Here is a 72,089-nt window from a genome sequence, read left to right as displayed (position 1 = left end):
CCCTAGTTAATAATACATGCACTCTCGTGTGGGGGACCAGCCCGAACATTCGTTGACTTATGGTTGACCACTGGATATTGCCTGAGCGTACGACTGCAACTTTAAAACTGCTGGTAAACAGTACACGAATGTTTGGCTTAATAGTACCGAACGCTCGCTGCATTACAGGCTTGCTCCTGCAGAGCTCACAGCTTTTGCTACCTTATAAATACCCCCCTCTCATGCCCTTACCACCCCATTCTACCCTTTGAGCCCTAGAGAAACTCTGCTTGAGTGTTGTTGTGAGCTTGTGAGAGGTTTTCCTTGGTGTTCTTGGAGAAAGATGAGGAACCTCTTGAGGATTCTTGCTGCGGGAAGGTAATCATCTCATCTTTAGTGTTTTTCTTAGATGTTATGCTAGCTTTATACTATTACAATAGCTTAGTTGTTAGAAACTAAGAAGGTTTAGGTTTTGATCTTATTATAAGTATTTCCTTTCCATTAGATGTCTTCTTGTTGCATGATGATGTTGTTTTGGGATAGGATGAGTTAGAAACCCTTTTTGTAGCCTTAGAATCAGCTTAGGACTACTTAGGAGATCGTTAGACTAAATGAGGTTCTACTTGAAACTCTTTGCCGAACGCTCGGCCTCGAGCTCGAACATTCACCTAGAAGCGTTTCTAGGGATGAACGTCATTTTGGCCCAGTCGTTCAGTAGCCTTTGTTTTCATATTCTAGGTTTGTTTTAGCTTGTAATTAGGATTAATACTAGGCTTTCCAAAGATTGGGAGAACTTGGAACCACTAGAGGGATTTTTTGAGGATGTATACGACCCAGGTGAGTACGAACTCACATGATACTAGCCGTTACTTTTCCCGCATTGCACGACTATTTTTGGTACCAAACATGCATTTTTACAACTCTTACGAAATGCATTTTGCTGTATTATGAACTTTATATTTTGTGAAAATGTGTTGCTAAACAAGATAAGGAAATGATGAGACTTGAAAGAGCATGCATGTAAAATATAGACAAGACTAATTGCATCGTATGATATGGTACACTGGTACATGCAGGATAACTGCCATGGGCTTACTATACATGTTAACTCTATGGTCAAATGTGTGTGTGGATGTGTTATATGGGTCTTGGATCCAATGGTTATTTCGTGACCGGTGCAACCCTAACGGGCAGGTCACTATAGGACGTGCATCATTAGTAGCGTGGGTCACCCGAGGTCAGACTCGGTCGAGCTGCTAGTGTTATGGACGGCAGTGTACAACAGTCGGGGCTTTGGCATTGTATTACAAGTCCCTTGGGACAACGCCAACCCTGTTGAGAAGAGGTAATATCTCGGGTTGACCATATAGTTGAACTATCATTGATTCACATGATTATACCATCTACTATATCTATACTGCATTCATGAATAACTGTCATGCCTAAAATGCCACATACTTTATCAAACGGAGTTCATCACTAAATGACATAAGTACCATGAGCATTTTTACTCACTAAGTCTTTAGACTTACCCTTGTATTTTTCTCCCATCCATTATGTATAAATTGTGTGGTTTAGCTAGCTAAGAAGATGATGGATACGGACAACCCGCTGGTGGTGGCCAAGGACTTGATACTGGTTATCTTTGCGGACATGGACCTGGTATGGCACAAGACCATGTGGGACGATGTAGGAACCACCCGGGCAGAGATGATAGAGATTGCTATTATGTTAGCATTACTTCAGCTTAGGCATTGATCATATTCTCAAACAATTATCTATGGTTTGTAATATTTAATAATCGGTCTTTGACTAGCACATTTGAGGATCCTTTTATGTTATGATGCTTTATTACTACTCTGGTTGTTATAATTATGGTATTTAGTTATTCCTTCTTTATCGTATGGTTGAAAGTCTTCCGTTGTAGTCTCTCTTAGGAGAGGTTATGATCACTAAGTTTTGTTTCGTGAGGGACAAGGTTTGGAGGCAAACCATGGAGTCAATTACCAGTTAATTGATTTCATAGGGCGTTACAATACGACACATCGTTATATGCAGAATTACAGAACTCTTCGAGAGACACAATAAGTTCTATCTAATGGAAGGGGTCGTTGAAATCCTAAGCTTGCACATTCCGGTTTCTAGGTGTGTGTCATGCTCTTTGGGCGAACGCTTGACCAGAGGGTAAAAACTCTAGGCCAGAAGCCCAAATATGGTCCTATGCTCCTAGGGTGTGGTAGGTCTCATCCTAGGCCCCTAATGGACACATGCAAGGTAACGAACATGCTAACATGCAAACTTTAAAGAAATCAAAGGCGGGTTGAAGACTCTTTAAAACATTCTTGGTCTTTATGAGAAAATGGGTGCAAAAACTTTGTCAAGGCATCTTTAAAACTTGTAATACTTAAGAAAATAGTAAGTACAACATAAAGGTTATGGGAATGGACAAGAAAATACCTTAGAAGATAGCAAAACCACCAAGGCTTCTTCCTTCTCCTTCAAAATCAATCCTCAATCTAAGGTTAGGGTTTTCTGGAGTGAGAAGGGGCTGAAGGTCGAAGGTAGGGGTTTATACAAGGGCTTGGGGCGTGCTCTCCTCTGAAAAGGTGGAGAATGGGTTAAAATTCCTTTTCAGAGTGCCAGTGAACGTTCGGGTACTATTACACAATGCGCCAAAGGGTTCAGGCATACGTTTGGTATTACCTAATGGATCAAAGATTGGTCAACAAACGCTCATGGTGGTCCCCCAAGCAAACGCTCGTACTTAGGTTAAGGGCGAACGTTTGAGTGGTTCCCCTAGCGAACATTCAGTCAAAGAGTATGGTCTTAGGTTTTTTGGAAAATCTCATGGGATTTGGGGTCACTCATAAGGGGTTTAGGTTTTTTATTTATAAAACCTTCTTTTATGAAAATGTTTTCTCGCTTTTTAGTAAATTATTAGTCTTTTAAAACCGGCGTTTTGTTGGAGTATAACACCAACCTTAGAACTATTCCTTTCCACTGAAGTTTTAGAGGGGATGATTCACCAACAATTTCAAAACCCGGAGGAAGAGAACTTTACCTTTGATTGGGGAGAAGATTTATTGAAGAAGATGCTTCAAAAGGAGAAGAAAAGAAGCTTTTCCAATATTTTTCCTCGATCATGTAACACTTCTTCAATACTTCAAATATTGCAACCCACCCACAGTGATTTTAAGAAGTTTTTCTTCTGGATTAGAAACCAATTGATGCAAATTGTAAAAAGCCACACAAGAAGCCAAACCTAAAACTTGTTTGTTGATGGTGTGCAAAATTTTTTCCATGTAATTCCTAGATTCCTCTTCCTCTGTACTTTCTTTCTCTTTGTCTTATCCATAACCTTGCGCTCTGATACCACTGAAGAATAATTTACATATGATCTGTTATATATAGGAAGTCTCTCGTTAGGGCGGAAATCCAATGGAGAACAAAGTGATATAAGTCAAAGAGAATAGAATGAGTAATACGTATGATCTCTGACTTGAACTCTATTTATAGACTCATGATATAACTCTTCACCAAGAGTGATATCTTATCACTTTATATAACCTCCATGGAAGGGTATGATAGTGTATGGGGATGATGATGTAGATCAGCAAGCCTCGTCTGCAATCTCGTCTGTAGCTCGTCCAGATGGCCTAAACCTGAGAGCCTCGTCTGAAGTCCTCGTCCGAAGATCGTCTGGACGCCTATGTTATTTTCATGTTTTTATGTTTTATATTTATGGCCGTCTAGACTGACTTAAGTTTCGTCCGGACAGGTGCCGAAGAGTTTCAATTTGAATTAGTTTCATACTATTATTAAGTTTATGGTTTGGGGGCCTATAAATACGTACTTTATAGACCCTCGAATGCAGTTGTTGTTTATGATTCAATAAGAAGCCTCAGAGTTGAGCGTTCTTCTGTTTTCCCATCAAAACCTAGAGAGTATCTAGCATTTTAAAGAAGATTTCTTAGATCCTTTGATTGAATTAAGATCTATCAATACCTATTTTTTCTTTATTGTTGTTCTTCACTGCAGCCTACTAAGTCACGCTGCATCAGTTGGTATTAGATTCGAAGTTACTTTCCATGAATGGGGAGGGGCAACCGTTGTGCAAACATGAACGAAGTGCACGAAGGCGGCACGTAAGGAGCAACCAGCGATTCATTTGCGGCACATGAAGGAGAGGTTTGGTGGTATAGCCATGCAGAAGAGGGAGCGGGTTCGCACCGAACACGGAGTCCCTACCGATCACTTAGCCAACATGAGTAGTCCGAACGTTCATCGTCGTCAACCAAGACTGTGGTACGCAGGGGCGGAAGACAAATGTTTCATTGAGAGTGAACATGTCAATCCTTTTGCAAGGCACGGAGTGCGGAATGCTATTACACCTCAGACTTCCAAGGTTGGTTGCAACCCAAAAAGTCCCCTATTAAAGAAAAGATAGAAAAATACGACAACAACAAGGTGCCTAGAAATGCGGCAGAGAAGAGGAGTCAATCGGCAATTAGTTGGCAACAACACCTAAAGGAGATGATGGAGACCCTGAGGGGACAAGTAGAGATCCTCACTAACCAAGTGAACAATAGGGGTGGTCCTAATGTTCGTCCCCAACAACCAACTCCAGGTTTTGTGGATAGGGATGACGTGGTTATCCTTAGTACGACGCGATCTCAACGGCGGAAGGCATGGATTGAGGTGGAGATTCAGCGACAGGCCAACTTGACCATTATTCACGATCCCCAATTCCATCTACCAAATCCATATGATGTGGAAGAGGAAGGTGAATCTGTTGATGAGGAGTTCCAAGAATTCAAGTTCATTAATGAGAAGTCTAAACATGATGACAAAGATCCTTCACAAGGATTCAAGGATTGGGATTCTCCACCAACCTATGATGACGATCTCAGGGATGATGATGAAGATCCTAAGGAGAAGCCCTTGCCATCCGACCTAGAGGGAGAGTATGTAGAAGACTGGTTTCCTCCTATGTTTGGCGGCCTCTACCTCGAAGAAGATGACCCCTTGGAAGAGGAAGGACCTACAAATGGCATCGCAGATTATAATGAGGTTGATGAAGACCTTCTAGATGGAGTGCCTAATTTTAATGAAGAACAAGTATGTTATGTTGATTTCCTTGGTGTAGACGATATTTTTTCAGATTCTCCTAACAATGATTGTGATGAGTTTTATGTGGTTGAGGAGAACTACATGTTCACAAAGGAGACAACGATTAACCCATTCTTGAGTATTTTTATGGCATGTAGAAGGGAAAAGATGCAAGGGAAGTGCGGCAAGCCTGATGTATTGCAAGGTGGCATGTGGAGCCTTCAAAATAATCATCATAGTCTACCGGTGATTAAGAGCATCACGTTTCTTGTGGGGTGTTACCTTATCTTGACCTTGAGAACGGGAAAATGGAACGAATTGACAGGGCACCAGAAGGCCAGTGGAAAGATCCGTTTGAATTCGAGGACAAATTCTCTCCAATATGGGGAGAATGATGTAGATCGGCAAGCCTTGTCTGTAAGCTCGTCTGTAGCCCATCCGGATGAGCCTAAACCCGAGAGCCTCGTCTGAAGTCCTCGTCCGAAAATCGTCCGGATGCATATGTTATTTTTGTGTTTTTATGTTTTATATATGTGGTCGTCTGAACGGGCACCGTAGAGTTTTAATTCGAATTAGTTTCGTATTTTTATTAGGTTTAGGGTTTGGGGGCCTATAAATACATACTTTATAGACCCTAGAACGCAATTGTAGTTTATGATTGAGTTTTGTTCAATAAGAAGCCTTAGAGTTGAGCGTTATACTGTTTTCCCTTCAAAACCTAAAAAGTATCGAGTGTTTTAAAGAAGATTAGAAATACCTATCCGTTCTTTATTATTGTTTTTGATTGCAGCCCACTAAGTCACGCTGTATTAGATGGCCACACTTATTAGGGTGTGATCATCCCAAAATTATCACTTTGCACACCCAACGACACCATTTTCGCTAATCTCTCTCTATTTCTCTCAGTAGTCCTTGAAACTCACCACTTTTTCTCCCACTCTTTTTCTTTCCATTGTCTTCATTGTAGAAGAGTTGAACCACTCCTCAACATCTATCATCATAGAATATTCGGCTCGGTTTAAATATCAATATCATGCTTTAAAAACAATTTAAATTATGTTCTTTTGCTGAGTAAGAAATATACTTACATATCCTTGACAATGCTGACTCAAGCCTTGCATTGCAATTTCACTGTTAAATTCAAATTACAACTCAACTTTAGCACTTGACATCATACGGTGCTTAATTTTCCTTAAACACTACATACCCACACTATCAAGGGCATTATTGGGTTAAAGATATACATATATCCAATTAGTCCATACAATAGCCAATTTAGAGTTTGCAACACAAAACCTCAGTTTCATGACTTAAAGAAGCTTAGGGTTTTGATCAAATGGTGAGATCGAAGTTCCAGTTCACAAAACTCCAATCCGAAAATTTACCCAAGACAACACTCATCAATAAGCAAAAAGATGATAGTCCTGATGCTCCTATTAGTTTCATCAAATTTGTTCCAAAAAGCACGTATGCCAATGACATATGCTCTTTAAAAAATCATATGTAATCTCAATTAACTGGCATTAGATAGCTAGAAGTAAGGTAATAATCAGGCATAGTATTGAATATTTAGATTTAAGTTTGTTTCAAACGCAAACTGAACTCGAGCTTATCACCGAGTTAAATAATATTTTCAAACTAACTTTATTTATTTTTCAAACAAACACGAGCTTATCATGAGCTGCTTAATTAACTTATTAATTCATTATATAAATGATGTATTATCATTGTTTAATTTTTTTTTCGTAATTCCATACTTATCGTTAGTTACCTAATTATTGTTTAGATTTTATCATTAACAAACCTTATATTGTAATAATATGCAATTTATTTTACATGAAATGGACTATCTATATTATATCTTATAATCTTTTCTAGAATCTTAAATAATCTAGTTTTTCTAGTCAATATGCACGTCTTACAATATATATAATTCATTATACAAACACGTATACATGTGCGTAATCATAAAAAAACCACACATACACATTCACACATATCTGTATTGAGATTCACAATTACAAATATTTAAGCTATATCTATCACATTAGAAGAGAATTCCATTTATCCTCACAAGTATTTAAGCTAGCATGAGGACTCATAGCGTCCAAGAATTTGTTGACATGTTCAAGAGCATTCCCTCTTCGTCCATCATATTTCATGGGGTGTAGTTTGTTGAGGAGCTCTACTAGGTATGGCAGCTTTGAACAAAGTGACAGAGCTCCCTAGGGAGCTTTTTATGTTCCTTCTCTAGTAAGGTTGTCATATTGGACAGAGTGACAAACTACAATTGAGTTGTACAATGCTTTGTTGAGTTGAGATTCTTTGCTTCTAAGCTTTTTTCTGGCTAGTTCTTGTTAGAATGAGTTTCATCGTGCTGCTGTGGCTCTTTCATCTTGTCTATTGAGGTAGGAGCTGCCCTCATTTTTTGTACTACTTCAGCAAGCTTTGATTGAGCTTGCTACATATCCTACAACAAGTCAAAAAGTATATATTGAAAACTTAGGATGTGTAATTTCTTGGTTAACTTCTAGTTGCTGGTGTTGAGAACCGATGTCCTCCAACACAGGTTCTTGAGAAGGTGCAATGCCTTCCCATTTGGTGTTGAGAGACTTGAAAGGCATTGATTTTGTTGCAACTTGTTGTTATCATGCACAACAATGATGAATAATACGAAATCAAAGAGAGAGAGAGAGAAAGAGCAAGAGAAAATGAAGACATACATTTATATGATTTGGCAATGTGCTTACGTCCAGAGGAAAGTGTAGCTATATTTCACTATTCAATGAATTAGAGTTACAACATAACATACTTATAGGAAAACCTTAATTGTACACAACTATTTTGAAAAACATAGGCCCAGTTCTTAGGGTAAGGAACGCATGGACCAGGGAGAATCTCTCCTTAACCCATGCGGCTATGGCGCTTTGCCCTAGTTGTCCATGCCATAGTCCTTATGCTCATTGGATTTGTTTTTTCAGCCTCATAGTCCCACATGGTTTAAATCTCAACTTCTGCTACCCTGCTAAGCCTATAAATAGAGAAGAGTTTGCTCTCAAATCACTCGTCAAGTTCTCTTTTTGCCCAAAGCCAAGGTGTAGCCGTAGATCTTCAAGTAAGTATTCTTTGTTCTTGCTATTTAATTGCAATAGCAACTTTTATTCGCGTGTTCTTCATAAAGTTATTCTTCGGCATGAGAATATGATTTTTTTGCTGGGCAAATTTTGATTTGCATACGTATTCCCAACACGTGGAAAATATCATGAAGAACAAAAACTGTTTTTCTGTTTTTGACCTTTTGTTGTTAAAACTTTGGGGATAAAATCCCAAATCCAACTTAAGCAATCTCATTCAAATAAGTTGCTAAATAGATAGCAACTATATCCATCAAAATCCCCTTAAAGGAGGAATACAAATCCCCAGATTTAAGAGACTGATACATTGAACGTAGAGTTCTATAAGGAATGGATAATAATTGCATCCACCCAAATCTCCAATAAAGGGAAATGGATCCTCTCCATTTCAAATGAAATGGAGGGGAGCGAGAGGGATCCATTTCCCCAATAAAAAGGGATACACATCCCAAGATCATGGGACCTAGATATTATAGATATTGCAATTGATATTATTTTTCACCCACCACATGAACATGGAACGAATAGGGAAAGCAGTCACATCAAACAATACAAAAGGTATAAAAAACCCTAACGCATTGCTATATTCTCACTCCAAATAAGAATGCTAACTTAAGCATCAGAGTTTCCCTAGTCTCTAGATTGGTGGCGGATCCTTTGACGCTTTTTTATTTTAAAAGTAGCCAATCACCGATCAAGTTATACCAAAAATTGCATCAATACTATTAAATAACTTTATTCTTTATCTTAAAAGAATAAAGCTATTTAGTAAACTTTCATACTACTCATATACAACTATAACAATGTGGCAGTGAAAATCAACATTTGTATCAACGTAGGCTTACAACAAGAAAAAACTAAGTGCTTGATTTTTATTACCACATTTCCATAAATTCAGGGCCAGCTCAATGTTTTTTGGAGCCTTAGACAAAACCTTTAAATGAGGCTTTTTTTATTTATTAATATTTATATATTAATTAAATAATATTTATTTTAATATTATTATTATATTTAGAGTTCTCATTTTTATTAATCCTTACAAAAATAAAGACAACAATAAAAAAATCAAAATTTTTTTTATTTTTTTATTTTTTTTATGAATCCTTACCTCTTTGATACACCTGTTTCAAACAAAACCCACAAAAAAATTGACAAAAACTCATATAAAACCCACAAGAAAAATCAAGCACAGACATAAACATTACAAAAATAAATAAATAAATAAATTTTTTTTTATGAATCCTTACCTCATTGATACACATGTTTCTCTCGCTCGCCTAGCCTCTCTCTCTCTTAATCTCTCTCCATCACGTTTTGTTTTGAGTGAAACTAAGGAAAGAGAAAAAAGAAGATAAGAGGGGAGGCTGTCGGCAGTGGAGATGAAAAGAGAGAAAGAAAAAGAAAGGAAAGAAAGTGGGTGATTAGGTAGGGTTAAAATGATCTTTCAATATCAAATAATTTCGGATGCATAAGTAGATAGACTCTTTTTAATTATAAGGATATTTGCTTTTTTTGATTAATTAGTCTTATTTTACCATGGGCTTATTATATTGAGGCCTTATTAAATTGAAGCCTTTTTTAAATTACTTACTTATCATGATTCGGAGCCTTAAGTTTTTATTAAAAAAATAAAAAATAAAAAAATATATTATTATAAAAAAAAAATTTTGGGCAAATTTTTTTTTTTTTTTTTAAGGCCTTATTAATCCGGGGGCCTTAGACAAGCGCCTCACTCGTCTAGTGATCTAACCAGCCCAAACCATAATTATAAAACAATCATATAAAAATTTACTAAATAACATAAGTCATCTTAAAATATTTGTTGAAATGTTATTATCCTATTTGAATTTTACATTCCTCAAGAAGTGTGGATTAGATATGATGAAGATATGGAAAATTATATAATGCCTTTATGGTAGTTAGAAAGTGGAAGTTCGTACACCCTTTCGGTGAAAAAGTTATTTTTTATTTTCCGTGGGCGGTGAAGAAGTTGTTAACATTTTTTTTTTCTGAGGCGGTGAAAAAAAGTTAAAATATTTCCCCATAAATTATAAATGAAGGCTAAAAAAGAATTATTAATTTATTATATCATAAGAGGAATGTTTGACCCGGCCGGTTCATTGTCCCCATCCCTATCCTCACTCAACAAGATGGGTCGGGCTGGATCTTTCATCGTTACTGTGTCTTTTTTTGAGACAAACATGAATAACGCCACCGACTTTTGTCTTTTCTTTTTCTTTTTCTTTTTATTTTTATTTTAAGGGTAGCATTTAATACTTATCCCTTTCTAATTTGACCCAGTTATTAATTCCAATCAATCCAGAGGTTTCTCAAATCTCTTTTCTTTTCTTTTTTTTTTTCAAAAAATATAAGAGAATTTATTTGTTCAAATAAATTTTACATTGTCTGATTATTTATCCGAAGAAGTAGGTTTTATATAAGATTAAATAATGCAAGCTTTGCGAAGAGAGAAATCTTGTTGGAGTCGTTACGATCAATTGATTGAGGATACAAGAGACTATATTAAATAGTCTCCAATCACGGTTTATAGGAGACATCAGAATGGAGGGAAACAAAGTAGTCAACTGTTATTTTCAAGAGGTAACTCAATCAACTGTGGACCACGCCTAATGAAATTGATGTTATTAATTCGAATCTCCTCTTTCATTTCCCTTGTATGGACATGTTAAAAAAAAAAAAGTAGCCAACTGTTTAGCGAAAGCAGCTCTCTATAAATCTCTAGATAATCCATCCTTTATTAGCCATTTGACATTGCTCTAGCTAGGACAGCGTTGGCAAAAATGGTAGGACTAAAATGGTATTTATTTATATGGAGTAATTCTAAATGTCACTCTATAAATAAAATAATTTTTAAAATTATAATTTAATTATAAATTTACTGATAATTTTAAAAATCGTGACAAAAGTAAATTATAAAATAATCATTATAAAAGAGCATACATGAGCATCGTCTGCCATGGTTGACAAGAAAAAAAAAATGCAGCAATTTCAATGACATGATGATGAAGATGATCCTACAAATCCTAAAAAGGATATGGAAAGAAGAAAAAGGTAAGATTATTGAGGATGATTTGGTTTTAACCAAAGCTCAAAAAAAAGTCCATCAACTTTTGTCACATTAGACAACCACCTTTGTCCCCTTCTCTAACACAAACATGAGTGTATGTCACTTTCAACCAATCTCTCCGCGTAAGAGCACGAAGAATGCATCACCACCGTTGATCTCATTGCAATTTTCAACCTTCCAATTCTTAGCAATTAAAGTGATTTGAATTTCAATCATCCATCATATTTCTTTGCTTTCTTTATCACACAACTAGGATCAGCTGGCCCAATCTAAATGTACGTAGGAAAATATTTTTATATTTTTTTAATTTTATTTTGTTTCTTGTTCTTTGTTTTTTGTTTTTAATATATCACATCAAAATCATCGTTAGTGTGTACTCATTATGAGTATTAGCTTCTAAATATGCTATTTAACTTTTTTACAAGACAACCGACATTAACTGATTTCTGTATCGTGTAACGTCCATCTTCAGTCAAACCCGACTCGATAAATTTAATTTGAGGTTTAAAATAATAAATATAAATAGTTTTTTTTTTAAAAAAAAAAAAAAAAAAATTTGTTCTTTCATCATGTAAAATTTATATATATTGCAAGACATTTAGTTTCAACAAATGACATCTTTTATATTGAATTACACATAATTTTTTTAATGTAGGATTTAATTTAAGCAAAACGAAATTTACTTTATTTAATAAATGAACTTAGCCGACATGTTGGTTTTTTTTTTTTTTTTTTTTAAATGTTTGCACAAGAGGGTGAGAGAGGATTCGAACTAGTAACTTCCGTTTCATGAAGCGTGTTATTAATGTAACTTCTTTTTTTTTTTTTTTTTTCTTTCTTTCTTTCTTTCTCCATGCACTTGCTATTTGAAATCCTATTTTATTTTATTTTGATATGTCTACACAAGAGTGGAAAGAAGTATTTGAACTAGTGCCCTCCACTTCATTAAGCGTAGTCCCAGCCAATTGAGCTACCTCTTGGGATGAAATCCTATTTTATTAGAAGCCTTAAGTGACAGCGGATGAGGATCTACTACCATTTCTTTAAAATTATAGATTCTCAACTTATGTAATTTAGGCAATTTTTAAAATCGAAACGCTTGAAAAATGCTGCCTATTAAAAAGGTCATATGTAATCGAAGTAATCAAGAAGAATTTTACCCTATTCACTTTTATAAAGACACTTCTTCTTAATAAAATTAAAAAGTAATTTTTTTCTCAAAACTTTTTTACAACCTAAAAAGCAAAAACTGTAATTTAAAAATTTACTATTTCTTTGAAATTAAAATAGTAAAAAATCCTATTCCGTTGAAAACCTAATTCTTCTAGACAATGAGGCGGCAGTTGAGGATTGCCTTTTAAAATTCTATGATAAGATAAAGTTACCTCAATTTTTCAAAAGTAGTTCATTTGGTCAAAAATCATACCCCGTGAATTTCCTTCTTCTACATTCTACTGTCCCTTTGATGCCTCACTATCTTTTTTTTTATTGGATAAAATTCACTTACCACCCTTAAACTACTACCTTAATGACAATTTACCCCATAAACTATCAATTGCGAAAATTTATCTCCCAAATTACCAAAACAATGACAATGTACCCTTAATTTTAATAAAATGACGAAATTATCCTTACTAAAATAAAAATAAAAATACTAAAATTTAATTTTTTTTTTCAAATTTTTAAGGGTATTTTTGTCTTGTCAAAAATTTTATAGGGATAATTTCGTCATTTTGCTAACATTGGGCTTACATTGCCATTATTTTGGTAGGTTGGGGGGTAAATTGTCGTAATTAATAGTTTTGTGGGTAGATTGTCATTAGAGTGGTAGTTTAAGGGAGTTAAGTGCACTTTACCCTTTTTTATTCCAAGAAAATTTGATTACATCAAACTGCAACCATTTAAGTTATGTGAATTTGAAAAAAGATATATTTTTCTAATTGGTACTAACCACTTATTTAAATGTGTTAATTTGTGTTCACGTGCCACGTTATAATTGTATAAAGATATAAATATAAAATTATATAAGTCAATCATAACCCAACCCATTTAATTAAACAAATTAAACCTCTTAACTTAATTCGCTAATTTCAAATTGGATTCGCGAATTATATAAAAAATTGACTATTTTAAAATGTTATGTGTCAGATTCGAATCGTGCTATTAATTAAGCGAGTCCTACCATATTATAAAATTAGTAATTTTATGTTAAATTATGGTAAAGTTACTATTAAAATATTCACATACCACTTGAGTGGTGAAGCGAGTGGTTAGGAAAGGAAATTTGAACAAGAATGAGGATAGCGACGTGGGAATAATTTACAAGGTGGGAAAATTGATAATTGATACCATTTTGGACCCACGAACACGTGCACGACATTAATTTTAGGAACTATACGGATCTGTCATACTAAAATAAAGTTTTTAATTTTTATTTAATTAAATGTATATATATTTCCCGTTTTGGAATCTTTTGGTTCGTTTCCGGCCGCTGAAAAACGGTCTTACTCGAATCACATGTAGTGTACAAGCGTGGCGACAGGTTTGGTGGGGGCAACCATCACATGTGCTTAGAAAAGTTGCTCTTCTCCAAATCAAAGCAACAAAATATACTCTCCAAGTGAAAGAGCATTATATGTATATATATATATATATAAAAGAGACGATTAATTGTGACTATTTTATTTAGTTGTGATTATATTAGCACATATATATTCGGCCAATCTAAAACCACAGGGGCTCCCTTAGGCTTGGTTTAATCAAAACCTAACACAACCTCATCAATAGGACTCAAGAGTAGGAGGGGACGACCAACTGTGACTATTTTATACGCTAGGCTTAGACAGTGAGAAACCACATGCGTTCTTTTAAGCACGGTTCAACCATAACTTAATCTACCTCCACCGTAACATCAATAGAACTCAAGGCAACCAACACTAATAAAGCTAGTACAAGATTCTTATTGCGGGATTTAAATCAATGCTTTAGTACGTGCCCAAGCACTTTATAGTTTATTAAAGATCACTGAACCACCACCCCTTATAGTTAAACCAAATAATGTTAATTGCTTAGAAAAAATAAATCAAGTGTTCATATATCAGGTTCTCGGGTCTTGTCAAAAATTGACAGCCCCATGCTTTAGTGCGTGACCAAGCACTTGAGAGTTTTCTTAAGACTACTGAACCACTACTATTGATGATTAAATTGGGTGATGTTAATTGTTTAAAAAATAAAAAATGAGGTGATGTAAATTATATGAAAATGACTTTAGACAATTGTGTCATTTTCCTTATCCTGTTCTTTTGTATTATGATTTAGGTGCTTTTCTAGAGAGTATTGTCATCTCATTGTCCTTATAAGAAGCAAAAGATCCCCCAGCATGAAACACCAGTCATTAGAGTCAAAACAAAGCACATGCTTTGCAAAGGCTCTTATGAACTTTTTCTTTTTTCAAAATAATAAGAATAATAATAATAAAAAAAAATTACGAGGAATCATTTTTTTTTTTTTGTTCATTTTTTTTCTCTCTTTAACAATATGGTTAGGCTGAAATCTCAATTACAAGTGAGTTCCAAAACAATTTTTCCACCTCTTTTTTTTTTTAATTTTTTTTTTTTATTCAGCTATGTTATGCTCAAAATTACAACCGATAATTGTTGATACGATTTGTGAATCCGACATGAAACTAACACGAATTAATAGGTTATAGTTGATGGGTCCGACCCGTTTAATTAAATTGATTGATTTATGTTGACTTATATAATCTTATACTTATGTCTCAATACTACTCAAACCCGATACGCGATACTTAGGGTTGTCGTACTACTTGTAGACAACTCTTAAATTATAACACCCATTATTTTTTGGTGGGCTAGTGTCTCCCTACTTCTCGGTGCTCTTCTTTTGGTGAGGAGACTTGTTAACCGGAGTCCTCAATACTTCCCTTTCGACGAATCTCTATCAGTTTTTTGAAGTGCTTCTCCTCCTTCAGCGATCTTCGTTTGGCTGTTGTTGCAAAAATCATCTAGCAGTCTTGGGAGCCTTATGGTCTGCTTTAGATACCACCTTGTGCGGCCCTTTTTTTACTCTTAACTTAAGATATAATTGATGGAGTATTTTTTGACCTATTTTTAATTACTGTATTGTTGTATTTATTTCAAGCACTATATATCTCTGTTTGTTTGGGCCGGTTGTTGGGAGCCATGCCCTTGGTTTTTGTTTTCTTGTAATCAAATTTTCCATATTTAAATTTTTTTTAAAAAAAAAAAAAAAAAAAAAAGCACTTGATACAAACATTCCATTTGTTGATAAAATTATTCATGTAGGAAGCCACAGGAGAGTGTTGAAGGGTAGCATATCAAAAAGACCTGTCGGTCTTAGTACTAATTATTGGATTATCAAACTTTTTAAGAATATTTGAAAAAAAAAATGGCATGTCAGAGTTGTAAATGTAGATATTGTATTTTCGTGTTTTTTTTTTTTTTTTGTTTGGAGAGGAGAAAAAAGAAAAAGGAAAAGGTACAATTATGAATTATCTGCTTTTTTTTTTTTTTTTTTTTTTTGTATTACAAATATCTTCTTAAATTAACGCTCAATTTGTAATGTTCATTTCAAATTACTAAAAATTTGTAATGTACTTCAGTGGTGACAGACCCACGATCACTATAGTTATTCACAAGACCCACAACAACCGCTCTGGTGCTACAATGGGTCACCAAACCTTTTGCTTACGCTATTTTTAAAATTTTTGTATTAGTTTCGTGTCGATTCCAAACCTTCTGCAACCCAAGAAAAGCATTCAAAGTTCATTATGGGATGATCAAGGAAACTCCCGACACACGGCCTTTTTTTTTCTCGAAATTATAAGTGTATTTTTATCTTATTGAAAAAGGCTAAGTGTTATTTATTTATTTATTTATTTTATATATATTAAAATGGGTACATCGTAAATTTTTAGTAGTTTGGAGAGCGACATTGATGTAATTTTTAATTAAAAAATATTGTAAATTAAATGTTAGTTTGAGAAAGGAACAACATGTATTTTTCAAAAAACAAAAAGTGATTTTTTTTTTGGCTGGGCAAAAGGAATAAGAGGTAACCAAATATGGCATCATGACTCTATTCTTACCTGTTTAAAGAATTAGTAAAGATGAGACTAAATGGCTTGGGTGGGCCCTTGCGATGAATTCAACCATAACTCCCCAAGTGCTTTACCAAAAGATAGTAAAAAAATATTTTTATATATTTTTCCTTAAAAAAAAAACAAAAAACAAAAAAGATAGTGAAAAATATTAGACTATTGGCTTTTGCATTAAATTATGACGGCTTTATCCTTAAATTTATAAAGTTAGGAGATTTAATCAAAGATATTATGATTTGATTCAATTGATTTGGGCTATGCATTCAAATGCCACGGTAATGTTATAAGTCTTTCTAAAGTCATCCTATGGTTCTCCAAAATGTGATGTGATTTTTAAAATTACCGTTAAATTTGAGATGTGATGTATTAAACTTTGATTTATTGATGATTTTAAAAACTACATTACATTTGATCAGATAACTCTAAAAATACTCTACAAAAATTTATAGCATTACTCAATGCCACCAATAATGCCCATCCCTATGCCAACCCTATAAAATAAGAGCTGCCCACAAGTTGTACGACAGTTGCATTATGGGTGACTATCCACCACTTTTTCAACCAATTTATTATGACATTTCATGATTTCTCTGTCTCTAAAATAAGACATTTCTAAAATCTTAAATTATTATTTAGAGTATGTAAAAATATTGTTGAAAAACATCTACAAAATAACAACAATATTGAATGTCAAAAAGTGTTATATGTTCATTATAACGTGTAAAGTATAAGTATTTTTATTAATAGTGTCTGCTTCACTAGTTTAAAAAACACAATTAGTAAGGTTTTTAAGAGGTAACTCAATCAGTTGGGACCACGCTTAATGAAATGAAGATCACTAGTTCGAATACCCCTCTCTCTTTCGTGCGGACATGTCAAAATAATAATAATAATAATAATACAGTTAGTAAGAAATTTGTATTCCTAAAAATATAGTGCAAATATACGAAAAATAAAGAATAAAAAGAAAGAAAGAAAGAAAAAAAAAAAAAAAAAAGTTGGAGTATATCAGGTCATACATATATAGTATTTACCCATCAACATACTGAAAAATATATTAAAAATAATAATTCAATATTGGTTGTCACTTTCACAAAAATATTGGCCAATATCTTAATATAATAATGTTAGTGTCTTACTGTCTTACATGTTCTTTCTATGATGAAATAAGGCCTCTAACATTAAAAGACTAACATTAAAAGCCCCTTAAAGATTTAAATTTTCTGAACAAATGCATTTAATGGTCCACCAGATAAACAGTTAATAATTAATGATAGCAAAAAAAAAAAACAAAAAACAAAAAACAACCCAATAACTACTTTATAAGGTGTATCATGTCTTAAATATCTTGTATCTATTTTGTTTTTCGAGATGTGGAAAGCAATGTCATTAAAGTCCCTGATGAGTAGCTTAATCCATTAGAATTAGGATAATTTTCAGACGGGAGAATATCCAAATAGTTATATTGGATAAATATTTTTATCTCATAAAAAAGTGAAAAGATAAAAATATCCTTAAAACGATCGGTTGAGTGGTACACTTCATAAAGTGGAAGTTTTTTTTTTTTTTTTTGAGATGTCCGCACAAAAGGGGGGAGAGGGTCATAAAGTGAAAGTTATTAGTTCGAATTCCCCTCTTCTTTTCCCATGAGTCCCACAGATTCAATAGCAATTTTGAAGTGGAAAGATGGGAGAAGGACCAGGAGAGGAAATGAAGCATTTTTCATATACAAAAACCTTTCAATATTTCTTTTACATTGAGAAATGCAATTTTTTCTTCTTCTGTTACCATTTAATCTGTAGAACCTACATATGATTTTATAGATCTAATGGTAAATTTGAAAAAGAGTTGGACAGGAGATGGCCAAGAATTGAAAGAATAGCAAGTCTCTTTTATATTTAATATAAGATTTTCTTCTATTTTCTAAAAATTTATTAGTTAAAATTATTAACATCATTTGCTATAGGTGTTAAATATTCGGTCTTATATGTGTCTCTGCCACTTAATTTTTTTTTTTTTTTTTTTTCTAATCAAAGCGGAAGAGGGGAAAAAGGAGAATTACCATGTAATTCATTGTTAGTATAACATGTTGTTCTTTCTTCACAGCTTAGAATAATTTTTGTTTTCGGTTTTTTTTTTTTTTTTAATTTTTTTTTTAATCAATTTCTGTGTTTATTATCTATTTTTGGATGAGTAATTTTGATTACTTAGTTATATTGCATTGCACAGATATTGCTAGTTAAGTTTTAAGACTTTGAAGGATTCAAAAGAATCAGAAGATGATAACATTATTCCCACATCTTTTTGGCACACTTGTTTAGCATATTCAATTTTGTATGGTTAGTATCACATTAAAATCAGATTTGTCAATTTGATTCAAAGCAACAATTCTAAGAGATATGTGCAAGAAATGTCCACAATATGTGAGCAAATAGAACTACTAAATAGATCTGGTGAAGTAGTCAAGTTTTTATCATAAAGAAATACTATTTTGCAGTTTTCTAGCATACTCAGTTAACGTGGCATGTTCAATCCACCCTTTTGTTATCACAATGTATAGTTTTTTTTATAATGTTTGTTTATAAAATGTAATAATCGTTTTGCAAGTCACATGTTTTAGAGAGACGGTTTTATACATAGTAATAAAAATTGACTCTATTTTCTTTTGCATTTTATTGTCTATATACATATAACTTTATACCCATAATATGAAGCGAGTAAAACAATTTATAACATAACATCAACTGATACATATCATGACTTGTGTATATTCTACATAAATAATTACTTATCACATTCTTACATCTTTTGTTAGGTGTCCATCGAGTTTGCTAGTGTTTTCTCCACTTTCTAATATTAGGGTGCTAAGTGTATACTCCCACTTATCCACTGGAGTTTGTAAAGCATATTCCTTCACTTAAGCATAGGGTTCTTAGTGTTTTCTCTCCCTTTTAGCATTGAGGGTGCTAAGTGTATACTCTCACTTAATCGCTGGGGTTTATTAAACGTATTCCTCCCACTTAATTGCAAGGTTACTTATTTCATTAACAAATTCACCTGTTGAACACTAGAAATAAGATAACAAAAAGTTACAACCAAAATAAATGTGAATAGAAGAATTGGCACTTGGTTTCATCAGAAATACAGTATGAGTACAATATGTATTGGAAGAAGTTAGATTTAGGGGAAGTAACAAATGGCCATAGTGTGATGCCCCACAATATCAAAGCCCTAAAAAGGAAAATACAATTTCTTAAAAACAACCATTTTTTTTAAGTGATTTCATAACGTTCCATTAACGACAAGCGTTTTAAAATACAACCATGAAAGTGTGACTCTTTTTTAAGAAAACATTTTTATTTAAAAAACAGCCCAAAAATACAACTTATGCCTCTAACCGAAAGTTTAATGGAGAACACCGAACGTTCGAGCTAAGCCTTTAGTGCGACCGTTTGACCATGGACCACCTCGAATGTTTGACGATGAACCCTAGAACAATTGGGTATTGACCAAACATTTGACCTGCAAACTTAGAGCGATTGTGTAATAGTATACTGAACGTTCGAGCATAATACATAACGTTCAATGTCAGTCTGAAAAGCAATTTTAATTCATTATCTACTTTTTCAGACCATGGCACCCCCCCTATAAATACCACATCTTCCTCGCCCCAAACTCCACCACTGCACCAAAAACCCTAACCCTAGAGTGATAAGAGATTTTAGAGAGAGAATGAGGAGATTTTGAAGTAGTTTTCCATCCTCAAGATAAACCCCTCTGTACTTAGTTGGTTTTCATATTATTCTTGTGATTTTCATGCTCTTTACAAATTCTTAAGATACCATAACGAGTTTGTATTATTATTCTCTTTAAAAAGTAAAAAGGTTTTCAAACGTTTTTAAAACACTGCTTTTTTTTCTTAGGTTTGCATGATATTATGGTTTTCATACGCTCATGAAGAGCCTAGGATTATATTTTTTACATGTTGATTTGAAGATAGGAGCTTTGCATGCAATTTGACCTCTGACTGAATGTTCCTTGCATTCTGATTGAACGTTCGACCTCGAGTTCAAACGTTTGACTACAAGCCAAAAGTTCAAATAGTTCTCTGAATGGGTAAATTAGGGTTTCGTAGCCTTTATAGCTAGTTTGCTTCTCGATTAGGACTTTATGTGTTTATAATAGGTTCTATGGTACGGCGCATAATGATAAACTATGTTTCATTATAGTAGGGACTTGGAATGTTTAAGGATTCGAGTAAGCGTCTGAGATAAGTAAATACTTATGACTGCTTTTCATAAAAACGTGCGATAGGTCAGCTGACTGAGCACGCATATGTTATGAGCATAATTATTTTTCATGCAATTGGGTAAATGCTTTAATAACTGATTAATAAGATGCATCGTATGACATGGTACACCGGTACGTGCAGTATAATGGTCATGGGCTTACTATATAAACTTGATTATATGGTTAAATGTGTATGTGTTTATATGGGCCTTGGATTCAACGATTGTTCGTGATCGGTGCTGCTATGTTTGATTGGTGGGTCACTACAGGATGTACATTATTAGTAGCGTGGGCCACCCGATGTCAAACTCGGTTGGGTTGCTTGTATTATAGACAGTAGCGTGCAATATTTGGAGCACCAGTATTGTATTATAAGTCCCTTGGGACAGCGCCAATCCTGCAGAGAAGCTATAATATTTCGGGTAGGCCATATATGATAGTTATAACTTAATTATGATATTAATTTTATGCATTAAAATTTATAGACAATTGTAGCTGGGATTACACCTACACTCTTTAAAAACCAAAAACTATTCTTTTGGGGTGTAATGACTGAGGCAACAACTAAATTACTTGAGAAAATACATGTTTATTTCTACATATAATGGGAACTCATTTCATATTCAACTGTGAGATTTACTTACTAAGTCTTAGATTTACGCAATATCAGGTTAATTGTTTTAAGAGGACCTTTTAAATGAAGGAGGCCAAAGTCTAGTTTGCAGTACCGGGTTTGATTAGAATGACTATATCTTGATTAGTAGCTCGAAGTCTATAAAATTTTCAAAATTTTGTAGGTGAATGTAAATGTTAGAGAGAAAAAGCTTAAACTAAAAAAATAGTTTACGTTTTTAAAAAAGAAAATTTATTTTACAGGAATTAAAGAAGGTTATTCTGGTCAACTGAAAATGTTTTCGATTTAACTACAAATTTTTTATTAAACATCAAAAAATAGATAAAACATTTTCTTGAAAACATTTCAAATACAAAAGGTGGAATATAAAATAGAGTTATAATAGGTCTATGTAGGAGCAGAACTAGCTTATGGCTTGTGGGGCTTAAGCTAGTTCCTCTAAAAATTAAAAAAAATTCTCCTTGAATATATATTTTTTATGAGGTAGCCCCGCAAAAATTTATTTCCTTCCCCTCCTCCTACCCGTAATTTATTTTTCAAGTTTTGCCCCCGCATTAAAATTTATGGTTCCGCCTCGAGTCAATACTACTATTTTATATGAATTACAAAAAGTGGAAAAATGTAGAATGGAATGCTTTTTCTAGTGTTATTAGGGGTGGTATGTTTGGTTAAATTGTGTAGGACTTAGCTGCTTTTTGTGTTAATTGTGTTTGTCATTCATATCTTGACTTGATTGAGGAAAAGCAAAAAATGTCTCTAATTTCTCTAATATGATGATTTTGAGTGGTGTTTATTACTATTTGGGAATCACCCTCCATGATGGGCGTGGTTTTTTACTTTGACAATCATGTGAGTTTGTGACTTTTTTATTGTAAACATGTGATATCCTCTTTATATTTGTATTTAATGGCTTTATAATTAACACACTCATCCTTTTTATTTTACTTTTTTGGAAATGAGATGTGATACAACCACAACTTAAATTCAACTAAGACCCAATTTCTCTCTCTCTCTCTCTCTATTTCTCTCTCTCTCTCCTAGTTTAAAGCTCCGTCTCTCCTCCACAGGCAGTTGTTTTTTTTTTAAAAGAACTGTCATTTAAGAGAAAAGTTGGGTCTTAGTTGTGTTTAAGTTGTGACTTTATCATTTTCCTTTTGAAATTCATAATTGTTAATTATTTTTTTTTTTTTATATAAATATATATCGAAAAAATCAAAACAAGAAGAAAGACAAACACTTGTTTTGGTAGTTGAAAAACACAAGAAGTTCTGATCTAAAGAGATATAAAACTAAAAAGTTAGAGATAAATCCTTAAAATAATTTAAAGAGTTGCAAATAGGTCATCCATGAGGGGAAGTGTTTATAAAACAATTTTGAGTGTTTGGTCATATATCACATGGACAATATCCACTCGGGGGTGGAACTAGAATTTTAAGAGAAGGGAGACGAAACTAAAAAGATAACATTTTAGAGGGTCTATTTTATAAAAATAGTTTAAATTTAGAAGAAAAAAAATTTAATCTTTTCTAACATTTTTTTAAAATATTTTTGAATCTGGTGACCCCTCAAAGCTAAGAGTGATTTCGCCCTGTATCCATGCGTTATAATCAGTGATGGATCTAAGAATTTATATTAGGAGGGGCGGAACTAAATAATAATTTTTTAAAATTTTTTGAAGGGGCCAGAGAAAGAAGAGTAGGGGTTAGTGTCAAGAAAACTAAAAAAATTACCCTTAGAAAAAAAAAAAAATTCAAAAATTTTTGGAGGGGCAGGCGCCCTTACCTGCCCCCCTTTATTAAGAACTCTAATCTTCATATTGCTGTTTTTCAACGCAAATGTTTAAATATTTAGGGAAATGATTCATTTCATCTTCGGTTCTTCTTCAATTTTCTTAATTTTTAAAATTATCATTAAATCTGTAAGCCTACGTGTAAGACTCACATAGACCCTATATCTCTAATGACAATATCAAAAATTGAAAAGATTAAAGAAAAATCGAGAAATAATGTATAGCACATCTCAAATATTGAAGTAGACTTCTTTTAGCTAAATCAACTCGGTGTTGGTTTCATGGTTAGGCCAATTAGGCCACTGTATAAGGCTCCTAATTTATAATAGCCCCCAAAAAAGTCTTTCATTTTAAATTTTTTTAAAAAAATAAAAAAAATAATAAAATGCCTTTTTTATTTTGAAAATCAAATTAAAATAGCTAAAAAAAATAATTTGAATACGCCGAAAAAACTTAAGTAGCTGAGCCTCAGGTGGTCCTCTGCAGGCTGCCCCCCCCGGCCACTAAATCATAATCAAACTGCCGAGGTCAATATCGTCATCTCACACTAACCGTCCGACATCTTACGCGCCAATGTGCCCCAATAAAAAAACCGCTTTTACCCCACCCGAAAATTTCATACTAATAAAATAAATAAATATTATTATTTATATAATTTCTCTATAAATAAAATAATATTATAGACAAGATGAATCAATCTCTCATCTCTGGACTGGACTGGACTTGGATTAGAGTATCTCCATATCCAATTAATATATATATATATATTTCTTAACACGTTGAAATAAATTTTGATTTAATAATAACAAAAAAAAAAACTTTGATTTAATAAATAAATAAAATAAATGCTGGCTGGCTGGCTATATGACTCCACCACCATCTTCGGCTCCTGTCTGCAAATCAAGAAACCCTAACTACCACTCTCACTCTCATTCTCACTCTCACTCGCAGTCGCATTCTCACTCTCTTGCTCTTCAACCTATGCTCTGACCCTCTCCTTCGGCTCAAAATGCGGACCGCTGGATCCCCGATGGCTGCAATGTGATCCAATCACAGCCGTCCATTTCTATCTCTCAGGCAACATCTAGCGTGTACCTGACTTTTTTGCTAAAGCTAAACTAGCTTCTTGGACCAGCTGGATTTCGAGGATCGTTGTTGGTATAAAATCTTACCTTTTGATTCCGCTTTTTGTTGCTTTGCGTGCTCAATAATATTCTTTGCTTGGATCGTTCATTGAGGTTGAAGTCATTGATTCCTCTTCTTTTTTTTCTTTTTGTAATTTGGGATAAGAGAGAGCTGGATCGGATTGGAGAGTGTCTTTTGGTGGAATGTGATTGGATTTGTGCAAGTGAGTGTTGGTGCAAATATTGGAGAAATTTTTTCGGTGATTGATTGAGGGTCAGAAATTGCATCACTTCTATGCTTCTTCTCTGTTCTTCATTGTTTGCTCTTGTTTATTGGTTGAAGGTGTTTTTTTTTTAGGTGATTGAAGCTGCTTTCTCTTACTTATTGTTTACTCTTAGCCATCCTTTTCTGTAGTTGTATAAATGTTACAAGTGCTTTCTGTGTGTTTGTTTAACTCTTGAGCAATCTGATTTTCTCTGAAGTGGGTTGTTGTTGTTTATTATTATTTTTTATATCTGGGTTTGACTTTTTGATAGATATTGTTATTATTTATTTTTTTTTCAAGAATTTTTAAGGTGGGAACGTTTGGATTTTCTATTGCTTCATGTGGGTTGCTGATGAGATTGAGAAAAAAAAAAATCGATACTTTTGATTGATGTTGTTCATAATAAAAATGTGGAAAAATCACATCAGAGTATATCGCAGGAGTAGTGAAAAGCTCAAATTATTTATTCTTATCATTACTAAATCTATTAATTGATTTTTTTTTCTTCTATTGCTATCAATTTCTATGATCATCTGAATATTAAAATGACTGTAGTCTCATGAACAGATCTTCTGGGCTACCAAAGTCACACTAAATCATTGAAAATGTGGGCATCGGTTCTCGGGTGCACTGTTCTAGTGCTCTTCACTGTCTTGACAACTGGAAAGGCGGAAGTTTATATAGTCAGAGTTGAAGGAGAGCCTATCATAAGTTACAAAGGTGGGGTTGATGGTTTTGAAGCCACAGCTGTGGAATCCGATGAGAAGATTGACACCACCAGGTATCTTCAATTTTTTTTTTTTTGTTAGTTATGAAATATGTATGGAATTTTAGTGCCATACAATGCTTGCCAGCCTGATACGCCTTCATCATTTTAATAACGTATGAAATGTTGAAGCCAGTGTTATTAGTGAGCAGCTTTTCTTAGTGGGGTCTTATCTTGTCAGATATCTTTGTCCGACAGTGGACATTTGTTGAATAATTTTCACATTGTTGGGCCTTAATGAATTCTTGAATTGACTTTTCAAAGCTAATTTTATTGTCAAAATTATGCGTAAGCAATCTCTTTGAGTACGCCTAGGTGAATTGAAATGTAAACTAATTTTCAAGGCCGGGAATTTGATGATAGCTGGTTAACTTGGACTTTCACCCTTGCCAGCTTGAGCTAATTGTTTTTGTTTGGTCTATGATCCAATTGACCTGATTAAATTTTTTTTATGTGTATTTAGATATTGGTCGATATATTCTTAATGTTCAATTTTTTTTTGGTTTGTATAAATATCACCTTAAAAATTTGTTTATATTATTAGGTTGGTTGATTGGGACGTTTTAATCATATAATCCTGCCTGGACCTGACCTGATCCATTACGGTCATTTTTGGTAGTATCAGTCTGGTTGCCTCTTTAGTTCTTGACTCTTTGTAGCTCACCTTCTGCAAATTGGGAGCCAAATTTTATTGCAAGATCATGAAAATGACTTGATGAGACAAAATCAATGGGATCAAGTGAAAGAGATGAATTATTTCTGCTATTGATAATTAACACCTTCTATTAATAGTAAAATAGAGATAAAGGATTAATGAACAAGGTATTAATTTCACATTATTTTATTATTTTTGTATATATTTTTGTAATAATTGCTCTGGTAATGCTTCTTTGAACCATCACGTTTTTTTGTGAACAAAGACCTCTTCCGGGATGGTAAAGGAAATTTTACAGTTTGTTGCTTATCTTATTTAATATTTATTAGTTATGAATATTACTTATTCTGAATATGGAAGCTATGCATTTGTTTTGCATATCTTGTATACCGACTTTCTAACAATTATAGCTATTATAATGTTGAGAAAAGATTGTCTTCTAACATTATGTTTTATGGCGTGTATGATGCAATTTTGTCCAAAGATAAGTAAATGGTTTTTATAATGCATTTGGATGATCCTAATTTTACGAAAGGGAAGTGGCAATGCTGTTACATATAATACAAGTATGTATATATACATATATGCAGACTGCCTTAACTCCCTCCCCGCCCCCTCTCTCTCTCTGTGAATCTAGATATATTGTGACATATATAGAATTTTTTTTTAATGATTATTTTTTCTCATCCTCTGGGTCTTCTTTCAGTGAAACGGTCATATCCTATGCTGGTCACCTTGAAAATAAACATGATATGCTTCTCGGGAGGTTGTTTGAGCATGGGACCTATCAGAAGCTCTATAGCTATCGACATCTTATAAATGGGTTTGCAGTTCACATTTCCCCTGAACAGGTGAAAACCTGGGAAAGTCTTATTTTAGAACTCATCTCTTTCTTATTCTTACAATTTTTGTCATAGTCATTCCTCCTCTTGCATTCTCATTCTCTTACTCTATCACCTTTGATTAGTAGGCAGAAGTCCTAAGACGTTCCCCTGATGTGAAATCTGTGGAGAGAGATTGGAAGGTGAGGAGACTTACAACACATACCCCACAGTTTTTGGGGCTTCCAACTGGAGTATGGCCAACAGGAGGTGGCTTTGATAGGGCTGGAGAGGATATTGTAATAGGTTTTGTCGACTCAGGGATCTTTCCGCACCATCCAAGCTTTGCGACCTATAATACTGATCCATATGGACCTCTTCCAAAGTACAGAGGTAAATGTGAGCTTGATTCTGACACTAAGATGAACTTCTGTAATGGGAAGATTATTGGAGCCCAACATTTTGCCAAAGCTGCAATAGCTGCTGGGTCATTTAACCCTGCTATCGATTTTGCTTCTCCCTTGGATGGTGATGGACATGGAAGGTTAGGCCCCCATATGCCTTCTATAATTTTGATGTGCAATCCCAATCTTCCACATATTCATTTTTATATCAGTAATTGCATTACATGAAGGGAAAAGTAGTAGTTGCAAAAAAAAAAAAAAAAGGTCAAAATAACTTCTATGTTTGGCAGTTATTTATGGGTGTAATATGCAGATTGCTGGCTGTTAGAGAATCCAAATGATAAATATAAAAGATTGATAGGTTAAAGGTGTCACTCAATTGTATAAACTGAGAATTGTACCTCTGGGTTTATAATTAAATAAATGAAAGTTAATTTTAAATTAGTGACCACTAACATATATGTGGTGTTGTGAGATCGTTTCAACATGATTTTAATGCAATTGTGACAATCACGGGCCTTCATACCTTATTCTGTGTGTGCCACTAAAATATTCTATATTACATATGTATAAATAGATCATGTAGTAACAAATCTTTACAATGACTCAACTTGCATTAAGTAATCTAAAACTTGGATTGTTTTGGTTCTTAGAAGGTGAATGAGGCTGCAGTACACTTCATACTCTAGATTGTGGTACGAATGGGACATGTTCCACCTTTGGTTTTCTGAAAATATTGAAATCAATGGCAATTGCCCACTTATAGATGTAGAAAGGTTCTACTGAAAGCAGATTAGGGAAGAAAAGGCAACTTCAACATATAAATAAGAATTTTTGCCGAGAGAAAAAGAAAAAAACAATGGTATCCCCTGCTTACTCCACAACATTCCTCTAGCCACTCGAAAAACTGGAGAAGAAGCTCAGTCACGCACAAACACTTTATTTTTCTTCTAAATATTATCGATTATAAACATCTTTGCTGTAGCTCTTGCATATCATTCCTCAAATTGTTTTGCATAGGGAAGATTCCAAATTTCCTATTTTTCAGTAGCCTTCATTCTTTTTAGTTAAATATTGGTAATCCTTGAATTGGATGTATAGATTATTCATATATCACTGTAGCATGATGGCCTGTTCCTATGGCCAATTTAAATAGTCATCCCAACTATTTGGAGTTAACAACATTGCCACTCCTCTTCATTTTTTAAATATTGGTAAACCTTGAATGGGGTGTATAAATTATTCGTAAATCACTGTAGCGCGATGGCCTGTTCTTATGGCCACTTTTAATAATCATCCCAACTATTTGGAGTTGACAACATTGCTGTCCTGTTTATGGAGATCTATAATTTTTTTTTCCTTTGTTCTGTTTTTTTTAATTAAAAAGTTCCCTGATTATTGGACAAGACTTGTATCAAATCTGATACATTTTTCCCTCTTTCTCTGTTATCGGCTACCAGTCACACAGCAGCTATTGCTGCTGGAAATAATGGAATTCCTGTAAGAATGCATGGCCATGAATTTGGGAAGGCAAGTGGAATGGCTCCTCGTGCCAGGTGAGGAACAATAACCTTCACTGGCTATAGCAAAATCAAATTAGTAAATCAATATATTTTCCTTTATAACAGACACTTACAAATCATGTGTCCAGGATTGCTGTATACAAGGCACTCTACAGGATTTTTGGAGGTTTTGTTGCAGATGTGGTAGCTGCAATAGATCAGGTTTGCTGGAATTCAATGCCTGACAAAATATACTGCTAGTCTTGTTGGTGTGCGGGTTCCGGGTGGAATATAGTTTAGCTGAATTGCCTGATAATGTTTATATTTCTGATCTCTTCTCGTGACATTTGAGCAAAATATTGTTACTGGAGTTCTGTTCTCTTGTAATTTGGAAGTCTTACATAGATAGGCATCCTTATGCATGTTTTGTAGTTGACTGTTTAGAAACAAATGATGGGTCACTGTCTCATTGACACTTGTCTCAATTTAGTCATTTCATAGTGGAAGGAGGAGAAAAATCAAAGATTTTTCAGCTAATTGCTTATGAAGAGCTGCATTCTTTGATATTAATTTTAAATGAATAGATTATTCTTTGCCAATTGGGTGATTAAAAATGGTAAAGTTTTACTGGTAGAGTGATTTTAATTTAAGAGAAATTTTGTGTACAGGCTGTTTATGATGGCGTGGATATACTCAGCCTCTCGGTGGGACCAAACAGTCCTTCAGCAAACACCAAGATCACATATTTAAATCCTTTTGATGCTACACTTCTTTCAGCTGTGAAAGCAGGTGTATTTGTTGCACAGGCAGCTGGAAATGGAGGTCCTTTTCCTAAAACTTTGGTCTCTTACAGCCCATGGATAGCATCTGTAGCAGCTGCAATTGATGATCGCAGATACAAAAACCACCTGACTCTCGGAAATGGAAAGATCTTAGCTGGACTTGGATTGTCTCGTAAGTTTTATTCACCTTTCCTATTTGTTTATTTTTATATGTCATTCTTTGGAAAGAAACACTAGTGAACTTGTTTGACATAGTTCTTCAATCACATGATATCAAAGGTTGATATGTGAAATTCATGTGGAGGTATTGCATCATGTTAATTTGTTCACATTGGGGTTGAGAAAGGCTGTAACTTTTGTAACACAAACTAGTAGTAAAACAATCCTCTGTAGTTGGTTTCTTCTTCAATAAATTAAGCTCTAACATGTGGTTCTTCCAATAATAAAATAATAATAATAATAATAATGGTTTTGTTTGATTCCTTCAATATTTAATGCCTTTACTTTTTTAATAAAAAAAAATTCATTGCTTATAATTCTTGTATATTTTTCAGACTATAAGGCAAGTCCTCAATAGCTTGTATAATTCACGCAGAGGAATTTTTGTGGGGTGGTTTGGATGATGAGTCTAAATTCCATCTTGTTAATTGGAAGATGGTTTGTACTTCTATTTAGGTTGGAGGGTTGGCGATCAAGAGTTTTATTAACTTCAATGATGCTATACTGGGAAAATGGATATGGAGGTTTGCTATGCAGATAAAGGTTTTTGATGTCTGGTAGTGGATAAGAAGTATGGGACTTTGGCGGGTGGTTGGTGCACTAATGGTGTCACTAGACCTTTATGGGGTGAGTCTTTGGAAAACTTATTAGGAGGGGGTGGGATAGCTTCTCTAGTTTTGTTAGTGTTGAGGTGGGTTATAGCTCTCGTACTAGTTTTTGGCTTGATGTTTGGTGTGGGAATTGTTCTTTGAAACTTTTCCGGACTTATTTTGCCATGCATGGAATAAGGTTGCTCTGGTAGCTGACGTTATGATTGTAAATTGTTACATCACTACTTATCTCAAAATATTACTCTAATAGAAATTGGTGAATTTAATCATTTGATTAGATTCTAACTCTCCCACTCACGTGTGGGTTCAAACTCTCCTTCAACTCGTGAGGCCAACACGTTGAATATTTAACTGAAATGGGAGTTAAATTATAGAGTCAGGGTTCGAATTCATAACCTTTGGCTCTGATACCATGTTAAATTACCACTTATCTCAAAAGCTTAAACTGATAGGAATTGGTGAATTCATTCATTTAAATAATATTTTAACATTAACAATGACATGGTATACATTGTGACATTAATTTTATCAGATTGGCGTATGATTGGGAGGTGGACTCTGTCACCTCTTTTTTCAATGTTTTGTATTCCCTTAGGTTGAGTCAATGAGGTGACAATAAGTTATGTTGGACTCCTTCGAAAATACGATCTTTTGAGGTCATATCATTTTACAAAGTTCTCCTTCCCAATGTTGACTCCTCCTTTCCTTGGAAGAGCATTTGGAGGACTAAGGTTCCTTTGATGTTGGCTTTTTTTCTTTTACTTTGACGACATACCTAGGAAAAATTATCACTCTAGATAATCTCCGCAAACGTCACATCATAGTGATAGATTGGTGTTGTATGTGTAAAAAGAATGGTGAAATCCTGAATTATCTCCTTCATTGTGATGTCACGAGAGATTTGTAGAATATGGTCTTTTAGATGTTTGTAGTAGAGTGCGTTATGCCTAGACGAATGGTGGATCTTCTGGCGTGTTGGAAAAGAGGGGTAAGTTGGAATGATATTAATATTGTTTGGAATGTAATCCCTTCCTTTTTAGTGTGGTACATTTGGAGAAAGGAACGCTTGAAGCTTTGATGATTGCAAGAAGATGAGGTTGGCTCTACAGTTTTGTTTTCTTAAATCCCCTTTGAGTGGATCTCCACTAACACCCTCTCAATGTCACTAGCTTTGTAGATTTATATGCTCTCTTTTCTTGTTCTTGATTTGCTAGGTGTTTTCTTTTGTATACTTTATGTATAGTTGGGTTGCGCCCCTTGCTATTTTATCTTTTACTTATGACAACAACAAAAATGAGACAGACATGCATATATTTTATGAATTCATGCCTAAGTTTACTTACATAGACTGAGGGCAATGTGCAAAATATGGGCTGCTCTAGTCATTTTGTGGAAAATTTGTCTAGCAGAAATCTACTAGAATGATTCTAATTTCTGTGAAGTGTCTTCAAAGAGCCACTGTTGTGTCATGGCACTCGTGATGCTATGTGATTGGACTTTATCAAGCTAACTTTTCATGTCATATTCTTAAATCTTCCAAAACCCCATCTTCAAATTCTCTTGATTATTGTTCATCTGTAACCTATCCATGTTTATACATAGTATGGAATTTTGCAGGCAATTAGTAATTTGCAAACACAAAACTTTTTTTTCATGATTCCTAGACCTTGTTAAAATGATATTAGAGTTTGGATGGAGATGTGGCTTCTTACTTAAGAACATGCTTGAAATCATGTTCATTCCTTTAACCTGAGGGTTACAGTTGGCTTCTGTGATAAAGTTTCACTTTTATTAAAAAAAAAAAAAAAAAAAAATGGTAAAATTGGAAATAAAGTAGTCTACAATTAATGACAAGAATAAAAACCATAAAGGTAGAGAAAAATATATTTACCACTAAAATATGTGCTCTCTCTGCCTTTTTTGACGTGAGACTGAGTTGTGTAATTTCATGTGGATTTATTTATTTTATCTCTAAAGTTCACTTTGGTGCAGTTATTTCATTTTTATAATTTTATTTAGTTTACTGTACCTCATAATCTTACATGCTCAAACACATTGTATCTATAATTGCTTCGCTGCCAGTTAGTTGCCTGCTATTTTCTTTTTCTTTCTAAAGCTGAAGTACAAGCTCTTATGCAGCTGCTACGCATCCAAATCAAACATACACCTTGGTTGCTGCAAATGATGTGCTGATGGATTCTTCAGTAATGAGGTTCAACCCCTCAGACTGCCAGAGACCAGAGCTTCTAAACAAGAACTTGGTTCAGGGGAACATTCTTCTTTGTGGCTACTCCTTTAATTTTGTTGTGGGTACTGCATCAATCAAGAAAGTCTCAGAAACAGTCAGGAGCCTTGGTGCCATTGGCTTTGTTTTAGCTGTTGAAAATGTTTCTCCAGGGACAAAATTTGATCCTGTTCCTGTTGGCATTCCTGGGATTCTTATCACAGATGTCAGCAAGTCAATGGTAATTATCTTTGCTCCTTTCCTTCAGTGCCATGGCTTTCCCCAAAGTTTATATCTGTCAATGATGAGTTTGATCCATAACTTGAGAATTCTTCTTAACTTTTCCTAAATCTCAATCTAGCATCGGTATGTTGCTAAGTGATTGACAAACTTATGTGGGATAGATCTGTATCTTCAAGATTATAATGTGCGTTTTTTTTTTTTTTTTCATATAATTCCTCCTGAATTGTGATTGGGAAAGGGACGAATGTGAGCTTGTTACATGTGGCAAAAGAAGATCAAACTGAGAAAAGAAAATTAGGGAAAAAAAAGTAAAAAGTATTATTTTGTATAAAATTTACATAATTCTTCAGATGAAACCAAAGTGAGAGAGCATAGATGAACAAGGCAAAAAGGGCAGTAACACTTGTTACTCATGTCTTGGTGGTTTTCATAACCCCCCCCCTCTCTTTTTCTTTATTGTTGTTCTCACTTGTGCACAATCCTTATGAACATGTGCTATCACTGCTATATGTAGGATCTTATACAGTATTACAACATCTCTACACCAAGAGATTGGACTGGACGAGTGAAAAGCTTCAAAGCTATAGGTAGCATTGGGGATGGTTTGATGCCTATACTCCATAAATCAGCACCACAGGTGGCGTTATTTTCTGCTCGAGGGCCCAACATAAGAGATTTCAGCTTCCAAGATGCAGATCTGCTCAAACCAGACATTCTAGCACCTGGTTCTCTGATTTGGGCTGCTTGGTCTCCAAATGGAACAGATGAAGCTAATTACGTTGGTAAAGAGTTAATGGATCCATTCAACTCTCTCTAGTTTTTGATGTTTCAAACTTTATACCAATGCTTCAATTATTGGGAATTGGTCAAACTTACTCCCTCAAATTCACATAGTACATTGAATTTTATGTGACTCAAAAAGAAAAGTATTAGCAATAGATATTCCAGATCGGTGTTAACTGCAGTAAATTTGGAAGCATGATTTTGGAATTTCTGCTATGTTTTTTATCCATTTTCTGCAGAGAAGATAAGGGAGAAGATATGAGCAATTACTAACATTGATAGCTCCTTTTTTTGCTGCCTTGACCATAAAATGAAAAAGAAGAAGAAAAAAAACAGCTGCTGGAAATGAAACAAACTCTCAATTTAAGCGACAATTTGCTTCATGCAGGAGAGGGATTTGCCATGATATCTGGAACTAGCATGGCTGCGCCTCATATAGCAGGGATAGCTGCTCTTATAAAGCAGAAGCACCCTCATTGGAGCCCTGCTGCCATCAAGTCAGCCTTGATGACAACTTCAACAACGATAGACAGAGCTGGAAGGCCTCTTCAAGCACAACAGTATTCTGAAACAGAAGCCATGAAATTCGTAGCCGCTACACCTTTTGATTATGGGAGTGGCCATGTTAATCCGAGAGCTGCTCTGGATCCAGGACTTATTTTTGACGCAGGTTTATCTCAACCATTCTCTTCAAAATTTTCTTTTAACATTTTTGTTGGTAATTTGGCACAACAATGCGTGGACTTATGCAAAACAGGGAGGGGAGTCAAAGGAGAAAGATTATTATCGGCTTTTCTGGGACATCCTGCAGGATTGGTTAAGCTACAAAACACTAACCAGATTAGGAGGCACAAGGAAACAAACTAGGAAACTGAAAATGTAGTGGACATGAACATGATAAAGTGGAAAAGAAACCTAGGGACAGAATTTATGTGAGACAAATAGTTAGAATAGGGAAAATATAAAGGGAGAAGTTAATTTTATCATATTTTTCCTGAATGCTAATAAAAATTTGGTAGGTTGGCATCATAAGTGGCACACCAAGTGAAATCTGAAATCAATTACTGATATTTGTTAGTTGTTTTTTTGTAGGTTATGAGGATTACTTGGGGTTCCTGTGCACAACTCCTGGTATTGATGCTCATGAGATAAAGAACTACACAAACTCGCCCTGCAACTACACCATGGGCCAGCCATCGAACCTCAACTCACCATCAATCACAGTCGCCCATCTTGTGGGAACTCGGACTGTTACCCGCACTGTCACGAATGTAGCCGAGGAAGAAACCTATGTATTAAGCACCAGAATGGCACCGGCCATTGCCATTGAAGCCAGCCCTCAGGCAATGACTCTGAGACCCGGTGCATCACGGAAATTTTCCGTGTCTCTCACAGTCAGATCAATGACTGGAACATACAGTTTTGGAGAGATTTTAATGAAAGGCAGCCGAGGGCACAAGGTGAGGATCCCAGTGATAGCTATGGGATACCAACGATAGTTTGGTTGGTCGATTATAGATTGGATTGGTCAATCTTAAAATTATGGGTTATGGTTGTAATATTCTTTGTAATATGTGGGAATAAGAGGCTAGATGTATTTTGTCTGAAATATATATATATGTGGATCGCTGTAAAGATAACTGGCATAAGGGGGGAACTCTTAGTTTCTCCCACTTTAAGTTTTGCTAATTTGTTAATTAGTGATTTGGTAGGATGGTTCATGAGAAAGATTTCTTCTTTCTGTCTTCTACTTTTCCTTTTTTAATGTAATATTTTTGTTTTCGCCTTTTCTTTTTCCCCCATACCAAGCTTGAAAATGATGAGTAAAACATATTTTAAATATCAACAGAGATTAGATAGATGCAATAAGTAAATGCAGAATTGGTGCTGGATTGGATTCCTTTGGCAAGGTAGCTCACAAAATCATTTTGAAAATGTTGCAAAGGTGAAGCTCTCAATAGTCACTGGAGCCGGTCTTCTTCTTCAACTCAATTTGGAGAAAAATTCTATCAATAATTTAATATTTGGTAGAATTTAAAATGCATGCAGATGCCGTTAATTTGATGTGATTGATTTTTTTTTTTTAACATATCCGCACAACGGGAGGGAAGAAGGAGAGAAGGATTTGAACTAGTGACCTTTATTTCATGAGCTATGATCCTCAGTCGATTGATCTATACTTTTAAGACTTAATGTGATTGATTTGTGCATGTAGCAAGCAACAATTTTATTTATTTTTTCTTCTTTCTAATTGATCTGAGAGGAGGGATTGCAAGGGAGGGTCTCTCTCACTCTTAATTCAAATAAAAGAGAGAATGAGGGACCTAATAAGAATGCTTTAAAACATAAGATGAGAAGTGACTCACTTAGTTTAAGCGGTCCCCTTATTAAGGAAGTGGCTTAGCTCCCATTGAAAACCCTCCCATTTAGTCCGATCTTTAAATAGATAAAACATGTTAAAAAAAATATAAAGGTTAGTGTTAGAAGAGTTATTAGGGTTTGGGAATCATTAGGGTTTGTGGGTATTTTGGCTATTGTAATATTTCTTTAACCTTATATAGTGAGATGTGTGGTAGGCTACATAACAAGTAGAGAGTAATGTGCCTCTACCTTTTTGTGTCTAAACAGTTCATCCAAACTACAACAATTAGAATTAAACTATGTCGTTAAACCTAATGTTTAACACTAATGCTAAAAGTGATCTCCTCGTTAATCTCTTGATAGCATCCATGTTCCTACTTGAAGACTATTTTCATCCCTCCCTTGGGTGGCAGCACTCCTCCTCCGAAGACTATTTTCTTCCTCTCTCTAATTGGGTGACAGCATTCCTCTCTTTGGTTACGCTAAAATCAAATATAAAATGCAAGATAAAGTACCCATGTGTTCATCAGCACCATGAACTTGAGATGCAAAAAATAATTATCTCTCACCTAAGTCAACAATCTTAGTACATTTTATCTTTGCAGTTTGACTTTTGATTTGATTTATATTTCAACCTTACTCATGAGGTATCTTTTGACATAGACTACTTTAACATCTAAGTTTTTTTTTTTTTTCTTTTGACATGTCCACACAAGAGGGGGATGAGGGATTCGAACTAGTAACCTCCGCTTAATAAGGCCTAGTCCCTAGCCGATTGAACTATCCATTGGAGACTTTTACATCAAGTTAAGGTTTCAAACTTGCTTGCGGATCCTGCACACACACACAATTCATGAGTCATTGATCATATCTTGAAATGCCTTGTGTGATTTATTTTGTGTACATTAAGTATCTTGGTTGTGTTTGTAACACTTTAATCCCATATTGAGAAGTAGAGGAGTAGTCGCATAGGCTGCGTAGTTTATAAAGATAGTCATGAGTGGTAAGTCTCACATTGCTTAATTACTATGTGAAATTGGTCTTAAAAAGGAATTTTAGGAAAACTCCAAATTCACTAGTTATTTTAGGTTAAAGCGCAGATATGACTAGCGTTTTTTATTGTGAATTGTTTAGTTCACATTGTTAGGGTTCTAAATTTGCTTCTTCTTTTTTTCACATTAAATCTCTTACATTCTCATATTCTTCATTGCCGGACTTGGACTCCCCGCTATCAATTTTATGAGTGAGTTAGTTCTTACACATTGCTTTGCATTGGTGTCCTCTATGCCACTTCTCATCACAATGCTAACGAAGTCCTTAGCCGACTGTTAGATGCTATCAAAGTGCTCAGCCGACTATTACTTAAGCTCTTCTTATGTCAACCAGTTAACAAGAGGTTTATGAGTTGGATTTGGAGAACTAGTATTTCCACTAGCCATCTTATTCACTACTTTAGTTATTGTGCGGTTTTCCTCGTCAATCCTTCCTCTTGAACTCTTACATTTGAAAAATCAGTTGTAATTATCTTAAGATGGTGAGCCTTGACTTCTCGTCAGATCTATGACCAAAGTCCTTCAACAAAAGTCCCCATCAATTGCTTTTTGGAACACCATCGATTTCGGTTATAGATGCACTCCAAGTAGCTTTGATATTCACTTACAATGGATGTCTATCGAATCTTCGCTAGCTCTTTGTCAACATTATTATCCCATGTTGGCTCTCCATAGCAAGCCATCAACCAATCAAACCACTGTATAATATTCCCTTTTAAACTAATTGATGTTATCCATCTTTGAATCATCAATATTCATCATGTGTGTGGTAATATTAGAATAATCACTCCATTGCAAATACCTATCCCAAGGGATCTCTATCATCTTATGATGGGAACTCATACTCTTATTGTCTTTGGGTGACTTTCAATTATTATTATTATTATTATTATTATTATTATTATTTTATCTAGAGTTCACCCTTCGACAATTTAAGGCTTGTTCCACTGTTCTTGCAATAGAATTTTTTTATTAATTTCTTAATTGTTCAACAAATTTCAGATTCATTCTCAATTTCAACTATCCATCGTTTATTGGAATGTTGCTGCTGGAAAACATGGCAAATTGACTTAAGTCAATATAACCGAACATAAACTTCTTCTTTTGTGTGTTTTTTTGGCCCTTATGTGTTAGAGGATAAATCTGAAGTAATAATTATAGCATGTGCTCAGTCATCTCATCTAACATCCTACTTTCACCGTTCACACATGAAGTCCACCATCAACATTCAAAGTCCACAACAGATCCAGATTTCACTCCAACAAGCAGCCGTTCAATCCATGATTTATGGGATGTGTTCGATCCCCTTCATTAGTCTATATATTATTGTATCTTGTAACTATGGAAATAACTTAATAAAATGAATCAAGAGATGTAGTCTTTAGTTTACCTTCATGTTCTCTTCTTCTTCCCTTTCTTCTTCTTCTCTTTACAAAACTTTCATCACATCATCTATATTCTAAAATGGTATCAAAGCCTCTAGGCTAACACCTTCTTTCTCATTCTGGTTTTTTCTCCCTTTGAGGGTAGTCCTTGAGAAAGCTATACAAGAGCTGTTCTTACTCTCGGCTTCTCTTTGAGGCATTTCTTCAAACACCACAGCTACAACCATGGCTTCTCAATCTTCATCTTCTATTCCACCTGCTGCTCACTCATCCAACACCGAACCATAGTAGAACCTCAATCACACCATCCCTATCAACATCAAGCCCCAACAGTAGCAGCCCTCTCATTATTTGAGGCACTTCTTCAAACACCTCACTTTCACTTCTTCTCTCTACCAATACAAAAATTTTGACTCAAATCACCATTCTCTTTTGCACACACGTTTACTTACCGGTGATTTATTTTCCCAAATCCTTCGCTCTTCTCCATCTTCTTCTTCCATGGCCTCTCACATCTCTAACAACAGGACAATGACGCCATTGTTATTGGCTCTTCCTTTCATAATCAATTCCTCTTTCTAACCTCCAGCATCTCCTTTTATTTTTCTTCACTCCTTAGATTTCTACTTATCAAAAAAAAGATCTTCCATTATATCTCTCATCTGAGTTCTGCCTTTCTTTTATTTTATTTTCTTCTTGCTAGATAGCAATTAAAAGAGACACCATCACATGCATAAAGCAACAATCCCACGTGATGAGGTCTCTTTTCTTTTGAAAGTGAGTCATATATGAGGTGTGTTTCTTTTGACACACCTTGGAGTAGGTGATAATCAATGGGTAGCCCACGTGAACTGCACCATGCACTGTATGGATTAAGTTCGCGAAAAATTAAATAAAAAAATCAAAATCAAAAGATGTCAAGTTGTCAATCTTTTTGGCTTTTGCGGTAATACTTAAAACTCAGGCCCATTTCAGCTCATAGTTGGCCTGTTTCAATATGGCCCCATTGTTGGCTCAATGTCTTTGGCCTTGGGGTAATACCTAAAACGCAGGCCCATTTTAGGCTCATAGTTGGCCCAATTTCTAGCCTTGTGGTAACAACCAAAACTCAGGCTCTTTCAAGCCATTGTTGACTCTTTCTTCTTGGTCCATAGTTGACCTAATTTCAAGATTGAGGCTCAGTTTCAAGATCCAAGTCTTTTTTTTAAAAAAAAAAATTAAAAAAAAAGGAGGGGGGGTAGTAACCAAAATAATTAATTAGGCTTCAGATAGCTTAGTTGAGGGGTTAATTGGACTTTAGGTCACTAGGAACACCTAGAGGGGTATTTTTGAAATTTTTGGATTTCAAAGCTACAGTAAAAAATCGCTCGAATGGGGGACCACACGAGCGCTCTTGTGGGGACCAGGACGAGCGCTTGTTGACTGCTGATTTTTGCCTACGCGTGCCACCTACAACTGAAAAACCCTGGATAAATAGTACATGAGCGCTCGCCACTATAATACATGAACGCTCGCATCCTTTCAGAGATTTTCTGTAGCGCCGTTAGCTTTTCCCCCTATTTAAACCCACCCCCTACGCCTTTAAACCCTCATTTCAGCCTCTAAAACCTTGGAGAAACTCTGTTGCTTTGATTCTTGAGTGTGTGGTTAGGAGATATTAGAAATCATTTCTGTAGCTTAAGGGCTAGTTGAAAAAGGCTCGAGAGCGTGTTGGACCAAACGAGGTTCTACCTGAACCTCACTGGCCGAGCGCTCGCCCTAAGGGACGAGCCCTCGACCAAATACGTTCCAGGGAAAGTCATCTCGGCCCAACATTCTGCGCCCCTGTTTCTGAGTCTTATGTTCGTTTTAGTTGGACTTAGGACTAATGGGAGGTTTTTCACAAATTTGGAGAACCCAGATCATTTGAAGGGATACTTGGAGAACTTGTTCAACTCAGGTGAGTTTTAACTCACATAATGCTCACCATTTATTTTCTCGCATTGCACGACTATTTTGTGTACCAAAACATGCATATTTACAACTTTCATGATATACACTTTGCTGCAACATGAGCTCTATCATTTGTGAAAATGTGTTACTTAACAAGATAACGACATTGAGATTTATAAAAGCATGGATGTAAAATACGGACAAGATTAATTGCATCGTATGACATAGTACACCGGTATGTAAGTGATAACGATCATGGGCTTACTATACATGTTAACTTTATGGTCAAATATGTGTGTTGTTATATAGGCCTTGGATCAATGGTTGCTTCATAACCGGCGCAACCTTAACGGGCGATCACTACAGGACATATATCATTAGTAGCGTGGCTCACCTAAGGTCAGACTCGGTTGGGGTACTAGTGTTATGGACGGTAGCGTACAATAATCGGGACACTGGTGTTGTATTACAAGTCCCTCGGGACAATGTTAACCCTACTGAGAAGTGGTAATATCTTGGGTAGACCATACTGTTGAACTATCACTGATCCTCATGATTATAAGCATGTACTATATCTATATTATATCTTGGGTAAACCATATTATTGAACTATCACTGATCCTCATGATTATAAGCATGTACTATATCTATATTGCATTCATGGATTACTATCATACCTAAAATGTTGCATACTTTACCAAACGGAGTTCATCACTAGATGACATAGGTATTATGTGCATTATCTCTCACTAAGTCCTTGTACTTACTCTTTTTTTATTTTTCCTCCCATTATGTATAAATTGTTCGGTTTAGCTAGCGTAGAGGAGGATGCCTTCCGACAGGATCATGGTGATTGTGAAGGACCTAATTCAGGTCATTTTTTAGGACATGGACCTTGTTTGGGTGAAGTCCATGTGAGATGATTGAGGGACCATCCAGGCAAAAATGATAGAGATAGAGATCATGCTTGCACTACTTAAGATTAGGCATTGATCTTGTTATCTTATTTTCATTCAATGATTTGGGTTGTAATCGTATATTTTGATGATCAGTCTTTGACTAGTACATTTGATGACATATTTATAATATGATGCTTTATCTTTACTCTGATGATTATAGTTGTGGTATTTAGTTATTGCTTTCTATTCCTTTAGTTTAAAGTCTTCTGATGTATTTTCTCGTTTATAAGAGATAATGATCTATGAGTCTTGTCTCGTAAAGGATGTAGGCTAGGAGACGAACCATGGAGTCAATTACCAATTAATTGATTTCCATGGGGTGTTACAAGGGGGCCATATACTTGGCCATTTTTCATTTTTGGAATTTTGCAGTGGCATCTAACCGTTTATTGGTGGTTTTGCGACGAGATTCAACCACCCCTTGGTATTTGCAGCGATATCCAACCATCCCTTGGTAATTTTCAGTGAGATTCAACTGCTCCTTGGTATTTTATGGGGAGATCTGATCACCTCGGTGTTTTTGCAGCAAAATCCGGCAGCCCCCACAATGGTTTATGGCGAGATTCAATCGACACACTGCCAACTACTTTTTGTTTATCAAACTAAAGGAAGTTCCTACCATCAGTTTGCAGGGGAGTGCTAGAGGATAAATCTGAAGTATTAATTACAGTATGTGCATGATCATCTCTTCTGACATCCTACTTCCACCATTCACACATGAGGTCCACCATCAGCATTCAAAGTCGACATCAAATCTAGATTTCACCCCAACAAGCAGTCGTCCAATCAGGGATTTATGGGATGTGTTCCCCTTCATTAGTCTAATCAGGGATTTATGGGATTTATGGGATATATATTATTGTATCTTGTAACCATAGAAATAACTTAATAAATTAAATCAAGATGTAGGCCATGTTTGTTAAACAACATGGTATTGTTCATGCATTTTAAATAATTAAAAAAAAAAGAAAGGAATAATGATTGGTATAAAAGGGTGAAAAAATAGTATTGAAAAGTGAAAAAAATTTGTTTTGTAGTAATTTTTTTTATTTGAATAATAGTAAAAAGTAAATGATATGATATAAAAAGTGAATGATGTGAAATAAAAAGTGAGAATATTTTGATGTTAATTTTTTTTGAAAAATGAGATGAATAGTGTTTAGAGGAGTGGTAGTGTTTAACAAACATCACTATAGTCTTTAGTTTACCTTCGTGTTCTCTTCTTCTTCTCTTTACAATAATATATAGACTAATGAAAGGAAACACATCCCATAAATCATGGAGTAAAATCTAGAGTAAGCATGAAACATTGGGAGGAAATCAAAAGATTGTTGACTTAGTGGTAAGGGTGTCAACCCGGTCCGGTTTCCCTGTTTTTAGCCAAAATTGGGGACTGGAACCAGGGTACCCTGGTTGTTGGTTTTGGGCAACTGGAACTAGGAACCAGGCCCTGGCTAACCGGGATCCTGGTTATCGGCCGGTTCTGATTTGTACTAGGCTGGTAACCCCTTTTTTAAGAAAATTGTTTGCCATGACCCACGGTCACCTTCTCCGACAACTTTCTTGCCGGACCCAGCCACAAAAGCCTTGCATCTCAGTCCAAGATCACCCTCTTCTCCAAACAAGAGCAATCTTGTTTTTCCATTGTTACAAACACTCAATAAAACATCCAAACCAAAACTCAAACTCCTCTATGAAATCAAATCAAAAAATTAACAACATAAAACTCCACCATTCGGCCATGGCAAAGAACACCCTAGCAAAACCCAAAAAATTAACAACCCAAAACTCCTCTCCCTCAGTGCCTCCAGATTGTCCATGTCCATCCGATCTAGCGCCGATATCTCCTCGTCCAGCTTCTCCTCAACCGCCTTAGCCACCATCAGCACCTACTTCGCCAGAATCTGTGCACCAAAAATTCAATGCCAATACATATATGTATGGACAAAAAGACACAGGGAGAGAGAGAGACAGAGAGAGAGTGTGTGTGTGTGTGTGTGTGTGTGTGTGCGCGCGTGTTAGAGAGCGGTAGCTGGGTAAGGAAGAAGTGAGGCGTAAAGTGAACCCTAAATGGCTAAAAACAAAAGCAATATATATATATGCACCTGGTTCCAGTTTCTAGTTTTTACCGGGTGCCAAAAACTTGGACCAAAACCGGGGTCCCGATTTTTTTTTTTTTGCAACCAAAACTAGAACCAGGTCCCCGGTTTCTCGGTTTCCCAGTCCCGATTCCCTGATAATTTTTTACAGCCCTACTTTGTCGTATATGCTTGACTTGTTTATATTTTATCCTTTAACACTCCCTCGCAAACTAATGGTAAGAACATCTGTCAGTTTGATAAATAAAAAGTAATTGGTTGTGGGTTGGTTGAATCTTGCCATAAACCATCGAGGGTGGTCAGATTTTGCTTCAAAAACAGCAAGAGCCGATCGAATCTCGCCGCAAAACCACCAATGTATGGTTAGATTTCTCCGCAAAATACTAAAAATTGGAAATGAATTTTTTTTCTTTTTTTGAAGGTTGTACGTGAGTCACTTTCAATTTTGACATACTTTTACAGCTCATTCATTTTTCACGTGTTGCACTTCTTTTCACATCTCATTTATTCATTACAAGAAACAAAGAAAAAAGATGGAAGTTGCAGTAAAGGGTGGATCTGGGTCTGAGTTCAAGTTTTGAACTTTGGTGGTTAAATGAGTAAGGCCGCATGAATCGGTGTGGTCTGGATGGTGGGCTGAATTTGCTCGCTGTTGTTGGGTGAGTGGGCAGTAGGCGCAATAGAAGATGAAGAGGAGACGTTGCAGCTAGGGTGTTTGACAGAAAATTTCAATGAAGTCGTGGGTGGAAAGGAAGAGCGACGTTAATTGGTTTAGGGTTTTAATACCATGATAAGATATAAAGGACGAGATGAAAGTTTGGTAAAGAAAGAAAAAGAAAGGGAAGAAGAAGAGAACCCAAGAGCAACGTCTTTATTCAATGATACCCATGGTTACAAGAGAAGATAATATATGTAATTACAGCATGTGCATGGTCATCTCCTCTAACATCCTACTTCCACCATTCACACATGAACTTCACAACAAATCCAAATTTCACTCCAACAAGCAGTCGTCCAATCCATGATTTATGAGATATGTTCCCCTTTATTAGTTTATATATTATTGTATCTTGTAATCATGGAAATAACTGAGTAAAGTGAATCAAGATGTATTTTTTAGTTTACCTTCGTGTTCTCTTCTTCTTCTTCACTTTTTTCTTCTTATTATTCTCTTTACAATAATAGATAGACTAATAAAGGGAAACACATCTCATAAATCATGGAGTAAAATCTGGAGTAAGCATGAAACATGGAGGAAATCGAGGGATTGTTGACTAAGTGGGATCTGCTTGACTTGTTTAGATTTTATCCTTTAACACTCCCCCACAAACTGATGGTAGGAACTTATTTTTCAGTTTGATTAAAAAAAAAAAAAAAAAAAGTAACTGCTTATGAGTCGGTTCAATCTCGCCATAAACCACCGGGCACAGTCGGATTTTGCCGCAAAAACACCAAGGGGCGGTGGAATCTCGCCATAAAATACCAAGGAGTAATTGGATCTCACTGCAAATTGCCAAGGGATGATTGGATATCGCTGCAAATACCAAGGGGCCATCGATGGATGGTTAGATTTCACCACAAAATATCCAAAAACTGAAAATGGAATTTTTTTTTTTTTAAGTTGTAAGTGAGTCACTTTCAGTTTTGACCCACTTTTATAGCTCATTCATTTTCACGTGGGTTGCACTTCTTTTCACATCTCATTTATTTACTACAAGAAACAAAAAAAAAAAAAAAAGGATGGAAGTTGCAGTAAAGGGTAGCTCTGGGTTTGAGTTCAAGCTTTGAACTTCGGTGGTTATTGTTAGAACACAGTTTTTCGATGGATGATGTGGCACAATTTCTGGGCTGCACAGCGGCATCCGAGGACAGGTCGGTCATTGCACTGCAGTGTCTGAGGACAAGTCGGTCGTGGCTCTACGGTGTCTGAGGATGGGTTGATCTAGTAAACAAGAGCAAACAATAGGGTTAGAGTCTCCGGTGGTTTCCCGGCAGGGATACTCCGATGCCTAAGTCAGTAATCAGAGAATGAAGATGTAAACAACACAGAGCTTAGATACCAAAAGTTGCGATTACCTTAGTATTAAAAAATGACTTGTATTTATAGGCATGAGAAGAGTTTGATTTCCCATACGTTTAAGGATCTTATCCCTCAATATCTGTTGTGCAAACATTTGAAAAGTGGGATAGTGTTTGTTAACTGTTCCGTGATCTTAGTAGCCTAAGATCAGGGGATAAGTATCATAGCTTTTGCGCGATGTTAAGTCAAAATGTTCGAGTTGGACTCGGTCACCTACATTAGCTTGGAAGCTAACTGACATATCTTGATCGACATGGATAACCTGAATAGCGGAGGACCAGTCATATCTCTATGATGGAATGACCAATGCACCCTTCGGTATTTGACTATCTTGGCCCATGAGTAATGCCTCAAGCTAGGAGCCTGAGACCTCCTTAGGCTAAATCGATTGAGAGCTCAGCAGCCCAGTATTATATGGAGCTTTGGGCAGAAAGCCTGTTGGGCCTTCTCGAACTGATCCATGACCTTACAATTATAATGAGCATGGCTGCATGGATCGGCGTGGTCTGGATGGTGGGCTGACTCTGGTTGCCGTTGTTAGGTGAGTGGGCAGCAGGCGGAATAGAAGATGAAGAAGAGAGGCAGTAGCTACCATGATAAGATATATAAGAGGGGATGAAAGTTTGGTAAAGAAAGAAGGAAAAAGGGAAGGCGAAGAGAACACAAGAGCTACATCTTTATTTAGTGATACCCATGGTTACAAGAAAATATAATATATAAACTAATAAAGGGAAACACATCCCATAAATCATGGAGTAAAATCTGGAGTATGCATGAAACATGGGGATGAAATCAAGGGATTTTTGACTTAGTGGGATATGCTTGACTTGTTCAGATTTTATCCTTTGACATGTTAGAGGATAAATCTTCACTACGAACTACTTTTTGTTTATCAAACTAAAGGAAGTTCCTACCATCAATTTGCGGAGGAGTGTTAGAAGATAAATCTGAAACAATAATTACAACATGTGCATGGTCATCTCCTCTTACATCCTACTTCCACCATTCACACATGAAGTCTGCTATTAGCATTCAAAGTCCATAACATATCCAAATTTCACTCCAACATGCAGCCGTCTAATCCATGATTTATGGGATGTGTTCCCCTTCATTAGTCTCTATATTATTGTATCTTGCAACCATGAAAATAACTAAATAAACTGAATCAAGATGTAGTTTTTAACTTACCTTTGTGTCTTCTTCTTCTTCTCTTTACAAAACTTTCATCCCTCATCTATATTCTTACACAAGTTAGAATATGGAGAATGGGATGTGAGTTTTGTAAAAAGAGAAGAAGAAGAAAACACAAGAGCTACATCATTATTTAGTGATTTCCATGGTTACAAAGGAAAATGATATATAGACTAATGAAAGGAAACACATCCCATAAATCATGGAGTAAAATCTATAGTAAGCATAAAACATGTGGAGGAAATCAAGGGATTGTTGACTTAGTGGGACATACTTGACTTGTTTAGATTTTATCCTTTAACAGTTCATCGCAAACTAATGATAGGACTTCCTTCAGTTTGACAAATAAAAAGTAATTGGTAGTGAGTCGTTTGAATCTCATTATAAACCACCCAGGGTGGTTAGATTTCGCCGCAAAAAAGCCAAGGGGCGATCGGATCTTGCGGTAAAATACCAAGGAATAGTTGGGCCTCGCTGCAAATTGCAAAGGGATGGTCGAATCTCGCCACAAATACCAAGGGGCTGTCTAATCTTGTAGCAAAACCACCAATGAATGGTTAGATTTCACCGCAAAATACTAAAAACTAGAAATGAATTTTTTTTTGAAGGTTGTACGTGAGTCACTTTCAATTTTGACCTACTTTTCAGCTTATTCATTTTCACGTGTGTTGCACTTCTTTTCACATCTCGTTTATTCATTACAAGAAACAAGAAAAAAAGATGGAAGTTGCAGTAAAGGTTGGATCTTGGTCTGAGTTCAAGCTTTGAGCTTTGGTGGTTATAATGAGCAAGGTCACATGAATCGGCGTGGTCTGGATGGTGGGCTGAATTTGCTCGCCGTTGTTGGGTGAGTGGGCAGTAGGCATAATAGAAGATGAAGAGGAGACGTTGCAGCTAAGGTGTTTGACAGAAAATTTTAATGAAGTCGTGGGTGGAAAGGAAGAGCGATGTTAGTTGGTTTAGGGTTTTAATACCATGATAAGATATAAAGGACGGGATGAAAGTTTGGTAAAGAAAGAAAAAGAAAGGAAAGAAGAAGAGAACACAAGAGCTTTTTCTTGACCAAAACAGTTCCCTTGACAACAACAACAAAAAAAAAAAGAAAAAAAAAAAAGAGAAACAAAACGAAAGAAAAACGTTAACAACCGGAAAAAATAAAAATAAAATAAAACAAAAAAACAAAACTACCTTTTTATTGACCAAACAGTTCCCTTGACAACACACCCATTATTGTTGCTAAAGAGATGAATCTGGATCAGCTAAGGCTAAAAAACAGCCAAAAAGGAGTGAGAAAGAACAGAAAATATTCTGAACCCAAAATGTCAAAGACCATTTCAATGTCACCGTGTACTTTAACTGCGCCTCGTCACATCAACATTCTCATTGTGGTTCACATCAATGAGAACGTGAGAGCAGGAGAAAAAAAGAGAGAGAAAAAAAATTGGAAAAAGAAGAGAAGGACCGCCATATATAGAAATGTGGTGCAGAGATCTCTGCACCAGATCTACACGGCAGCAATGAGGGAGCTGCCGTGCAGAAAAATTTCAAAAAAATAAATAAATTTTTTAATTGAAAAAAAAAATCTAGAAAAAATTGAAAAAAAAAAATTAATTTTTTATTTAATTTTTTAATTTTCTGACGTGGGGACGTGGGAGACAGTAGAACGTCAGAAAATTCTGACGTTCTACCCACTGGCACGTCAGGAAAATTTTTTTCCGGACACCTATGCTTCTGACAATCCACGCGCGTTAAAAACACCACGTTAGAAAATTCCAGTGAGAAAAAAATTGTTTTTTTGTAGTTAATGACCAATTTTTCATTTATCCCTTTAATTTTTCCTGAAGTTTTTTGTTTTTCGTATCCTTTAATTTTTCTTTCGTTGTATTAAATTTTGTTCTTCCTTTTCTTGTTTTGTATTTTTCTTCTTCTTTTCTTTATAGTCTATTTTCATATTTTTAATTTTTCTATTTTTTTTTGTTTTTATTTTTACTTGATTTTCTTAAATTCTTTCTATCTTTTTAATGTGCTCGTATTTATCTCAATCAATCATCACATTTTGCTTATGTTGCCTTTTTTTTTTTTTTTGGTTCTTCTGTGTTTTTCTTTCCGTCTTTTTTTTTTTAAAAAAAAAAAAAAATTTAATTGTACGTCTTGCTTCTTTCATTTATCCTTTTAATATTTGTTTTACCAAAATAATGTCTTCTACAATTTTTTTTTTTTATATATAGGCCAACTACTTCATGAAAATTGATTTGACCAATAAATTATTTTTTATAGCAGGAAAGTGATTTGTAATTTAGGTCAAGTACAAGACTTATAACTTATTTGTTATAATTTAAGCCAACTACAACTACAAGAGAAGATAATATATATATATATATATATATATATATATATATATATATATATATATATATATATATATATATATATATAATTACAGCATGTGCATGGTCATCTCTTCTAACATCCTACTTCCACCATTCACACATCCAGCCATCCAATCCATGATTTATGAGATATGTTCCCCTTCATTAGTTTATATATTATTGTATCTTGTAATCATGGAAATAACTGAATTAAGTGAATCAAGATGTAGTTTTTAGTTTACCTTCATGTTTTCTTCTTCTTCTTCTTCTTATTCTCTTTACAATAATATATAGACTAATAAAGGGAAACACATCTCATAAATCATTGAGTAAAATTTGGAGTAAGCATGAAACATGGGGATGAAATCAAGGGATTGTTGACTAAGTGGGATCTGCTTGACTTGTTCAGATTTATCTTTTAACACTCCCCCACAAACTGATGGTAGGAACTTTTTTTCAATTTGATAAATAAAAAGTAACTGGTTATGAGTCGGTTCAATCTCGCCATAAACCATCATGCACAATCGGATTTTGCCGCCAAAACACCAAGGGGTGGTAGAATCTCGCCGTAAAATACCAAGGAGCAATTAGATCTCACTGCAAATTACCAAGGGATGATCGGTTCTCGCCGCAAATACCAAGGGGCCGTCGATGGATGGTTAGATTTCACCACAAAATACCAAAAACTGAAAATGGATTTTTTTTTTTAAGTTGTAAGTGAGTCACTTTCAGCTGTGACCCACTTTTATAGCTCATTCATTTTCACGTGAGTTGCACTTCTTTTCACATCTCATTTATTCACTACAAGAAACAAAGAAAAAGATGGAAATTGCAGTAAAGGGTAGATCTGGGTTTAAGTTCAAGCTTTGAACTTCGGTGGTTATAATGAGCAAGGCCGCATGGATCGGCGTGGTCATGATGGTGGGCTGACTCTGGACGCCGTTGTTGGGTGAGTGGGCAGCAAACGGAATAGAAGATGAAGAAGAGAGGTTGTAGCTAAGGTGTTTGACAGAAACTCTCAATGAAGTTCTGGGTGGAAAGGAAGAGCGACGTTAGTCGGTTTAGAGATTGATACCATGATAAGATATATAGGAGGGGATGAAAGTTTGGTAAAGAAAGAAGAAAAAAGGGAAGGCGAAGAGAACACAAGAGCTACATCTTTATTCAGTGATATCCATGGTTACAAGAAAATATAATATATAAACTAATAAAGGGAAACACATCCCATAAATCATTGAGTAAAATCTGGAGTATGCATGAAACATGGGGATCAAATCAAGTGATTTTTGACTCAGTGGGATATGCTTGACTTGTTCAGATTTTATCCTTTAACATGTTAGAGGATAAATCTTCACTACGAACTACTTTTTGTTTATCAAACTGAAGGAAGTTCTTACCATCAATTTGCGGAGGAGTGTTAGAAGATAAATCTAAAGCAATAATTACAATATGTGCATGGTCATCTCCTCTAACATCCTACTTCCACCATTCACACATGAAGTCTGCTATCAGCATTCAAAGTCCATAACATATCCAAATTTCACTCCAACATGCAGCCGTCTAATCCATGATTTTTGGGATGTGTTCCCCTTCATTATTCTGTATATTATTGCATCTTGCAACCATGGAAATAACTAAATAAACTGAATCAAGATATAGTTTTTAGCTTACCTTTGTGTCTTCTTCTTCTTCTTCTCTTTATAAAACTTTCATCCCTCATCTATATTCTAACACAAGTTAGAATATAGAGAATGGGATGTGAGTTTTGTAAAAAGAGAAGAAGAAGAAAACACAAGAGCTACATCATTATTTAGTGATTTCCATGGTGACAAAGGAAGATAATATATAGACCAATGAAATGAAACACATCTCATAAATTAGGGAGTAAAATCTATAGTACGCATAAAACATGTGGAGGAAATCAAGGGATTGTTGACTTAGTGGGATATACTTGACTTGTTTAGATTTTATCCTTTAACACTCCCCTGCAAACTAATGATAGGACTTCCTTCAGTTTGATAAATAAAAAGTAATTGGTAGTAAGTCGTTTGATTCTTACTATAAACCACCAGGGGTGGTCGGATTTCGCCGCGAAAAAAACCAAGAGGGCAATCGGATCTCGTGGTAAAATGCCAAGGAACAATCGGTTCTCGCTGCAAATTACTAAGGGATGGTCGAATCTTGCCACAAATACCAAGGGGCTGTCGAATCTCGCCACAAAACCACCAATGGATGGTTAGATTTCACTGCAAAATACCAAAAACTGAAAATGGATTTTTTTTGGAAAAGGGCTTGGGTCTTCAAACTGTGCCTCAAGCCTAAAATTAGGGCAACTATGGACCAAGAAGAGAAGGGCTAACAATGTCTTGAATGAGCCTGGGTTTTGGTTGTTACAACAAGGCTAGAAATTGGGCCAACTATTGGCCTAGGTTTTAGGTATTATCTCAAAGCCGAAGACATTCGGCCAACTATAGGCCATATTGAAACTGGCCAACTATGGGTCAAATAGAAAAGCCAACTATGGGCTGAAATGGGCTTGGGTTTTAAGTATTACCACAATGGCCAAAAAGATGGACAAAGTGACCCCTTTTGATTTTTTTTTTTTTTTTCCTTACCTAGGATACAACTTATTAGACTAGTTGTACCACAATGATGCCTTGCAGAATGAAAAGCGATACTAAAGAGCTTTTGCAGGCCACTTGGTTGATGAAAGTGCAAGAAAGAATAAAGCTGGTCAAGAGGAAAGACTTTGCTAAGCAAAAAGGAGATGAGTGACTTCTCACAACTGCTTTGGAGTTTGGAGGTACAAGAAGAGTAAAGCCAAGCAAAAGGGTTATTCCGCGGTAAAGAAAAAGAAGTGAAGCTAGGCCGTAGATCTGTCGTGAGGATATGGAAACAGCCATGGAAGGCGACTAGGAAGTGCCCTGACAGTCCATAGGAGGTGCAGCGCTGGGCTGGTAATGGGTGAACAAAGGTCATCGAAAGTATAGAATGGCAACCTCCATCTCTACTTAATGCGATGACTTTTTTTTTTTTTTTTTTGGTGGAGTTAGGTTGGAGACGTAGGTGAGAGAGAGGCTTGACCAAAGATTGAGTGTGCTTGTAACCTATGACTCAACAAACAGGTGTGATGTGGCTAAGGTGTTTGATGAAAAATGATTCAGAGAGACAATAGGCAAGGAACTAGAACGACATTGGCCGATTTAGTGGTTTGATACCATATTAGAATATGGAGGAGGGGATGAGAGTTTTGTAAAGAGAGAAGAATAAGGCCCCATTTGGTTTGCAGAATTGACCCTTGGAATGAACTACCTAATTTTAGGTATAGCTATTCATTTTACTAATCACATACACAAAAGATTAGCTAAGCCCCTAAAAAATGAGTGGCTTAACTAATCCTTAAATAATATAATACATTTTTCAAAAATACCCATATAATTTTTTATTTTATTTTAAACTTAAAACAAAATAATAATAATAATAATAAAATGTATGAAAAATAAAGTGGATGGCTTGACCACCCACATAAGAGGTCAAGGTTGGTCGCACCACCCCCAGACACCTCGGGGGACCACCCTCGAGCCGTCTAGGGTGGTGGCGACCACCCTTGTTGCATTTTTCGCCACCCCATATTTTTCTTTAGGGGTGGCCGCCCTGCGGTGCCACACCCCCCCCCCCCCCCCACTTGGTCGGCCACCTTTTTTATTTTTTTTATTATTATTACCTTTTTTAATATGAGTTTGAAGAAAAAAAAATTATATGGGGTTTTTTGTAATTTTGATTCAATTCCAATTTTTTGCATGTGTGCTGTTACCAAACTAATGAATATGAATATCTATTCTATTCTACACTCTTCTATTCCTAGTAGTAGCTATTCATTTTCCAATTGACTAAATATTCCGCGAACCAAATGAGGCCTAAGAGAACACAAGAGCTACATCTTTATTCAGTGATTTTCATAGTTACAAGAGAAGATAATATATAGACTAATGAAAGGAAACACTTCCCATAGATCTTGGAGTAAAATCTGGAGTAAGCATAAAATATGAGGAGGAAATCAATGGATTATTGTCTTAGTGGAATATGCATGATTTGTTCAGATTTTATCTTTTAACATTATGTAGATTAAGCTCAAATCGGGCTACAATAAAACTGGAATAAGGGTAAGATTAATCTTATAAGGTATCACCAAATAGGCAATTACTGAATATTCTGATTAGGAGTGGGCAAATTAACCGCCTATCGAAGATGACCAAACTGAAATTAACCGTCAACCGACTTTTGTGGTTCAAAAATCGGTATGAATTTTTTATACTGACGTCAGTTTGGTTTGGTTAATTGGTATAAAATAATTTTTTTGGGTTAACTGAATTGAACCGTTCCTACATAGTAAAACGGCGTCGTTTTAAGCTTGAATATAAACTAAACTTTCATTTGAACCCTATCCCTAACTTTTCAGAGCATTCATATCTGGCTCAACAAAATATAATTTTTGCTATTTTGTTGAGCTAAGTACCAAAATACACATCACATCTGGCTCAACAAAAGGGCCACCAAATTGTTGAGCTGCTACAGTACTGAGCAAGTTTGCTGAGCACTGTAGCTTAACAATGTATATCATATATTAATAAAAAATTCATTCTTTTGTCTCTCTTCTAATAAAAAATTATTTTATCATCTCTCTTCCATAAAGTGAAAAACCAGCCTTCTGCTTCTCCTTCTTTCTCTTCCAGCATTATTTGAAAACCTTTATTGTTAATAAGTTGTAATTGAATGCTTTATTTTAGAACAATATGATTATTAATAAGAAACTTGGTATTAAATGCTTCATTTTTTTTCTTCTTAAATATGACAATTAGAAAAAATACAAAATTTTTAAAAATATGACCATTAGGAAAATAACTTCTTTTTTTTAAAAAAAAAATATGATCATTATAAAAAGACAAATTTACAAAAATATGACCTTCAAGAAATAATAAAGTTTAAAAATTATGATTGTTGAAGAAAGAATAAAGAAAAAATATTTAAATTGAATAATGAAAGGAAATACTAAAATGCTGAGCGGATGTGAATATAGTTATACTTAAAATATTTTGACCCAACTAAAATTTTGCTGCTCTCTCCGCTCTCCAGTCTCCCCTCTCCAGTCTCCTGCAACCTTGCTTCCTGCCTCTCTTGCCGCGCGGCTGTCTGTCTGTCTGTCTCTCCTCCTGCGGCCGTCTGTCAACTTTCTTTCTCGCTCTCTCGTTGCAAGTGGCAAGCCATTGTGTCTCACTCTCGTCTCTTGTCGTGTCCGGTGGCTTAACTTCACCGTCGTCTCCCTCGCTTTCTCATTGCAAGCGGCAAACCGTCGTATCTCTTTCTCGTCTCCCGTCGTCTCCCATCTTTTCAAGTATAGATTTTCGAGTTACTTCATTTTCTTTGATTTTTATTTTTTGAACTAATTGGGGGTTTAGATTTTGAACACTTGATTCTTTGATTTTTCATTTATTTTCGAGTACCTCTCAAAGGCAGGTCCCTTCGGACCTTCGGAAGTTTTTCTACACGAAACTGGTTAAATCGCTGGCTTTTCAGCCGGGGGTGTGGCCCCAAGAGATTGTTTGCACCCATGAGGTGTTGAACCTTGGACCTTGGAGGGAGCAAACCTTAAGACCAAGGCCTCCACCACTTAGGCCAACCCCTTGGGGTTTTACTCTTTTATGTTGATAATTACGTTTATGTTTTGATTTGTTTGATTATTGAAGGAAGAAAATTTAAGGAATCGAAGGTAATCCATGTTGGAGGTGGCTTAGTTGAGACTTTATTTATTATTCTTTAATAGATTCTAAGTTTGCCAAGATTTGGGATTGTCTAAATCTACCAATTTTTGTAACCAATTTGTGAACTACGTACCAATTTTAAACCATGAGAACATAAAGAACTTTACACTCCAAGGCTGAACAAAAAAAACCAATTAAAAACCTTCGTTAAAGCTCCAGGCCTTTATAGTAAATTTGTTATTTAGCCCAAAAAACAAATTTGGGTCCTCAAGATTGATCTTAGCCCCAAAAAACATGTTCAATAAGTTATTTTTGTCTTTTTAGGCCCCTCCCCCCCCCCAAAAAAAAATAAATTGGGCACCTCGTAATCAAAAAAAAAACAAAAAAAAAAAAAGGGCTCCCAAAACAACCAATTTTTGGCCCATTTAAAAATAACGTTGGCCCTATTAAAAAGGCCAGCGGTTAACGGATTAGCCGATAGAAATTAACTGACCACCAAAATTAACCGAAAATTTCAAAATATTTTGTTATTGAAATGCAATCAGTGAATTAACCGATTTAACTAACAATTTCGGTTAACCGAACGAAAATGACTTTTTCGAACCGAACCGATACCCACCCCCTAATTCTGACAGTTGACCTGAATGACAGAAATTTGTTACAAACTGATTTGTAGTAAATTTATACAAACTAATTTTATAAAGTGACGAGAATAACTTGTATAAGGTCTTGGCACAAATCAAGACCTTTATGCCTTCCAATGAGAGGTTAACACCTTAGCAGAGAACAAGAAAACTAAATAGGAACAAATTACCATATCATACCAAATCTACCTTTCATCTTCTAAGAAGCTCTCCATTTACATTCTAAAGCAATTCTTCATTCATCTACATTTCAGATCCAAAGATAAATTACGATGGTGACAAAGGCTGGCAGGTTTAGGAGTTTGATGACTCTGTTGATCTCTTGATTTCGTAGATGTATGTTTCCCTATAAAAATGATTGTGTAAGAAGATGAATCGTTCTCCAGCCACTATTCAGATTGCAAGGGGTTAATTATTACGAAGTTGAATCAATCTTTCTTCTTCTTTTTATCCTTTTCTTTTTCGGGGGCCGCTGAGCCATTTTTGCCTCAGTTTCTCATGTCTCCCTCCCAACTCCCAAATCTAAAATGGTATCATGCTCACGTTCTGCTCTGCCATAATTATATTGATGTTAAGAAAACTAAAGGATTTTGGGCAGTGACCGTAGGTTTTCCTTGAAACGTAAATGCATGGAGAGTTGTTTTAGAAGGTCAATGGAGAGTTTTTTTAGAAGACGAGAGCTAGATTTGATATGATTCGGTGTTTTGTTCTTATTTGATTTTTTTTTTTTTGTTTTAATTTGAGGTGTCAACCTTTTATTGGAAGACACGAAGGTCTTGGTTTGTACTTAGACCTTATAAAAGTTATTCTTGTCACTTTATTTGATGAGTTTGTATGAATTTACTATACCATTGTGTAGAAATAAGGCTATCCTGTACTGGAATAAGGACTTCCCACCAAATGGTGCAACCAAACAGGACCCTTCTTTCTCAAATAAACTCAATCGCTCTGTTCCACTATAGCTGACTCCCTCCGCACTGCTGGCCACCACCGTTCCCAGCCTTCGCCGCAATCGGAGAGAACGCTGTCAGCCACCGGCTGCTGTCCTCGCACTCAGCCCATTGACACCATGCAACCCACCGCTCAATACTCGCAAAACAGCTAGGGTTCACCTTCATCAACCGCCATTCATCGCGCCAGACCACGGAGCAGCGCCGTTACCAAATTCACGTTGGAGAGAAAGCCTCGCTTTTGCACATCCTCGGCACAGGTAACCCACTCGCAACGATGACTCACTCTACCTTATAGAAATACACCTCAAACAAGAACTGCTCTGATACCAGATTGTAAGAAATGTAGTTCTTATTAACGGAAATCAGAGAAAAAAAAAAGGTATGACCTAATAGAAAAAGGATGTATTAGCTTAATAATAGTAATACTAATTTCAGGGTTTCTAACACCTATCTTTCCATTTCCTTCATTGTCTCACCAACCAATCATTCTATAATTTGAGCGCGCCAAAATTATTTGTTTGGGTGCTCATGAGAAATCATTTCCCTGAAATCTTTTTTCTTTATTTGTTTGTTTGTGTTATTTGGAGTTTTAGATAATGGGGAAAAATGTTTTGAAAACATATATCTAGGCACAATGTCATACGTACAATTCTTAGGACCACTCCTTGTGTAGTTTGTTTCCGTTTGAAATTTTTTTGCAAGAAGCATTGCACGTGTTTGATAGAAAGCTTCAGGTAAAAGTTTCTTTCAATGTGTGTATATATAGAGTGCATTTACTTTGCCACAGTGGTCTGATGTGAACTTGTTCAATAAAGTGTCAAACTAAATTGTGCGGAAATTGGGGAATGGAGAAATAAGTTGAAAGCAATGGGATCATGTTACCATCTTATCTTCTTGGGCAGTTATGTTTCTTTTTGCTGATGAGTTAAGTGGGTTCTTTTATATTATGCCATGAAAGTTGGGGATTCTGCTCTTATGGTAAAAGTCTTACTGGGATGTCTATTTGAAATTGATATTAGAATGATCGTTGACTTTAAAAAAGAAAAACTCCCTTCTAGTTAAGAAAGTAAAAATATTTTGGTTCTTTTTGGATAAAGTTGAAATAAGAACCATCACTTGGTTGGTTGGAAGTGACTATTTGTTTAAGGGTGATAGGATCGATCACTTTGATTAAAAGCACTCTTTGCCACATGCCTACTAATTATTTGTCCTTGTTCCACATCCCTGTTGGTGTTGCAAATCGTATTTTGAAACTTCAGTGGGATTTGTTGTGGGGCGGAATTGATGATAAATTTAAATTCCATCTAGTAAGTTAGTCAAATATTTGTACTCCAATATCCTCAGGTGGCTTGGGGGTTAGAAATATGCTATTGTTTAACTAAGCTCTTTTGAGAAAGTGGTTGTGGAATGCACGAAGAGGGAGGCTCCGTGGAGAATGTTGTGGAATTTGGTAGCATGTGGGGAGGGTGGCGTTTTGATGCGGTTATTGGGTCCTTAGGAATTAAGATGCAGAAAGCAAAGAGAGCAAGAGCAGAAAACCAGATCTGAGAGGAGGATCTCTTTGCTTGGACGGCCACTTTAGAAAAGATTCTCACTAGGAATAATTTAAGGAAGCGGCATATCATAGTGGTAGATTGGTGTTTCATGTGAGAGACTTTCTCCGAAGCGGTACTATCGCCGTCGGGGTTGTGTTGGGACCAAAAATGCATTCTCCTTTCCTCCAGAGGTGCATTAGGGTTCTGGTATTTTTTTAGGGCTGGTGGTGGGTTTGTGGGCTTCAATGTTTGGGTTTTTTGGGTTCTTGCTTTGGTTTTTCGTTTGGTTGTGGTTATAGTTGGGTTGGGTTTCTTTGGGGTCTGTTTATTGGGTTTATTTGGGCTACCTATGTATCCTCTATTGTGTACTTAGAGGCGCATTGCGCTTTTTTTGATATATACAATTTACTTATCAAAAAAAAAAGATTGGTGTTTCATGTGTAAGAATAGTGGGAAACCATTTGCCTTCTTTTTCTCTATTGCAAGATGGCTAATGCCTTATGGAATACTTTTTTTTTTTTTTTTTTTTTTGAGATTGAGTGGCTCATGCCTAAACAAATGGGGATCTCTTTGCTTGTTGGAGAGGGCAGTTTAGTAGACATCATAGTATAGCAATGTGAAAGATGATTCCCGTCTTACTTAGTATGGTGTATTTGGAGAGAATGTAATAATCGGAGTTTTGAAGCTTATGAGAGGACAGTGGCGGAATTAAAGACCTTTTCTTTCAAAACCCTTTACCATTGGATTAGGTGTTTTTCTTGTATGCTTCCTACTTGGGTTGCATCCCTTTCCGCTTTTAAAGAAATTCAATTACTTGTAAAAAAAAGAAAAACTAATCATTATAATTATTTGGAAGAGTGCTCTAGAAATTCAGCCAGTCAAATGGTTTGAACGGTCCATTATTTTGTCTATGAAGGTGATGTAAGTGGCAAGAAGCTGGATTTGTTTGATTCTTGTTTTATTCAGTTTTAGGGTCAGGATATGTATGTTATTCTTAGATTTCTAGAGTGGACTGTTGTTTTGATCTATTAGGTCCTATTTTCTATTTTAGAAGCCCAAAAAAACCCATCCATCAAATAACTTCTTAACATCTCTAAAGTATCAAAGCGCTGTTCTCATGTTATTTTTGGCGGGCCTTAGCTGCAAACCAGAGACTTGCGTTTTTCTTCCTTGGTTTGCTTCCAAACCAAATTACTTTCTTTACTTTACTAGAGACCCTAAAAAGTTAGCTTCACGTACCTATTCTTTTTTTTGATATCGGGGAATCTCTCCAAGGCAGGGCTCTTCGGACCCACCCCTGCAGAGTAAACCCCGGTCCCGTGCACCGCACCCTCAGAAGTTTCCCTACACGGAACTGGTTAAATCGCTGGCTTTTCACCAGGGGGTGTGGCCCCAAAGGATTGTTTGCACCCAATGAGGTGTTGAACCTTGGACCTTGAAGGGGATGATACCTCAAGACCAAGGCCTCCACCACATGGGCCAACCCCTTGGGGTTCCTATACTATTCTAAAACCCTAAAATAAATTGCTTTTTAGAAAGTCCTGTGTTAAATTTTGTATCACAGCCTTTGTCCTACATCAGAAGGACTCTAATCTTTAATGCAGAATATTATATGTGTCTTGAAAGCTTATTTTCTCTATTGGATTGGCAATGTTGAGCGCAAGTTAAATTTGTGTATGCATCTATTACTGTTCTGGGATTGGTATTTAAGAATTAGATTTCATGATCTTAACGCACTACTAGTATGGGAGCATGGCTTGTGTTTTTAGTGTGTTAGCAATTCCTATGGACCAGTTCTGGCACTTACTCACATATACAATGACTTTAAATTGAAGGATATTGAAGGGTGTAGGGCGCATCGATATATGAAATGGGAGATCCTTCATTTTTTGATCGAATGATCAACCATCTCTGTGCAACATCCAAGTATGTGTATCACATTTCTAATTATATAATCATATATCTCTGTTGTTATTGTGGAAAGTATGAGCATCATAAATTTTAAATGACCTTTTGTTTTATATGAACTTTTTAGGATTACTGAAGTGAAATAAGTGCTAAATGTATATGAGAGCTGGATTGTTGTGGTGAGGTGCCCCTAATACTGTCATATGGGCTTTCCTCACACATTTTCTTACAGCACTCATCTTTGTGTAGTGTGTCATGAAAGCACACCCTCTTTCTCCTTATCTAACTTGATACTTTGTGAACATTTAAGGTTTTATACTGGTTATCCAAAGGATCTCGGACCATCACGGGTTATTCATTTTACATCAGAACGTGAGTTCGTTCAGCTGCTTCATGAAGGTCATCCTGTAGTTGTTGCCTTTACGATCAGGTCAGTTGGAGTACACCCATGCTTTTGGTATCTCTTCATCATTTCACTCTATGCCTTAACCACTTACTAGGGATGATGCAGGGGTAATTACACAAAACACCTTGACAGAGTACTGGAGGAAGCTTCTGCTGAGTTTTATCCACATGTTAAATTTATGCGTGTAAGTTACATGTGAATGATGCTCTATCATAATTTTGCTATTATAAAATTTCATCTTAACTGTATAGTCGCATCACGTATTCTGGATAGATGAAATGTTAAACTCTGCTGCTGCCAAATAGCAATCCTATTGGCATCTGACTCATGCATTAAAGGCCACATGTTTAATGTATGGTTGATTTCAATATCTATAACACTTCCTTTTGGGCTTTTTGGAAAGAAAAAAATTTAATATTCTTATGATTGTTAGCTTCCCTTTGCTTTAATAACATTTGGTTCCATTGGTTTTGGTTCTTGTGCTCGTGTTTCCAGGTCGAGTGTCCAAAATATCCTGGGTTCTGCATAACACGGCAGAGGAAGGAATATCCATTTATCGAAATTTTTCATAGTCCAGAACAGGTTAGAATATCTCTTTTTTTTTTTCTCCTATATTTGTTCCTTCTGGTATTGTTGTCACCACATTAAACTAGTGCCCTCATCATTATAATTAACCAGTGGAAGTAGATCAATTTTTGTTTTCAATGTATAGACAATGCAAATATCTACCACATGATACAAGCCAGCACCTACTTCAATATGGATTGCCATTTTTTTTATTCCATTGAAGATATTGCCTGTTAGGTCATAGAAAAGGCTACTCACATTTTGGGGTTTTTTTTTTTAAATTTTTTTTTTTTAATTTTCATGCGTCCGGGAGGGTTGGGAGTGGCTCTATCTCTTTCAGATTATCCTCCTGTGAAAAGGAAGTTATAGGATTTTATTATTCTTTTGATTTCATTTTATTGGTATTATGTTACATAAATCATGTTTAGGCAGTAGTGACAGATTGCATGTGATTTTTCTGATGCAGACTGTAATACCTCAATTTACACTTAGAGAAAAGGGGACTAGTTAAGGCGAAGTTGGATTAAACTCTTGATAATTGAGCTTACCAAATTTGGAAATTAGTTAGGGGCCAAATCTTTGGGCCAAGGCCTATAATCATGTGAGGATCTATCAATGAGCTTAGTAAATGGATTTTTGGCCCATTTAGGATTGGATTTGTGAAATGAGTCCAAATGGGCCTAAAAAATGGATTTAATTGGCCTTTTTGGAAATTTTGGACTTTTAGCCCATTAAAATTTGGATTTTTGATGCTGGGTCATTGTTTATTATTGAAAGCATTAAAACTTAGCTTGAGTAAGGAAAGAAGAAAGTAGTTTATTTGAATAGGGAAGTAAAAAGTAGTTTGGTTTCCTAAATTTAAGAAAAATCTAAGGAAAGCTGCTGCCAGTTATCTAAGGCATGACTACGCTGCCCAATGATGACGAGAGATAGCTCACACCCCTGACCTTTCCTAAGAACATCTCCCACAGATGCTTTAAAACCCAAGTTCTTTAAAGTTTAGCTAATAAAGGCCCAAAACTCCACTCCCGCGGATTGTCTTGGAAGTTCTTCAAATCAAGATTTTGCTACAGTTCTTGCCTATCTCTAAAGAACTGTAGCTTCTCTTTTGATTTTGTTTAATTGTTTCTCTCTCATCTCTCTATGTTCCTGTTTCCTTCGTCTCCGTCTCTCACCGTGAAATGCCACATTCATAGAGCCTCTTGCCTGGAACGAAGTTATCATCGTCACGAGCAATGATGGTTCTGAGCTATATCTCAGTGACCTCTGCAGCCACACCCATCTCTTAGGACCCTTCAACCACACCTGTGCCGAACCCAAGACAGACCACAAAGTCATCCTGCCCAAGAAGAAGCCCCTCAAATGGTCCATTGGAGTGGCTTCGGGTGAGTATTGTGGCCCACCGACCACGTTGAAGCTTAGAAAGTATTGGGGAGGTGAAGAGGACCTTCTGAGCTCTGATGAGTTTATGTGGGACAAGGACTTCATGGGTTAGTTTCAAAGATAGGTTCAAAACAATGACTCTTTCATTGAGGCCATTCTGGTTATAGGTTTTGTTTTTTGTTTTTTCGTAGTATTAAACCTTTGCTCTTTGTTATTAGCCATCTGGGCTTTCCTTTAATTTGTGTGCATATGCCTGATTCTTTATTGAATTTTGTATATTTGTTCTTGAATTTGATTCTGGAGTATAGTATTTGGCTGATTGAAGATGACTGGGCTAAGCTTTCCAGTCAAATTATTTGGTTTTGTTTCTTAATAGCCTGCAGAAACTTTGTATTATTCATCTCTGTCTGGTGCAGGCTTCTAACCAGGGAAGGGTTGCTGATCCAAATGTTACAAAATACGCTGTGAAGGTTCTACCTGTAAGTTTTGGAGCTTCTTATTTTCTGGTTATCATGTTGGCATAAAAGTTTGCTTTTGACATTATTAAAACTGAAATAACACCTTTTCTATGGGTAGTAATAGTATATTCTCCAGGTAGAGTTAAGAGCCACTTTTTTTTTTTTTTTTTTCATAGAAAATTGCAATTGGAAGGTTTTCATTTCTGAAATATTTTATTGAGTTTTCTCACTAAAAGGTTGATCAAATAAAATGTATGCTTATGTAAATTTTGAATATGTGTAATTAAGCAGCAAGACAAGTGGAACTTCATAAATAAATCAATATGAGATTTTGTACAAAATATATGGTTTTTTTATTTTTATTTTTATTTTTTCAAGATTGTATGATTCGTTCTTCTATCTGCCAATTTCCAGTTCACTTATGACCAGAGTGCCTATGGATTTAGAGAATTCTTCAAGCGCCATGGTATACAGGCATCACAGGCAAAATAAAATCAGGTTGGAAAAAGTTTAATTTGGAAACTTGATCAACATACCATAGATTCTTCTGTATAATGTCTAGTAGATTTTTTACTGATGGGCTTAACTTTCAAATCTTTGAAATCAATTTATTTTGGATCATGTCTTTTTGTTTGGTATATGATATCTATCTGTTTTTTGTCTTATGAAATATAATTGGTAGAGTATTTTCCTGCGGCTGAGAAGTACAAACCCCATGGAAGGCCGCTAAGAATTTCATCGATGGGGCTTTTTTTGAGAGTAGATTTGGCAATTCAAATAAACGAGTCAGAGATTGGGACACAGTTTTAGGATGAGAAGTTGCTTGCATTCGAAAAATCATCTCTTTAAATAAAGTATCTTTTGCACATTTTGTCAATTAAATTTGAGATAGTAACAGAAATTTCATTTATGTGTAAACTTGATCCTGCATATATAAACGGTGGATGATGTAAGGACAGTTATATTATAAATTATCTCATGAAAAATATAATATTTACTTCTTTTCCCTCACTTTTGTTTTCTTTTTTAACATTTTTAAGACGCGGAGGCTTGAAGACAGGAGAAGAGAATCTTGTTTTTTTATGATATCATCTCACAAGCTTTTTTTCGCGGAAATTAGGTTGTAGGATTTTCTGAGTTGTGGGGATATGCCGTCACGGCCCATTCCATGGCGAGTCCTCGAAGCAGGGGGTCGGGTCAAACCCATTTCAGTTTTGAAGTTTGTTTCGGAATAGGACGTGATCCACTTGTGATGAAAACACATCAACATGTTCAAACCTATAGTTGATTTGTTGGATGAGATGTGGTTTGTCTTGTGTGCATATACGAATTGTCAGAAAATGATGAAGCAACTTTAGCATCCTAAGAACCAGATTGTTTTCTGGTCTTAGACGCTGGTGTTAGTCTCTTACCTTCTAATATGAAATATTTGGTTCTTTTACAGTGCATCGCTTTGTGCAAATGGAAAACCAAGATCCCTAATCTCCCATAGTCCGTAATATTAAGATTTCAATAGACTTCTGTAAAAAAAAGATACAAGGAATTGTGGCTGATTACCCAGCAGATCGTTACATGGCAGGATCCTGCCATTATCATCAAATAGTGCAACTTGATAATTAAGACCCAAAATCACCAAATGGGGCATTGAACCAAAGCACTCTTAATCTTGTTGCGGTAGAGAAAACAACACTATCTCACTGAGAAAAGTTCACTGCCACTCATTTCCTCTTTGAAATGACACTATTATTTATTAATAAAGAGATTAACACAACTATTAACAAAACTAGCATGTAACCCGCGCTATGTGCAAGATTTTTCATTATAATTTAATTTCAAAACTTAAACGCATTCCATCTTACTTTTTATTATAAGTTAAAATAGATGTGTGAAAATACATACTAAAGGTAATACACTAGTAAATTACTGAACATGCATTATTATTATTATTTTTTTTGAAATGTACCAAACATCTATTTAATGAAAAGTATAAAAGAAAAAAGAAAAAAAAATAGCAAGGACACTTAAATTCAGATGATCAAAATATTAATAGAAAATTAGTATGAAACTCTGATATTGTTGATGTGATATTTATTATATTGTAATACAAATAAAACCCATAAAATTCTAAAAATTTCAGAAAAAATACAGAGTAAAATAAACAAAATCTTCTCTCTTCTTTTTAATACAAAATAAGACACATTTCACTCAATATTTAATGCAATCACATAAATTTCTTTCAACACTTCCAAAAAAATGCTAGAAAATTCGATTAAATCAAAAAAAAAAAAAAAAAAAAAAATCTAATAAAATATTCAAATGAATTAAAATATAAAATCTTATTGGTGTGATACCTATTATATTTCAATACAATGAAACTTTCTAGAGAAACAAGCATAAAAATAATTAATTTACAATCGTGAAAAATTTATACAGAGATACACAAAGATAAATCAAAAAATGATATGATAAGCGTTCTACAAAAATGAAGAAGCAGCATTTTGGAAGGAAAATTCATTTTGGTTACCTATACAAAAATGAAGAAGAAGTATCTATGTATCTATTTATACATAGATACCCTATCATATAAATCGCGCTATGCACAGAATTCTTTATTATATTTTATTTTAAAACTTAAACGCATCTTCATTTTTTTTTTATATATAAATTACAGGCTAAAATAGTCATGTTAAAAAAATCAATCATCACTCTTTCAATAAAAAGACATGCTAAAGGTTATATTTAAATACAAATAAAATTCATATAATTCTGAACATTTGAGAAAAAAAAAATTTATGAATATAAAATAAAACAAAATCTTTCAATTAAGATTTAATGCAATCAAATAAATCATCTATCTTATTTCAATACAAATAAAACCTATATAATTCCGAATATTAAAAAAAAAAAAAAAAAGCAAAAGAATATTGCTTTCAAAAGTAGAAAAATAAAAACTAAAAAAAAAAAAAAAACTTAATAAAGGTTAAGAAGGATAATTACCGCCAAGTTGAATTTTTAGGCCAATAGATTATGTTTTTGTTAATGTTGGAGAGGGGAGAAAGAGAAAGATAGAGATGGAGAGAAAAAAGAGGAGATATATTAATGTTGCAAAATGGAGGGAGAGAGATTTTTTTTTTTTTTTTTTTTTGAAATTAAGAGAGAGATGTTGAGTGAGAGTGAAAGACTTGGAGAGGAAAGAGAGAGAGAGAGACGTGGAGAGAGAGGAAAAAAAAAAGGAGAGAGAGAGAGAGAGAGAGAGAGATATGAACTGTAGAACTGGTTCAAGAGAGAGATGTGGAATGAGAGTACTGAATGACTTGGAGAGAAAAGAGAGAGAGAGAGAGAGAGAGACGTTGAAGAGAGGAAAAAAAAGAGAGATAGAGAGAACAAAAATATGAACTGTTCAATTTTTAACGGTAAACTTTTTAAAATAATGACTTAAAAAATCGGTTTAGTCTTTAAAAAAAATTGGTCTTTCAATCAAGATTTAATGCAATCAAATAAATCATCTATCTTATTTCAATATGAAAAAAAAAAAAAAAAAAAAAAAAAGCAAAATAATAATATTGCTTTCAAAAGTAGGGAAAAAAAAACTTGAAAATATGCTTGAAAATCCGAGTAAATTACAAAAAATAAAAAATCCATGAACATTCAAATGAAGTAAATCGTAAGACCTTTAATTTTAGTTTAATTTATATAAATTAGAATATGTTAAAACATTGTTGGTCTGGGAAAAAAAAAAGGGTTAAGAAGAATAATTACCTCAAAGTTGAATTTTTAGGCTAATAGATTATGTTTTTGTTACTGTTGGAGAGTGGAGAAAGAGAAAGATAGAGATGGAGAGAAAAAAGAGGAGTGATATTAATGTTGGAGAGTGGAGGGAGAGATTTCTTTTTTTTTTTTTTTTTGAAATTAAGAGAGAGAGATGTTGAATGAGAGTGAAAGACTTGGAGAGAAAAAAGAAACAGAGACGTGGAGAGAGAGGAAAAAAAAGGAGAGAGAGAGAGAGATGTATGAACTGGTTCAAGAAAGAGAGATGTGGGAGAGTAAATGGCTAGGGAAAAAAAAAAAAAAAAGATGTTGAGAGAGAAGAAAAAAAGAGAGATAAAGAGAGAATAAAAATACCAACAGTTCAATTTTTAACTATTCACTTTTTAAAATAATGAGTTAAAATATCGGTTTAGTCTTTAAAAAAAATTGGTTCGGGCCACATGAAGACACTTCAAAAGAAGGCTATATGATATATGATATGATTTGATTTGTATTATTTGTTTTTTATTTGATTTGGACATTGATAATACTTAATTGATTAAATAATTTATATATGAAAAACTCTTGAAATATAATTAAATGTCATTAATTATGCTAATTTAATGACTGGTTTTTAAAGTAAGAACATTCACTCTTAAAAAACCGGTGAAAAAAAAAAAAAAAAAACCGGTTCACAAATTATATATTAAAAAACTGGTTTAGCATTAAAATAAAAAGGGTTCATGCCACATGTCGCAATATTAAGGCACTTCTGATAGTGATTCAACTTTTATATATACGAGCTTATAGTGCGGGTTTTTTTTTTTTTTTTTTTTTTTATATATTTTTTTATTTATTTACTTGTAAGGTCTTTAAGAGATTATTTGTAATTACTAACTAATTTCCTTCTCTTCATGCACTTCTTAACTCAAGAGCATAAACAAAAACCTAGCCATAAGATATAGGAACTAGGAAGAAGTCCAGCAAAATAGATTTTATTTTTATTTTTTATTTTTTATTTTAATTCAACCATACTTTCACATTATAATGATAAACAAAAACTATTTGTAGAATAGAAGTAATAAATATTATAAAAATTATAACAAAAATTAAGGACCCAAAATGAAATCCGAAGCACAAAACTACATTTAAAAAAGAAAAAAGAAAAAGAAAAAAAGATAAACAAACAGACTATTAGTATTTAGCATTCTTTGCTACATTATTTACCATTTTCTTTTAACACAACCCTTGCAAACACAATTTCCAAAACCAAATCAAAATTAATACTAATTTAATAAAAAATAATTGACATTTTCATATATTTTTCTTAATTCCAATGAAATTCATATGTCTAGGAAGTAGTCATGTTAATTAGATATTTTTTCTTTCGACCATCGTGTATATATATAATGTAAAAGAAACTACTTTTACAACAAAAGTAAAAAATAGTATAAAAATTTAAACAAAAATTAGAGACAAAACAATGGAATCAAAAGCACAAAACCACGAAAAAATAAAAAAATAAATAGACTATTTATCATTCTCTACTACATTATTTATTATTCTCTTTGAACACGCCCCTACAAACATAATTTAAATTACCCAAATATATATTTTTTTTAAAACACATATTTCATAAAATAAACTAATTGCAAAATAAAATTAACAATGATTAAAATTGATCCTCAATAGCTATTGATCAAGGAGAGAGATCCATAACTAATGGTGTGATACCTACTATATCTCAATACAAATAAAATCCATAAATTCTGAACATTCAAAAAAAAAAAGAACAAAATAAATATAAACAAATAATTTAATTCAATATTTAACGCAATCAAATAAATCATCTCCCATGAGGTTCAATGCTTCATTATGTGTTTAGTTTTTCGAAAGAGTTTATTTATTTTATGTACAGACAATCAATATTTTGCTCTTAAAAAGAGGGAAAAAAAAAATATCAAAAAACGAATGGAAATCCGAATAAATCACACAAAAAGAAAAAAAAAATTCACATAAAACATTCAAATGAATTAAAATATAAGATCTATTATATTTCAATACAAATAAAACTCATGTAATTTTGAACATTCGAAATGAATTCAGAGTAAAATAAACAAAACATTTTTTTATTTAATATATATTAAATAAAACAAAATCTTCAGATGAACGAAATAAAAAATTATAAATAAAAAAAATAAAGCAATAAGAAAAAAGGAAAACAAAAAGTTACATCCACATGGGATTAACATGCGTTGTAATCTCAATTAGAAATTTATATATTCATAATATATGCTCTATTGGTTGTTAGAGCAGTTGTAATAAATAAATCGAAAATAAATTCAGTAGGCTAGATAACACATGATTCCTAAAGATGATATTCTAGTAATTATTATGGGATATTTTCTTTTTCAGCAGACATTTTTAAATAAAAATTTTGCTACCATGACTTTCATGTAAAAGTTTTGCTGAAGTAAACTTTCATATGTAAAAGACTAAAAGTCCACTTTAGCACCTTGTAAGCTTTCTCTCTCCCTCTCCCTCTCCCAGGTCTCCCTGAAGCTTCTCATCCTTTCTTTCTCTTCATCCTCTCTCCCTCTCCATCACTGGTTCACTTCCTCACCACACCAGAAATCACTGGTTCAATCGACACCCATCAAACCAAATTGTCCGCCAGCGCCTTGTTTTCTCTGACCTCTAGCTCTCCAGCACCAACACTCCCCTCCCAACTCTAAAAGTCAATTATTCTCTTCTTCTTCTTCTTCTTCTTCTTCTTCTTCTTCTTTTTTGTGCAGCTTTGACATTCAAGATTCACGAGAACCCTCTTGTTAGTTGATGGGCTTTCAAAAATTGGAAGGCAGATCGAGAGATATTTGTAGAGCATAAATACATTTGTTGTTAATCAATCATCTCTGCAATCCTGGTTTTATGGTGGCGAGTGAGAGTGAGAGGCGGGAAAGGGACTTGGGCAGGAAAATAAATATTAAAATTTTTTTTAAAAAAAATTGTATTTTAAGTGACTAAAAATAACCACCACCGCTGGAGATGTTTTAAAACATTCATAGCAGCCCCACCAAAATAGCTAAAGGTACCATTTTTTTTTTTTTTTTAAACTACCAACTTTTTTAAAGCACCTATAACAGCCTCACTATTTTAACTATCTACTTTCTCTATTCTATATATATATATATATATATATATATATATACTTTTTCAAAGAATATGGCAGGAGGGAAAGAAGTTATATTAGTTTTTAGGGAAAACTTTACTAAAGACTCCCGAACTTCTACTCATTTTGAAATACCCTTTCTAAACTTCAAAATCTCTCAATTTAGTCTCATGAACTTTCAATTACTCTCAATTTGGACCCCTCCGTCAAATTTTAAACGTTACATTACGTTTATACTCCTGACTTTTGTATAAAATTTAAACTTCCAAAACATTTTTTTATTTAAAAAAAAAACAAAAATCAGGAATATTTTGATTTTTTTTTGTATTTTTAATGGCTAAAATTGACGGAGTTGTCCAAATTGAGAGCAATTGAAAGTTCAGGGGACTAAATTGAAAGATTTTGAAGTTTATGGGGGTATTTCAAAACGGGTGAAAGTTCGGGGGTCTTCCGTGAAGTTTTCCCTATTTTTGATTCATTTGATGAGTGAATAAGATAGTGAGTACTGTTGGATCACAATTTTTTTTTTTTGGATTAAAATGGTGAGATTGAAAAGGAAAGTTTTTCACTTTTATTAAATTGTCTCACCAAAATAACTAAAAAACAAAAAAAAAAAAAAAATAGTTTGAGAGATGTTGCAAAGGAATGTAGACCCGTGGCAGTAAACCTTGCCCTTGTTTGATAACGGACTCGGATAGATAAATGCTATAGCACTTTCTCCCCACCATCGGCCAACCATCTCTGCCTACATGGCGGATAACACATAAAGATTGCTGACAAGGTTAGGGGTCTTGGGAGACAAATCTTTGGGATACACATATTTATGTTATAAAATATTTCATTTCTATTTTAAATCATATATATATAGATACACATATTTATGTTATAAAATATTTTATTTCTATTTTAAATTATATATATATATATTCATTATATTTTGATTCAACCCTCCTAAAGATAAATTTCTAACTCATTATCTAGAACATTCATATTGATTTATCTGCAAAATGGCTAATCAAAGCACACTTTATCTAGTTTGGCTAATGAGTTTTGAAATGCACCATACATCGAATTATCCATTCTTTCTCTATAGTCTATATCATTGGATTAGCCATTTGAAAGTCAGCAAAATTATCCATTGTGAGCCCCTACTATCAGGTCTATCCTGATAACGCCCATTTTGCAGCTTTCAATTATTATGTGACACATCATCAATTTAAGAAAAAAACAAAAAAAATAAAAGTGAGAACAATCACACCAAATCAGAGGAAAAAAAATCCATAGCCGACAAGACCCAGGTCAGACCCACGGACCCACGGGTCTGGCCAACGGTGAACGCCTCAAACCCCGCCAGCCGTGACCCGCCTCAAAATCCGTTTATAATGTCTTAAAACCCGTTTCTAATGCTCCAAAACCCGTTTCTAATGCCTCAAAATCCGTTTCTAATGCTCAAAAACCCGTTTTTAATGCTACAAAACTTGTTTCTAATGCCTCAAAACTCGTTTTTGGATTTAAAATTAAAACATAGAAGTTAAAGTTTAACTCTATAGAGATTTTATCACCCTAAAATCTAGTGTATTTTAGTCCAACTTATTTTTGTGTACTTTCTATGTTTTTGTTTATGTGTCGATTATTGATTGTGAGCTGTAAAATGAGTGTAATCAGGATGGTCATAATAAAGAGTATAACTTCTATAAAGGAGGTGGTGTAAACCACCTCCTTTGTGCCCACCAATAAGAAGTTGCCACTTAGGATTATTGCACAAACTCAAATAAGAACAAAAACACTAGATTATTTAGGTTTATTCAATTTTTTTTTTTTTTTTTTTTTTTTTTTTTTTTTAAAAAAAGGATATGGGAAGGGCGAGGGTGGTTCGTCGCCACCGCCAGCCCATTTGGGGTGGCCGTGCAAGACACCCCCAACCCATGGGGTAGCTCGGCGGCCACTCCAGATGGGCTGGGGGTGGCCACGCGGCCACCTCCAGCAGATCTGCGGGCCACCCCCAACCCATTGGGTAGCCAAGTGGCCACTCCAGATGGGCTGGGGGTGGCTCGCCGGCCACCCCAAGTGCCCCTGCACAATCTTTTTTAAAAAAAAAACTATAATAATCTTGTGTTTTAGTGCTTATTTTATTTGGTACAATAATTCTATGTGGCCATTTTTTATTGTTGGGCACAAAAAAGTTGGTTTATAGAAGTCGCTCTCCATAATAAAAGGTTTTCTCATATCCATTTATTTGAATTATTCTCTTGGTTCCAAACAAACATTCTAACTAAGACCTATCATCAGGATCCACGTAATATGTGATTTTGATCTGACTAGTTGATCATTTAGATTTAGTTGGCTGTTGCATTTATAATGCGCATGAATAAGCATTTATAATACAACTATTCCATCCCCATCCATCTCTCATTACTCAACAATTATGATGATTTTTGTTAGATCGGACGATTGCGTTGGGCTTAGCAATATGAATATTCGGCTCACTCAATTTTCAATTTGAGTCCAAACATTCAAGTTTGACTAAGTTTAACTATAAAAGAGGTACTCACTTTGCTCTCGCCCTTGC

At 34.8% G+C, this 72,089-nt stretch overlaps 2 protein-coding genes across 6 annotated transcripts; both read left to right on the top strand.

The window, feature by feature from the left end:
- The first annotated feature begins 24,027 nt into the window (after positions 1-24,027).
- LOC132189335 (PA-domain containing subtilase family protein) lies at positions 24,028-35,311 on the top strand. Of its 3 annotated transcripts, XM_088510637.1 has the most exons (12): positions 24,028-24,321; positions 24,454-24,561; positions 25,121-25,334; positions 26,681-26,825; positions 26,945-27,339; positions 28,660-28,755; positions 28,851-28,923; positions 29,370-29,655; positions 32,453-32,778; positions 33,295-33,562; positions 33,952-34,233; positions 34,656-35,311. In XM_088510637.1, exons 3-12 carry the CDS (start codon positions 25,159-25,161, stop codon positions 35,060-35,062), a joined length of 2,454 nt encoding a protein of 817 aa, XP_088366763.1. In that variant the 5' UTR covers positions 24,028-24,321; positions 24,454-24,561; positions 25,121-25,158; the 3' UTR covers positions 35,063-35,311. The 3 variants fall into 3 exon arrangements, with proteins under 3 accessions (XP_088366763.1, XP_059460018.2, XP_059460020.2); XM_059604035.2 differs by lacking the exon at positions 24,454-24,561; XM_059604037.2 differs by lacking the exon at positions 24,454-24,561 and having other exon boundaries at positions 25,109-25,334.
- Positions 35,312-56,302: 20,991 nt separating this feature from the next.
- LOC132189655 (Thioredoxin superfamily protein) lies at positions 56,303-64,047 on the top strand. Of its 3 annotated transcripts, none has more exons than XM_059604406.2 (8): positions 56,303-56,604; positions 59,718-59,808; positions 60,101-60,220; positions 60,302-60,380; positions 60,692-60,778; positions 62,563-62,625; positions 63,019-63,102; positions 63,725-64,047. In XM_059604406.2, exons 2-7 carry the CDS (start codon positions 59,753-59,755, stop codon positions 63,094-63,096), a joined length of 483 nt encoding a protein of 160 aa, XP_059460389.1. In that variant the 5' UTR covers positions 56,303-56,604; positions 59,718-59,752; the 3' UTR covers positions 63,097-63,102; positions 63,725-64,047. The 3 variants fall into 3 exon arrangements, with proteins under 3 accessions (XP_059460389.1, XP_059460390.1, XP_059460387.1); XM_059604407.2 differs by having other exon boundaries at positions 63,645-63,731; XM_059604404.2 differs by lacking the exon at positions 63,725-64,047 and adding an exon at positions 63,287-63,605 and having other exon boundaries at positions 56,304-56,604.
- Positions 64,048-72,089: the final 8,042 nt, after the last annotated feature.

The sequence above is a fragment of the Corylus avellana genome, chromosome 9 (assembly GCF_965113065.1).
Source record: "Corylus avellana chromosome 9, dhCorAvel1.hap1.2, whole genome shotgun sequence".
Lineage (NCBI taxonomy): Eukaryota > Viridiplantae > Streptophyta > Magnoliopsida > Fagales > Betulaceae > Corylus > Corylus avellana.
The sequence above is the reverse complement of the archived record's forward strand: the minus strand, read 5'-3'. Positions and strand labels throughout refer to the sequence as shown.

What these genes read in the sequence shown, in the direction of transcription:
- LOC132189335 (XM_059604035.2), top strand. Translation starts at nt 25,159, where the DNA reads ATGTGGGCATCGGTTCTCGGGTGCACTGTTCTAGTGCTCTTCACTGTC. An exon ending in TGGTAGCTGCAATAGATCAG is followed by an intron (nt 28,924 to 29,369) that starts GTTTGCTGGAAT and finishes TTTTGTGTACAG; the next exon opens with GCTGTTTATGATGGCGTGGA. An exon ending in CAGATGTCAGCAAGTCAATG is followed by an intron (nt 32,779 to 33,294) that starts GTAATTATCTTT and finishes TGCTATATGTAG; the next exon opens with GATCTTATACAGTATTACAA.
- LOC132189655 (XM_059604406.2), top strand. Translation starts at nt 59,753, where the DNA reads ATGGGAGATCCTTCATTTTTTGATCGAATGATCAACCATCTCTGTGCA. An exon ending in GTTGTTGCCTTTACGATCAG is followed by an intron (nt 60,221 to 60,301) that starts GTCAGTTGGAGT and finishes GGGATGATGCAG; the next exon opens with GGGTAATTACACAAAACACC. An exon ending in ACGCTGTGAAGGTTCTACCT is followed by an intron (nt 62,626 to 63,018) that starts GTAAGTTTTGGA and finishes GCCAATTTCCAG; the next exon opens with TTCACTTATGACCAGAGTGC.